This window comes from Xiphophorus maculatus, chromosome 19 (assembly GCF_002775205.1).
Source record: "Xiphophorus maculatus strain JP 163 A chromosome 19, X_maculatus-5.0-male, whole genome shotgun sequence".
NCBI classification, from domain to species: Eukaryota; Metazoa; Chordata; class Actinopteri; order Cyprinodontiformes; family Poeciliidae; genus Xiphophorus; species Xiphophorus maculatus.
In genome coordinates this window covers 16,609,628-16,670,575 of record NC_036461.1, presented here as the reverse complement: position 1 = coordinate 16,670,575, position 60,948 = coordinate 16,609,628, and the positions used below count along the sequence as shown (strand labels likewise).

The following is a 60,948-nucleotide window of genomic DNA, read 5'->3' as shown; positions in this document are numbered from 1 at the left end:
AGGGAGAAAGTAAAGATGATGAAAAGAACCTGAGGACATCAAGTAGAAATAATTTGAAGACAGAAATTAAAAGAATAAAGACTGGAAGGACAAAACTTTTAAACAATGGATCAGGCACAAGGTCTGAAAGCAAATATTTTGTGACAAAATAGAAGGACTGTTTTGAATCTGATTTGAGAGTCAGATTGAACAAGTTATTAATCCCGGTTAGTCGGCCTGAATTTGACGGCGACTCCAAGTTCATCCAAATCCATTTCTGGAAAGGAGGCCTCTGTGATCATTTATCCAGCTGGTGGATGGATTATGAGCTATCAGAAAGGCAGTCACAAAACATCTAAGGATAAAAATACTGAATAAAATCTGACTGAGGATTTTGTGAAAAGTTCCAGATGATGTGCTTTGTCCTGAGAAGGGCACAGAAACAAGAAAAGCCAGGATGAATCAATACATTTCAACATCAGTCAGCTAACTAGCCTGAGCATTCATGTCGGGTTCTGTGGTGAAGAAACAACTGTAGCGAAGGGAACAGAAAAGGGGAGGGTGTGAGAGCGTGAACAAGAGGGTGACTGTCTGTTTCTGACAAAACAATAGTCAGAACTGCTCTTAAAGTAGTAACAGTTTGTCTGCTTTTCTCAGAACTTCCTCCTGGTCTGCATGGACCTAAATTGTGCAATTAAAAGTCTCAAGTGGGATTGCTGCAAAGACCTTTGTCATGAGGTTTTGGACTTCTTCCTCAGACAGATAACTCCACATGGCTGGTTTGATGTTGTTCTGGTGGCTGAGTCTGTGCTCTGCTGCTTGCCACACAGAAGACTGGAATTATAAGCTCCACTTCAGCCAAAGTTTAAAATTTTGTAACCTTTCTCCAGATGAAGTGGTCGAATGTCGACAAGAGCCTTTGAACAAGGAGTTTCTTGATCCCTCAAGCCCTGACTTCAGCAGGAAGAAGTCATGCATCATGTGTTCTTTCTGCTGCAAACAACACAAAGTCAACGAGGAAGCGTCACTGTTCAAAATGAATCCAAGATATTAGAGTTGGTGTCCTTGGCAGGAGGTTCATTCAGGGAACCTGTTTTACAATTGGCCTCAAAGACCAAAAAAAACAACAATCAGTCACTATAATTACAGTTAGCATGGCCACCGATTGTAGCAGACAAACTGTATTCCTGAAATGGTAAATTGTTTCTCCACCATTAGCACATTGAGAAAGGCTAATCAGACCCTCCTCCTGACACAGCAACAGCTTTAATATGGATATTTTTAATTTATTTTTTTTTATAAATGTCACAGCTTTAAACCAAAGCCCAGATGTTTTAATGATCAACTTTAACCCCAGACATTATATAAATAATTTATTCTGTTCGTACATATTTTTCCTCTGGCACTGATCCAAAAGATGTTCTTTAATTGAATCACAAAGGAACAACAGACATTGTTCAACAGGTTTAACTGGACTGAGTTTACCGTACAAGAATCTGCTCTGCTTTCAGTTTCTGTTAAACTTCGTAAATATGACTTTTGTAATTTACTCATCTGTGATGGATACTAAATACAAAACAGCTAAGTGCATTTTTATTTTCACTTTCATTAAGTAAACCCATATACTTGCTAATGTTTCAGCATCTATAAAGTGCTTAATTATCAACATAGTCAAATTATTTACCATAGAAAGCAAGTTATCCACAACTGATTAGCACATGTAAGTCAGTTCACACATAAATATTGACATCCTTTGCAGCTATGTATGATGGAGACACTCAGTGCAACAGCTTCAAGCTTAGAAAAAAACATAAGCATGTACTGCAGTTCTGCTGTGTTTTAGGAAACACGAAAAGAAGATAAATATATTTTGTAGGATTTTGAAGCTGTGCCACTTTTTATCTTACCTTTAATGGAAAGTCAAGGAACATCAAGGCAGCTTCTCAGAGAGTTGTCTGGACTTATGATGATACACCAAAAGTTGGAGGAACAGGAAGGACAATGTCATTTCTGTTTGATTTCCATGAAACATCCTCCTCACTGTCCACGCCCCACCCTACACGAATACAAGGTGGAGCTACCTGATGTAAATTCTCCTTCATATTTGCATTGTGTTTATTAACACCTTGAAACAGACAACAGAAAATTAAACAGTAAATTAAATAAAGCCACCTGTAAAATTGTATGTTTTTGGGGTGATTTTTTTCTATACAGAAGATTATTTATTCACTTTATTTATTTAAAGAAGAAATTTGGCATCATACTGTTCATATAGTATAATAATATTACTACACCTGTTCTACTTTAATGCTCAACAAAAAAGTCGTTTTCTGTTTGTCAAGATACTTCACCTGATGAAAAAGATATTTGCAGCCTTTTCTCAGTTAAAGTTAACTTCAGCTTGTTTCCAATGCATTATAACAGTGGTTCTCAAATGGGGGTACGTGTACCCCTGGGGGTACATGGAGGTACTGCAGGGGGTACGTGAAGCTTTTCAAAATATCTTTAAAAAATCAGTAGGCTCCTCATAATAAGTCTTGGGAAAAATTATTTTGTAAAAAGTTCGATAAAATATAAATGTGTGATCATGCACTGAATTTTATATTCAGTATTTAGTTTCAATATCCTTTAAAATAAAACGGTTTGACTGGTTTTATACCTTCCTGGTGGTCACCGTCTTCTGTTTTTCTTTTTTGTTTAACCATGCAATGTTTGCAATATGGATGTATTTGTCAGGTTCACTGATATAAGTTGTTTGGCTTTAATAAATCAGACAGTGATTTTACAGCACTGTACCTCTTTTTAATTCCAAAAATGTTTTGCCCGTGTCAGGGGGTACTTGACTAAAAATATATTTTTAAGGGGGTACATCACTGAAAAAAGTTTGAGAACCACTGCATTATAAGACACCAGATGTGAATATAGTTATCCATAAATTATTGTGTATCTTTACAAATGCTGGTTTTACTCGTCATTAAACAAAAGTGTTGAATTGCACAAACCTGTAGCCAGTATGAAAGTAAACAGATTTGTCTCCTGAGCCTGTTTCTGTGAATTGAAGAAGAATTCAGATCTGGTTGGGTGACTGCTGTCCTAGCAGCCATGAGATGACATGGTGCAGGGTTAGGATTAATCCATCATGGGTTAGGCTTCATGGCTGACCAGCCATGAAGCTTAATCCTTCATGGGTTAGGCTTCATGCCTCACCAGCCATGACGAAATAAGTTAACGAAATGCTGCGGTTTATGGGATAACTTAAACTTTTAAAGAGAGTTATTAGACCTGTCTCATTTTCTGTTTATTTTTCTGAAGACATACTGACATTTAGCATTTGGATATAATTTGGAGCATTTTTGATGTTATGTTTTCATTTAACCCCAACAACTGGTTTTGATTCTTATAATTTTTCCCCTTATGTAAGCTCTTCGTCGTGAAGTTAACAAGTTTCTCTGTCGTATCATCGAAGGCAGGAGATTCATTTGTCTGTTCTTTATTCCTTTATATTTCACAGAAAAGGTGTGCTTGAAATGAATGAATGTTGATGTAGTTCAAGATTTGGTTTAGATTTCTATAATTTAGGATCAGAAACAGTCACTATAGTCAGTTAGCATTACTGAATGAGAATGTCTAGACAACACTGTATCTAAATAGTCTATTGGCATTTCTAATTGCAAGATAACTACTCTTTCTATTTAGCCAGAGAGGCTCACAGGGAAAATACACAAAAACAGAAAGTAAAGTCTATTCAAATGACCGGTTTTCATGTCAACCAGGGGTGTTTTCAGGTGTGTGGGTTTGTATAGTTGTGTGTATCTGTTTGCCTGTATTGTGCTTCTTCTTTCAGGCATGGCAGACATATAACGAGTTACAGCAGCATTTCATCTGAGCTCAGCAAAGCAAGTTTAAAACGCAGATAGAAGAGACTACAGACTGTCAGTTCTTTCTCCACTGTACTGTGGTAAACTGGCTCATGTTGAAACTTAATTCATTTAGAAATAATTCCGCACTTTTTCCTTTATATGGGTAAATCTGTCTAGCAGTCCTGATGTTCATTCACTCCCTTTCTCTGAAAGAAAAGTTCTGCAGCAGAATGGCAGAACGCATGGTAAACAACTTGGAGAAGTGTTTCGCTATGTTTTCTCCTTTTGCAAAAGACTTGATTGAAAACTAAAACGTTGTCTGTAGTCTTCTTTTTATGTAGGTTGAGAAAATGCCTATCAGTGATATGGCCTGGGGTCAGTGTGGTTTGGTATAATATCTTATGGTCCGACGTATTCAGTAGAACATTTCCACTGCCAGCTGGAGTCTCAGTGGACAAGTGGGATTACACCCAAACACATACCGTTGCGTCACATTAGTGCGACAACAAATCTGCACTGTGTTGTGTGACACCAGTAGCTTCACACTCCTGATATCACACACAAACTATACTGTACCATTATCCTATGGACCCACAACAAATGGGGGCCCAGGAATAGTGGAGTATGGGTTGGTTTAATCGGAAACAGACAAAATAGCGTACCGAATAGCACCAACCTGTACTGCTCAGTGGAAAATAGGAATTATTTACACCAATACTGTCAGCAGGAATGGGACACAATTCTAGCAAACTATTGTGAGAAGCTTGTTGAAAGGCACTCAAACCACTTGAAACAAAATGGCAAGATTCTAAGAAATAAATGGACCAAATATTCTTCTGCTTCATAAAACAAACTAAACCAACATGTTTCTCAATTTTCTGGCATTTAGCAAATAGAAATAGTTTTTCTGACTGGTTTAAAATAGAACAGGTCTAGTTTGTTTCATTTTGTGTGTCTTATTTTACAGTGTGTGTAAATATTTGGTTCCAGTATAACATTAGGTCACACCATTCAGGTTTATTCATTTACCGTACACATATATTTATTCTCTAAGTTATACTAGTAGACATCTATAGTTAGAACACATTTGGCAAAATACAATGATTTGGCAAAAAACTTGTTCTGACTCACTAAATGTCTCAGTAAACTGGCAGAATTTTTTTTTTATAGTTTCAGTAGAAACCACACATAAGAGATTTAATCCCATTCATAGTACAAGATGTTTTTGATCTCCATACCTGCAAATTAACAAAATAATTCCTGATTTGTACAAAAAATAGAAAAGTACAAAAGAGATGGAAGAGTGAAGGAAAAAAGGAAAGAAAAGGAGGACTTAGAATACAAGAAGTAAAAAAAAAACAGATTTAGTGTTTTTTTTTTGTGTTGAAGGATAGAATGAAACAAGAAGTTAAGCAGAAAAAAAAAGGTAAGAAGAGAGGAAGGTAAGATAGTCTCCATACTATTAACATATTTTTTTAATTCATGTCAAGACTTGGACAATGCTGAAAATTATGGTTGTTCAGGCTGCAAGGGAACCTTCTAAATAAAATCCAATTCACATCATTTTTTTCTGGTACCAACTACAGAAACCAAGCTCTTAATGACATGCCCGCTGAAAGTAATTGCTACTACGATCATTGATCATCCTTCACAAAATGTAAAGAGAAGCATCTTTTAGATCTGCAGTGCAAATGTAAACATCAAAGAATGTTTAAAGACATCTACAGATTTCCAAAATTGTTCACAACAGTGTTAAACTACCTTCACATCTGATTTCAGTGCTCTGCATAGGTGACATCTTCACAATCACAAATGAGATGGTACTTCAAAAAGGCCTGAATTAAATATTACATCTAAATTTTTAACTTAATGTTTGTCTCACCAAGTAATTGTTTTTTTTCTGTGTGCTGAGTCCCACCTTATAGAGGTGATGAGTGCTGCATAGTCCATCTAAGCACCATCAGCCCCAGTACCACTTGTTAAGGTTATTGAATGCCCTGTATTCTTTGTGTTGTCTCAGGTAATCACAGGCCTTACATGTGTGCTCTGCCCAGAAATGGGGTCTGTTTACTTTAAAGTGCCTTCTCCATTTAAAGTACCCAAGGTACAGTTCTTCGTTCTTGTCCAGAAGAAGCAGATAGTCAGCCAGCTCTTTGGGTGACTTAAAATCTTCCACATGGATAAAAGCATCTCTTGGAACAAAGTTCTCATAGTTTTCTCTGGTTGTGCCAAGAACCACTGGCACTGTGCCCAGAGAGAGGGGGATGTATAGTTTTTCAGTGATGTAGTCCTTGTGGATTGAGTTCTCAAAGGACAAATAAAACTTACAACTGGACATAGTAGGGATGTAATCTTTGTCAGCGATGTAGTTGTTAAAGGCACGTCCATAAGTTTGTATGTTAACATGGTTTCTCAACTCATTGTAATATTTTGACCTCACGTGATTAGGGCTCCAGTTGCTGACCATCCAGCAGACCAGTTTGTTTTTGCTTGGTGGTACGAAGTCCTCCACAGTATCTGCTGCTAGAATAGACCCAGAAGGCACTTGGATGTCGGAATCTCGACGGTAATTGAGAGTCAGATTGAACAAGTTATTAATCCCGGGAAGCTGGCCTGAATTTGACGGTGACTCAAAGTTCATCCAGATCCATTTCTGGAGCGGAGGCCTCTGTAATTTTGGCAAGTTGGACAGGTCCCCAGCAATGTCTCTGTGATGGATGACGACTCCGTCCGATTTGTTGTAGAACTTTCTGTCTGCTGTAATGAAGCAGCCCTCGATGTTGAAGGCAGAGCTGCAGATGTTCATTTCACAGGTTTGACCAAAGGGCCACAACCAAACAAGAACTATAGTCATGTTTTTGTAATTGGTTTCAGTATCAACATGCTGGATGTTCCTTGTGGAATCTGATGACTCTAATAGATGGTTTAAGAAAGTGGGGGATGGTTTATAGTACATGAAAAAGGCAGTCACAATACATCCAAGAATAAAAACACTGAACATAACCAGTCTGAGGATTTTGTGAAAAGATCCCGATGGTTTGCTCTGTCCTAAGAAGGGCACAGAAACAAGAAAAAACATGAACATTATTAATTGTCAATATTCCTCAATTTGTTCTTGATTACTGCAGGTTCTTATACAAAATAATAAATTTTTAACATAACTAAAAAAAACAGCTGCATTCAATATTTACCCTATTTTCACATAAATTCAAAAAAGAAAAGCTTCTTTAATCACTTTGCATACAGACCTGTTAGCTCCATGTCTAGATCCAAACAAACTATGAATCTGTGCTAATCCAACAAATCTGTTGGCCAGCACTCAGAGACGCTCCGTTGGTTTTAAAGTCAAGAAAATGTGTCCTTGATGATCTGCGTTGATCTTAAATCTGCAGGTCTTCTTAATGATGCCACCTTCAGGTGAGCATGGAAACAGAAAACAGAAAACAACAGATTTAGCACATTTCATTTAAAATAAAATGTATCTCTGTATGTATACAAAGATACAGTTCTGGTTTGATGTTTACACACATTCATCATTAGTGTAAATGTATCAGTTTTCTGCCCTCTTATGATGCATTTGAGTCAACATATCTCAAGGTCAACATTTGACATGCAGTCTCAGATATGATACAATTTTTAGATCACTATCCTCTTGTCTGTTTGTGGAGTTGAATATTAGGGTGTGTAGTTTAGGAACCTCAAGGTCTCATCTTTTTTTTTCCAATGATGTCATTCTGTTTGAGTCTACAGTTTTGCTGAGTGTGAAGCAGTCAGATTTTTCTCCTCTCAATCTGACGATATGGCTCTCACTGCACACAATTGTTCAGGACAGCATTAAAGTACCGTATTATGTGACTTCTATACGCTACAAAGTTGACATCATGAATATCAAAAGTATATATTTTTTTGTTCTGTGCCTGTTTAAATATTATCACTTCAGTTCTTCAGTATCAAGTTTGCACAAGATTGCTTTCTAAAGATTCTCACATTCTGTGGGATGTTTTGATTTACACAAGTGGTTTCTGCACCTGCGACAGACTGGTGACCTGTCCAGGGTGACTCCGCCTCTCGCCCGGAATGTTAGCTGGAGAGGAACCAGCACCTCTCGACCCCACTAGGGACAAGGGTGTTAGAAAATGGATGGATGTATGGATGGTTTCTGCACTATCAGCACTCTTATTCGCTAAGCAGCACCATGAAAACATGTAGGTAAAGATGTTCTGCATACACATCCCTGAGCATGCAGGCCTGCATTTGCACCTTAGCAAAGTTTATTGCTGCTATATTAACCAGACTAGGATTTTATAAAAATCCTGTCTTTTCATCATTTCTTATCTTTATAATCATAGCAAGGCTTTTTCTATGACATTAACACTTAAACTTAGTTTTCAGGTCATATTTTAGATGCTAAAAGCTTCTGTTCATCCTCAACAGCAAACAGTTGAAACCAAAAGTTTACATAGACCTAACACAGACACATACGACTTTTTAGATAAGACCTTTCTGTCTATCTATTTTAAGTTAGACAGAAAGACGTAACTTATTTCTATTTACTAAATACCACAACAATGAGAGAAGCTTTTATTAATGTCTTCAAAATCAGAGGTTTACACATATTTCCTTTGTATTTATTAGCAATGTCTTTGAGTTGTAAGACTTGGGGCAAATGTTTTGGATTTCCTTCCTCTAGCTTCTCACAATAGTTTGTTGATTTGTAGCATATTCCTCCTAACAGAACTGGCATAACTGAGCCAGGTTGGTAGGTCACCTCGCTGTCATACACATTCTCAGATCTTCCCCCAAATTCTCTTCAGGATTGAGATCAAGGGTTTGTGATGGCAATTCTAAAACATTTATTTTGTTTTCTTCAAGCCCTTTGGTTGTATGTTTAGGGTAAATGTTGTTTTATCCCATTTGCGCCAGAACCAATGTCCTTTTCAACCAATGTTGGTACAGGACACGTTGTCTTAGCAGCTTCAGCCTGCATCTTCACAAGATCTTTGACTTTTGTTCTTTTGCCAATCTGCCCACCTTTCCAACCAAAATACATCATCTCATTCATCTGGATCATTTATGGGTCACACTGCTCCTTCCTGATTAGCTCTGTGATGGTTTGACATTCCTATCATGTCCATACTTGCACAAAACTATTTGAGCGTGGCTCTTACTGATATCTTGCTGACATCAGTAAGATATCAGCCAAGCCAATTATGTGTAGCACAGTTTTCTTTCTCTTGACCCTGTCATGGCAAGTGGGTCTGATGGTTGGACCTTGTTGATTACCAAATTCATAGCATGCCAGAGTCATTAATCCTGGGTTAAACTATGAAAATCAGTTTCCCAGCATCACCTGAACAGGGTAATTGTTTTTGGTTTCAGGTATTTATCTGAAACCGCTGCTTAATTATGTAGTCATAAAAAATCCACACGTACTGCCTAACTGGTTTAACTGCACTAGTTTAAAACAGTACTATAGTATCTTATTTTTTATTCCTAGTTACTTGTTAGTTGCATGTTGTTTTAATCTAATTTAGACTTCATGGCTCATTGATTAAAATGCTACAACTTTTCCTATTCCTAGGACAGTTTGCACAATAATGTACCATAACATTTGATACACTAAAAAACACACAAACAAAAAGATAAACATTATTATTATTATTATTATTATTATTATTATTATTATTATTATTATTATTATTATTATTATTATTATTATTATTATTATTATTGTGTTGTTGGTGGAGATTTCCAGCCTAACAACATCTGTAAAAGGTGCAAATGCTCTTCCTTGCTGTTTTAAATGGCCTTGCTCCCTCCTATCTCTCTGAGCTGCTACATATACACTGTCCTCCTCGAGCTCTTAGATCAGCGAGCCAAATGAACCTGGAGGTGCCGAGGACTTCCAGGAGGCAGAGAGGAGACAGGGCGTTTGCTGTTGCAGCTCCCAAACTTTGGAATTCTTTACCTATGTTGGTAAAACAGGCCCCCTCTTTAGCAATTTTTAAATCTGCTCTTAAGACTTACCTTTTTCGGTTGGCCTTTGATTCAGTTTGAGATGCTGCTTTTCTGTATTTATCTGGGTATGTTTATGTATTATATAGAGTGTTTTATGTCACTGCATTGTTGGTTTTTATGTGTTTTAATTTTGATTTTTATTTGTTTAATCTTGTGATTGTACAGCACTTTGGTCAGTGGTACTGTTTTAAAGTGCTATATAAATAAACTTGCCTTGCCTTGCCTTGCCTTGCCTTTTACAAAAAATAGAAAGAATCTTCTAGTGAATTTTCATCTTTCCTTCTTTACCTCCAATTGCAGACAAGGAATAAGGAAGGAACACATCTATTGGTGACTGCTTGGAGAGCGGCTGTGTCTGTCTGAATCTTTTTGGCAACATCCTCATCACAATTCAAACTCAAGACAATACGAATCAAGAGGTGGGCCTACCTGATTGGAAACTCCTATATCATTATATTTATTTCCTTGATTCAAAATTGTTGAAAATAGCCTTTTAGTTTTTCAATAGATCATTATTTTAAGTGCAATAACATAAAAACAAACTGTATTAAGGAACAATAAGATGAAAGTTACGTTTACATGTAAATACTGAACTTGGTCAGTTTCCATTTTGCAGCCAGGACACGACAAAACATCCTCTGGCAATTTACGCCTCACAATTTGTGTTTTGACACAGCTAAATTATTATTATGCTTTATGAATGTTTTTTAAGTTGAAAAAATACTTTTATCATCAAACTCACTGACCTATTCCCTCAACTAGATTAATGAAGACTAATCTTCCAAAAGCAAAACAATAAAAAGAACAAAGGACAAATAAGAATAAAGACCATAAACAATAAAATGATGCAATGATGCCACATGAACCGCAAGTGTAAAAATGATAGCCGTTTTTTTAAGGAATTTAAAATGAGGCCAAAATTTGTTTTCAATTAATTAAAATTAATTTGCACAAAAATATTTTATGGAATACTGACACAAAGTACATAAAACATGTAACACTAACCCCAGAAATAAAGAGGGAGAAAGTAAAGATGATGAAAAGAAACTGAGGACATCAAGTAGAAATAATTTGAAGACAGAAATTAAAAGAATAAAGACTGGAAGGACAAAACTTTTAAACAATGGATCAGGCACAAGGTCTGAAAGCAAATATTTCGTGACAAAATAGAAGGACTGTTTTGAATCTGATTTGAGAGTCAGATTGAACAAGTTATTAATCCCGGTTAGTCGGCCTGAATTTGACGGTGACTCCAAGTTCATCCAGATCCATTTCTGGAAAGGAGGCCTCTGTGATCATTTATCCAGCTGGTGGATGGATTATGATCTATCAGAAAGGCAGTCACAAAACATCCAAGGATAAAAATACTGAATAAAATCTGACTGAGGTTTTTGTGAAAAGTTCCAGATGATTTTCTTTGTCCTGAGAAGGGCACAGAAACAAGAAAAGCCAGGATGAATCAATACATTTCAACATCAGTCAGCTAACTGTAATTATAGTGACTGATTGTTGTTTTTTTTGGTCTTTGAGGCCAATTGTAAAACAGGTTCCCTGAATGAACCTCCTGCCAAGGACACCAACTCTAATATCTTGGATTCATTTTGAACAGTGACGCTTCCTCATTGACTTTGTGTTGTTTGCAGCAGAAAGAACACATGATGCATGACTTCTTCCTGCTGAAATCAGGGCTTGAGGGATCAAGAAACTCCTTGTTCAAAGGCTCTTGTCGACATTCGACCACTTCATCTGGAGAAACGTTACAAAATTTTAAACGTTGGCTGAAGTGGAGCTTATAATTCCAGTCTTCTGTGTGGCAAGCAGCAGAGCAAAGACTCAGCCACCAGAACAACATCAAACCAGTCGTGGAGTTATCTGTCTGAGGAAGAAGTCCAAAACCTCATGACAACGGTCTTTGCAGCAATCCCACTTGAGACTTTTAATTGCACAATTTAGGTCCATGCAGACCAGGAGGAAGTTCTGAGAAAAGCAGACAAACTGTTACTACTTTAAGAGCAGTTCTGACTATTGTTTTGTCAGAAACAGACAGTCACCCTCTTGTTCACGCTCTCACACCCTCCCCTTTTCTGTTCCCTTCGCTACAGTTGTTTCTTCACCACAGAACCTGACATGAATGCTCAGGCTAGTTAGCATGGCCACCGATTGTAGCAGACAAACTGTATTCCTGAAATGGTAAATTGTTTCTCCACCATTAGCACATTGAGAAAGGCTAATCAGACCCTCCTCCTGACACAGCAACAGCTTTAATATGGATATTTTTAATTTATTTTTTTTTATAAATGTCACAGCTTTAAACCAAAGCCCAGATGTTTTAATGATCAACTTTAACCCCAGACATTATATAAATAATTTATTCTGTTCGTACATATTTTTCCTCTGGCACTGATCCAAAAGATGTTCTTTAATTGAATCACAAAGGAACAACAGACATTGTTCAACAGGTTTAACTGGACTGAGTTTACCGTACAAGAATCTGCTCTGCTTTCAGTTTCTGTTAAACGTCGTAAATATGACTTTTGTAATTTACTCATCTGTGATGGATACTAAATACAAAACAGCTAAGTGCATTTTTATTTTCACTTTTATTAAGTAAACCCATATACTTGCTAATGTTTCAGCATCTATAAAGTGCTTAATTATCAACATAGTCAAATTATTTACCATAGAAAGCAAGTTATCCACAACTGATTAACACATGTAAGTCAGTTCACACATAAATATTGACATCCTTTGCAGCTATGTATGATGGAGACACTCAGTGCAACAGCTTCAAGCTTAGAAAAAACATAAGCATCTACTGCAGTTCTGCTGTGTTTTAGGAAACACGAAAAGAAGATAAATATATTTTGTAGGATTTTGAAGCTGTGCCACTTTTTCTCTTACCTTTAATGGAAAGTCAAGGAACATCAAGGCAGCTTCTCAGAGAGTTGTCTGGACTTATGATGACACACCAAAAGTTGGAGGAACAGGAAGGACAATGTCATTTCTGTTTGATTTCCATGAAACATCCTCCTCACTGTCCACGCCCCACCCTACACGAATACAAGGTGGAGCTACCTGATGTAAATTCTCCTTCATATTTGCATTGTGTTTATTAACACCTTGAAACAGACAACAGAAAATTAAACAGTAAATTAAATAAAGCCACCTGTAAAATTGTATGTTTTTGGGGTGATTTTTTTCTATACAAAAGATTATTTATTCACTTTATTTATTTAAAGATGAAATTTGGCATCATACTGTTCATATAGTATAATAATATTACTACACCTGTTCTACTTTAATGCTCAACAAAAAAGTCGTTTTCTGTTTGTCAAGATACTTCACCTGATGAAAAAGATATTTGCAGCCTTTTCTCAGTTAAAGTTAACTTCAGCTTGTTTCCAATGCATTATAACACACCAGATATGAATATAGTTATCCATAAATTATTGTGTATCTTTACAAATGCTGGTTTTACACCTCATTTAACAAAAGTGTTGAATTGCACAAACCTGTAGCCAGTATGAAAGTAAACAGATTTGTCTCCTGAGCCTGTTTCTGTGAATTGAAGAAGAATTCAGATCAGGTTGGGTGACTGCTGTCCTAGCAGCCATGAGATGAGATAAGAACTGGTTGGGTGAGTGCTGTCCTAGCAGCCATGAGATGACATGGTGCAGGGTTAGGATTAATCCATCATAGGTTAGGCTTCATGGCTCACCAGCCATGACGAAATAAGTTAACGAAATGCTACGGTTTATGGGATAACTTAAACATTTTAAGAGAGTTATTAGACCTGTCTCATTTTCTGTTTATTTTTCTGAAGACATACTGACATTTAGCATTTGGATATCATTTGGAGCATTTTTGATGTTATGTTTTCATTTTACCCCAACAACTGGTTTTGATTCTTATAATTTTTCCCCTTATGTAAGCTCTTCGTCGTGAAGTTAACAAGTTTCTCTGTCGTATCATCGAAGGCAGGAGATTCATTTGTCTGTTCTTTATTCCTTTATATTTCACAGAAAAGGTGTGCTTGAAATGAATGAATGTTGATGTAGTTCAAGATTTGGTTTAGATTTCTATAATTTAGGATCAGAAACAGTCACTATAGTCAGTTAGCATTACTGAATGAGAATGTCTAGACAACACTGTATCTAAATAGTCTATTGGCATTTCTAATTGCAAGATAACTACTCTTTCTATTTAGCCAGAGAGGCTCACAGGGAAAATACGCAAAAACAGAAAGTAAAGTCTATTCAAATGACCGGTTTTCATGTCAACCAGGGGTGTTTTCAGGTGTGTGGGTGTGTATAGTTGTGTGTATCTGTTTTGCTATGTTTTCGTCTTTTGCAACAGACTTGATTGAAAACTAAAACGTTGTCTGTGGTTTTCTTTTTATGTAGGTTGAGAAAATGCCTATCATCTTGGTGCCGTGATCCGGATCTCAACATACCCGTTTGCTGACAGACGAAGAACGACGTGCTGAAAATCGTGCACGGCCAGAGGAACAGGACTTGGAAACAAAGTCCCAGGAAGTAACTTCTTCATTGGGCCAGCGCCCTATGTCCGACTTTGTCTGCCAACGGCGGATTGACGAGATCCGACAGGACAAGACAAAGTTGAAAAATCGCTATTAATTGGGTTAAAGTCCCTAAAATTATGGGAAACAAATAGGTGTTTTTACTCTTTTTTCACCTTTAATAGAAAGAAAGTAACTATCTAAAGACAGATAGTAGGTGTTTTTACTCTTTTTTTTCACCTTTATTAGAAAGAAAGTAACTACCTAAAGCAGATAGTAGGTGTTTTTACTCTGTTTTTCTCATCTAAAGAAAGAAATTAAATATCCAAGAGAGGAGCCGGTTTGAGTCCCCACCTCCCCCTTGGAGCCGGCAAGAAATTTATGTGTGTGTGTGTGTGTGTGTGTGTGTGGGTGTGTGTGTGTGCGTGTGTGTGTGTGTGTGTGTGTGTGTGTGTGTGTGTGGGTGTGTGTGTGTGTGTGTGTGTGTGTGTGTGCGTGTGTGTGTGTGTGCATGGTGCCTAATTCTGTGGGAGTAAAACTTTCTGTCATTGGACTTAGAATCCAAAGTAAAAAAAAAAAAAAAAAAAAAACGGTCAAACTTAGTTTGACCTAGAAGTCTGTTCTTAAGCACTCACTTAGCACTTTCTTTGAAGAAAAAATTATTCTCAACCTGTTTCTCTATTTTCTGGCATTTAGCAAAGAGAAATAGTTTTTCTGACTGGTTTAAAATAGGACAGGTCTAGTTTGTTTCATTTTGTGTGTCTTATTTTACAATGTATGTAAATATTTGGTTCTAGTATAACATTAGGTCACACCATTCAGGTTTATTCATTTATCCATATCTTTATTCTCTCCATTATACTAGTAGACATCTATAGTTAGAACACATTTGGCAAAATACAATGATTTGGCAAAAAACTTGTTCTGACTCACTAAATGTCTCAGTAAACTGGCAGATTTTTTTTTTTTGTAATTTCAGTAGAAACCACACATAAGAGATTTAATCCCATTCATAGTACAAGATGTTTTTTGATCTCCGTACCTGCAAATTAACAAGATAATTCCTGATTTGCCTTCCAATCCTGAACAGACAATCTACAGCTCGCTGTATCTGAAAAGAAGAAAGGATGAATGGGACAAACAACATTCACAACAGAAACCCCATTTGTGCAAAATTACCGACCACACTGGACAACAAAGCTCCATGTTCATAAAGGAGAAAGAACTATACATTATAAAACCGTAAACAAAAGCATCTGTTGGACAGGCTTGCTGATAAACTCAAACAGCTCCATTTAAGACAACCCATAAGCACAGTGAGGTACACAACTTTACATAAATAAAAGTGCTATATCTGGGCTGCATTTTTGGCACACCTTTCTTTCGGACGTGATGCCAACAGGATTTCCACCTGATCCAAAACCATTTGAATGAAAAAGAAAAAAAAAACATACACACACACATGCTCCCATTCCCCGGCACTACAAGCATCGTCTCTGATCTGTATTTTTACTTCAAGTGTTTCCGACTGTTTACCTCAGTGTTTAGCCTCTTAATTCATCAAAACATCGCCCACAAGAATACAGTAGAATTTTATTCAGCATCTTACCACTGTTATAAAGACATTTGAATTTTTAAAATATTTACAACATATTATGCTGTTCTTTCGCTAATGGAGTTGGATTGATAATCTCATGCCACAGCCCCGTTTTATCAAGTTGAACCCTTCAGTTTATGTCACGTATTGTTTCAATATTGATTTTAGTTTCCAAAGTGTAGTATAAAACTGAGCTCATGATACTTTACACGCTGGTCCCAGTGACAATGAAGAAGTATTCAACTCACACAAAAAATATATATTTCAGGCTTTGACCCAAAAGAGAGCTGCCAGTTCAACTTGCATAAAATGTTCACATGGTTTTTGCTCAGAATTAAAACTTAAATGAAAAAACACAATGTCCAAACATTGATGATGGGTGGTGATGGAATCCAGTTTACAGCTTTTCAAAGGAGATCTAAAAGTAATATAATTATATTACTGTGATAATGTGATCTTAATTGTTATGTAGTGCTACATGCAACAGAGGAACAAAGAGCCCCGCAAACCCGCTTTCAACTACGCACTCTCCGATGAATCACAGAAAAGAAATATGGATGATCTATTACATATTTTTAATTCAGAACAAAATGGTTTTGGAAAAACTTCCATTTAAAACTCAGTATTTAACTTTACAAATAAATATTTGAGGCTTTATTTTGAAATTGCAGAGAAGCATGGCATATTGACTCAGCCATGTTTTGATTTTGTTTTTTCATCTTCTGCACCTGCTCTATGAGATAACAGAGCAGGTGCATCATAATCCACAATAGACATCATTACAACAGACGACCCATCAGGACCCTCTAAGGTCTCTCAAAGGGCCTAATAAATTATTGAAATAAAAATAAATGGACACTTTGTAAAGAACTTCTGATCATCAGAAATAAAATCCTGCATTCATAAGTGGATTATTTTGCAATGTAAATATCATTAAGAGTAAGAGCAACTTAGGGTAAGGGTCAAAATTTCCAGTTTTATTTGAAAGCAGCGAGTAGTCAGAAATCATCCGGCTCTGTTGCTAGGTAGATAAAAGGACCTCAACAGCTTTGTGATTGGTCGAACCCTCGAGAAAATCCAGAGGACTATTCCAATGCTAGTCACCTGTGAGCGGTTACAAATAGTAAAATCAACCAATCATGTAATTATTTCAAGTTGGTGGGGTTTGTTCTCCTTTTGCAAAAGCTCTACATAAAATTCATATACGTTGTCTGTGGTTCTTTCTTTTATTTAGGTTCGAAAGGAAAATACCTATCAGGGTTTGTAAAAAATAAATAAATTTAAAAAGGTGACACTTTCTGCTCAGTGTATAGGGACTTTTATTCAGCACTGAGACTTTATGCTCTTCAGTATCGAGTAGTTGGAGGCTCCTTTGGAACGGATTGACTATCTGCTGCTGTAAGCTGAGATGTTAGCTAAAGTGAGGTGAATGTTGCAGCCGATCTTTTTAGAGTGTATTTTTAATTCAAAAGTTAGTTTATATTGCAAAAAAGAAGTCCCTTACCTGAACTGAATTTAGTTTAGAGAATTTAGGCTTTTCATAACTTGACATACTGCTGGACTACGAATTAGTCTTGACTTTTAGCGTTAACACATTATTTGCTTTTGAAGAGGTCCAGGCGGGTTAAAGACTGTCTTTTGTTTTTTTTTTACAAAAGTTTAGTCATGCCATCTCATAGGCTTTGCATTTCCTGGAGTTATACTACCTTTGGCCTAGTTGTTACCGAAAGCAGCCTGATTTATATCGGCTGTGACAAAACTGGCTGACAAAGAGGCTAACAAAGATGTTCATAATCACAGGGATAAGCTGATGGGACATCATTTTCTTTAAAAATAGACAAAACAAACACAAATGTTGGTTCATGTTGTCATGACATCATCAGTTCTGTGATTAATTTGGTGATGCCATTAAAAAGGCGTTTAGACAGCTGTCTCAGAATTTGTCACATTTAGTTTGGAAAGTAATCAGTATGCGTTTAGGTCCTGATAAATGTTGACCTTTTGGTGTGAAAACACAACAAAACATTGGTGTGTTTTCAGAGGAGTCAGATTTGTTGTTGTTACCAACAACAAATCTGGTTGTTGTTGGTACCAGTTTGGTTGTTTGGTTGTTGTTGTTACCAGTTTAATAGGGATGAAATGATTCCTGAGTGTAGTGGCTTAATGTTCAAAGGATTTACCGCAAAATTTTGTTCATTTCCTTCTGTAACCCCTTAGAGCTGTATCTTTTCTTTGCTGTTGAGTATTTGGATTTAAACATAAGAGGAAATAGTCAGAAGGCCATGGAAACTGAGCCTCAGTTAGGAAGAAAGGAAAAGGGAAGGAAGGAAGACAGGCAGAGGGAAGATCACAGAAAATGAAGGAAGTACAAAAGAGATGGAAGAGTGAAGGGAAAAAGGAAAGAAAAGGAGGACTTAGAATACAGGGGTAAAAAAAAACAGATTTACATAAACACGGAAGTGTTGAAGGATAGAATGAAACAAGAAGTTAAGCAGAAAAAAAAGGTAAGAAGAGAGGAAGGTAAGATAGTCTCCATATTACTTACTTATTTTTTTAATTCATGTCAAGACTTGGACAATGCTGAAAATTATGGTTGTTCAGGCTGCAAGGGAACCTTCTAAATAAAATCCAATTCACATCATTTTTTTCTGGTACCAACTACAGAAACCAAGTTCTTAATGACATGCCCGCTGAAAGTAATTGCTACTACGATCATTGATCATTCTTCACAAAATGTAAAGAGAAGCATCTTTTAGATCTGCAGTGCAAATGTAAACGTCAAAGAATGTTTAAAGACATCTACAGATTTCCAAAATTATTCACAACAGTGTTAAACTACCTTCACATTTGATTTCAGTGCTCTGCATAGGTGACATCTTCACAATCACAAATGAGATGGTATTTCAAAACGGCCTGAATTAAATATTACATCTAAATTTTTAACTTAATGTTTGTCTCACCAAGTAATTGTTTTTTTTCTGTGTGCTGAGTCCCACCTTATAGAGGTGATGAGTGCTGCATAGTCCATCTAAGCACCATCAGCCCCAGTACCACTTGTTAAGGTTATTGAATGCCCTGTATTCTTTGTGTTGTCTCAGGTAATCACAGGCCTTACATGTGTGCTCTGCCCAGAAATGGGCTCTGTTTACTTTAAAGTGCCTTCTCCATTTAAAGTACCCAAGGTACAGTTCTTCGTTCTTGTCCAGAAGAAGCAGATAGTCAGCCAGCTCTTTGGGTGACTTAAAATCATCCACATGGATAAAAGCATCTCCTTGAACAAAGTTCTCATAGTTTTCTCTGGTTGTGCCAAGAACCACTGGCACTGTGCCCAGAGAGAGGGGGATGTACAGTTTTTCAGTGATGTAGTCCTTGTGGATTGAGTTCTCAAAGGACAAATAAAACTTACAACTGGCCATAGTAGGGATGTAATCTTTGTCAGCGACGTACTCCCCAAATGCATGTCCATACGCATGAACTTCAATGTGTTTGTACAACTCGTTGTAATATTTCACTCGTACATGTTCTGGATTCCAGTTGCTGACGATCCAGCAGACCAGTTTGCTTTTGCTTGGTGGTACAAAGTCCTCCACAGTATCTGCTGCTACAATAGACCCATAAGGCACTTGGATGTCAGAATCCTGACGGTAATTGAGAGTCAGATTGAACAAGTTATTAATCCCAGGAAGCTGGGCTGAATGCGACGGCGACTCCAAGTTCATCCAGATCCATTTCTGGAACGGGGGACGCTGGGATGTCGGCAAGTTGGACAGGTCCCCAGCAATGTCTCTGTGATGGATGACGACCCCGTCCGATTTGTTGTAGAAGTTTTTATCCGCTGTGATGAAGCAGCCCTCGATGTTGAAGTCAGAGCTGCAGATGTTCATTTCATAGGTTTGTCCAAAGGGCCACAGCCAAACAAGAACTATAGTCATGTTTTTGTCGCTCTTTGCAAAGACATGCTTGACATGATTTGAGGAATCAGATGACTCTAATGGACCATTTAACCAGCTGGTGGATGGCTTAAAATACATCAAGAAGGCAGTCACAAAACATCCGAGAATAAAAATACTGAACAGAAGCGGTCGAAGGATTTTGTGAAAAGTTCCAGATGGCTTGCTCTGTCCTGAGAAGAGCACAGAAAAGAGAGAAAAAGAAAACACAATCAAAAGGTTTCAATATCAAGATTTGTCTCTGTTTTTGTATTCATTCATTTCACTCTCTATTGAATGAAAGCTGTCTTGAAAATGTATCCTGCATAGCACAATGCATTAGATATTATGGAATAACTCTGAGCAGTGATGCTTCTTCAATCACTTTGCTTTACAGACCTGTTGGCAGCATGCTGAGATCCACACAAAGCCCTTTATGAATCTGTGCTCTTTCAATAAAACTGATGGTCCGCAGTGAGAGATGCTTCTTTGAACTTTAGAAGAATGAAACACATCCTTGATGACCTAAAGAGGTTTGACTGGTCTTGACTCAGCAGGTCTTCCTAGGGATACTTTCTTCACAAGGACATTGAAAAAGATAAAGAGAAAGTACAGATTAAAAATTTATAGGGAAAAAAAACTCTATAAATTGTGTATAACCAACATGCAGAGACACAGTTATGGTCAAAGGTTCACAGACACTTACAGTTTTCCATGAAAGTAATATAAATTCTCACATTTAATGAATGTGTTTGAGTTATTTTTCTAGGCTTGAGTGATTTTATAACATAAAACATTAGAGACTAAAAAAAGAAGAAAACGGGATTAAGTAGTCAAATTCAAATTTCAGAGCAAAATATTACAGGTAAAAGCCAGTAAATTAGAATATTTTGAAAAACTTGATTTATTTCAGTAATTGCATTCAAAAGGTGTAACTTGTAGATCATATTTATTCATTGCACACAGACTGATGCATTCAAATGTTTATTTCATTTAATTTTGATGATTTGAAGTGGCAACAAATAAAAATCCAAAATTCCGTGTGTCACAAAATTAGAATATTGTGTAAGGGTTAAATTTTGAAGACACCTGGTGCCACAAACTAATCAGCTGATTAACTCAAAACACCTGCAAAGGGCTTTAAATGGTCTCTCAGTCCAGTTCTGAAGCCTACACAAACATGGGGAAGACTTCAGATTTGACAGCTGTCCAAAAGGCGACCATCGACATATTGCACAAGGAGGGGAAGACACAAAAGGTTATTGCTGAAGAGGCTGGCTGTTCTCAGAGCTCTGTGTCCAAACACATTAATAGAGAGGCAAAGGGAAGGAAAAACTGTGGTCAGAAAAAGTGTACAAGCGATAGGGATCACCGCGCCCTAGTCAAGATTGGGAAAAAAACCCATTCAAAAATGTGGGGGAGATTCACAAGGAGTGGACAGCTGCTGGAGTCAGTGCTTCAAGAACCACCACCAAGAGACGCTTGAAAGACATGGGTTTCAACTGCCGCATACCTCGTGTCAAGCCACTATTGACCAAGAAACAGCGCGAAAAGCATCTCACCTGGGTCATGTTTTCTGACGAAAGCAAATTTTGCATTTCCTTTGGAAATCGAGGTCCCAGAGTCTGGAGGAAGACAGGAGAGGCACAGGATCCACGTTGCCTGAAATCTAGTGTAAAGTTTCCACCATCAGTGATGGTTTGGGGTGCCATGTCATCTGCTGGTGTCGGCCCACTCTGTTTCCTGAGATCCAGGGTCAACGCAGCCGTCTACCAGCAAGTTTTAGAGCACTTCATGCTTCCTGCTGCTGACCTGCTCTATGGAGATGGAGATTTCAGGTTCCAACAGGACTTCGCGCCTGCACACAGCGCAAAATCTACCCGTGCCTGGTTTACGGACCATGGTATTTCTGTTCTAAATTGGCCAGCCAACTCCCCTGACCTTAGCCCCATAGAAAATCTGTGGGGTATTGTGAAAAGGAAGATGCAGAATGCCAGACCCAAAAACGCAGAAGAGTTGAAGGCCACTATCAGAGCAACCTGGGCTCTCATAACACCTGAGCAGTGCCAGAAAGTCATCGACTCCATGCCACGCCGCATTAATGCAGTAATTGAGGCAAAAGGAGCTCCAACCAAGTATTGAGTATTGTACATGCTCATATTTTTCATTTTCATACTTTTCAGTTGGCCAACATTTCTAAATAATCCCTTTTTTGTATTAGCCTTAAGTGATATTCTAATTTTGTGACACACGGAATTTTGGATTTTCATTTGTTGCCACTTCAAATCATCAAAATTAAATGAAATAAACATTTGAATGCATCAGTCTGTGTGCAATGAATAAATATGATGTACAAGTTACACCTTTTGAATGCAATTACTGAAATAAATCAAGTTTTTCAAAATATTCTAATTTACTGGCTTTTACCTGTACATATAAGCCCAAATACACTAATATTTATTTGCAGACAAAGCTTGGATTACTAGGCAAAAAAATGACAAGAATGTTTGGAGGAAACAATGAGGTTGTGAACTTTGAAACATAGAGGTGGTAGAATCATGCCGAGGGGCTATTGCCATCTGCAATACATTAGAAGAATAAAACAGGTCCTTGGTGACCTAAAGAGGTCAATATAATTATACAATTATGATTATGATCTGATCAAACATAAAGGACATGTACATTTTAACCTGACCTGTTATATTTGTGATTGCGTCTTTGGACGTGTACTTTGATTTAGTGATGTTATTGGTACTCACCTTGGCCTATCACTGTGTTCAGTGTAAATACTCATACATTTATATACATAGCCTTTTCATTCAACCAGTTTGAAGGTTAATAAAACAATCTTTCCATTAAACCTGCGGTAAGTAAAACCCTCCCACTTGGGTATGATTGACACTGATAAGACACTCTTCCTGGCTCTTTTTTTTGTTATGGCAGTACCACAGGTAGGAGGCAGAGGACCTTGGATTTTTTCGCAGATTATCCATTGCATATTATACTGTCAGGACGTCCTGACAGTACAATAAGCTGAAGCTTATCATGTAGGAGTTTGATAAACATACAGATAAGCATGTAAAAATGACAAACTATATTGTAGAGCCAAGCTAAACCTTTAAAATATACGGATTGCTTGTTGGAACCAAACATTTTACAAGCTGAAGTGATTATTTTAATCCAAGTGTTGTTGTTTAGCTCCTGTGAGATTTGGAACAGAAATCACTTTAAGCTGTCATAGGCTCAGGTCTCACAAACTGGAACATTGTTGTGCCTACTGACTGCTATAAATGGTAAATGGTTTTGGACGTCCTTGTAGGATTCGAAATGTATGTTATTTATGATGATACGAAGATGAAGACACTTTCCATCTGCTGACTACATATTTGTACACCAATGAATTTGACCAGTTTAGCCTCTTATGTTTTGAAATGTGTTGCCATGACTAATGCAGAACATAACCATTTCATTTCATCAGAGTAAATACTCACTGAATAAAAACAGCAGCTTTGTTTCAGATCCATCATTCATAAAATTTGTCTTTCGATTTGCTGAGGTTTTAATCTCATGGGTTGCTACTGCATGGGACAGTAACCTGCCTTCAGATGTGATACAAAAGACTAAAACAACCTTACTTATTGTGTTATATCCCATGACAGTAATGCAGAAAATCAAGTGATTGTTGTTTTGCATGTCATCTTTGTTCTGTAACTTCATCAGTTCCTCCCTTGCAACTGCTCCTCATTGTTCTGTAACTTCATCAGTTCCTGTACTGTAACTACAGAAGGAAACAAACGGGAACTGAACTCAATCGCCTGCAGAAGGAAACAAACGGGAACTGAACTCTTCACTTTGCATTCTGCACTACATCATCCAGCAGGTGCAACACACCTGTGCCTCAAGAGAACAGAAGAAACAGCAACGCTATGTAATTAACTCAAGATAACCGAATAAGCTATGTAACTAGAGACCGCCCTAAGGAAATAAAAAGAGAGGACTCTGCAGGACGTACTTCAGAGTGGGTAGAGATTGTAACTGAGTACGTCTCTGTCCGTTCTCCTCACGAGTATAAGAAATCTAACTCTCTTGTCCTTCCTCTTTATGTTATTATTGATGGTTTAGGTTGTTTTGAACCTGACACTTGGTCTGATGCTTTCTTCTCCTTTCATGCAGTCCCATGCCTTGACCTTGACAAAGGAAGTACAAGAAATTTTTGTCACATAAAGAACCTCAATAAGCACTTGTTGGGAATTTCTGCAGCATTTTCAGTGTTGAAATCAGCTTTGTGGTTGTAAATTTAAAAAATGCTGAACACTAGAAAACTAGCTTGATCCAAATAATCATCTCAAATACAACGTGATCATTGGTTGAGAGCGTAAACTTCCTGTTTAGTTTGGGAATATGCAACTCAGGAAGATGGTTTTGCCATTATGACAATGAATGCTAAAACACATGTCTGGGTATTCCATGTTAGAGTTTAAGATCGTGAAAGCACTGCTTCTCTAATCAATGCTATAAGAAAATAAAAAAAGGATGGTGTGAGAGAACAGCATTTTTCTTGTGGTGTTGTTCTTCTCCTGCTTCATTTAGACCATTATATCTTGCTGTCAGCAGAAAATCTTCATGAGCAATATCTTAACAGAGTAAACAGAAGAGTGACTCTAATGTTTGCACCCGTGAATAGCTTTGGACTTGAAACTAAAATGAATTCTGCTCCTCAAATAAAACTTTTCCTTCTGAGAAGATATCTTTGACATTTATTAAGAACACCTAAAACATGGACAAACTTTTAAAATACCTCTGCAAGGCAAAAAGGATTTCAAACAGATTGTTGAACAAAGTAAACAAGGGTAATATTACCACTAATCTTCAACAGATAACCTCCTGAATCTTTAAATATCAAAAAATTTTACATTGATAATCATAGTATGTGCATTTTTTCTGCTTTCTTCAATCCATTTCATTATGATTGGGAATCTCATTCCAACCCTGTCACGTTTAAGCCTGGGGCAATCTTTACTGTATGTCACTAGCTTTGCAGCATCACTCCATAACCGTAACAAGTTTGGTTCTCCCATCGGGTTGCTGAGTGTTGAAAGCTTTGTGATGCACAACAACCACAACAAACAGATCTAATGTCTGTATGAAAGGACAAAATAAAAAGAACATTTACAGAAATGTAGGATTAAAACATTTGATGCTGTGAGGGATTAAAAAATCCAGGAGTTGATGACGGTGCTAAGGAGACATCATTGTTTTTGGGTCGACCACCTGAGCTTTCTGTTCTGGTTTTTCCAACCAGGGACAAACACTGTGCTTTCCTTTTCCATCGGTGCATTTCTCAGAAATTATAGGATGTTCATAAAATATTCTATTGTCGACACATTTTGTTCCCCTTTTGGTATGCACTCAAAATATTTTCCTCATTGTAAAATGTTATGACACTTACGTACATTCGATGCCAATTTGACTTAACTCCAATGAAATCCTATCTTAATCTCCAATGAAATGTTGTGATCTAGCTGTACACTAGTTTAGATAGGGCTAAGTTTTGAAAAGATTTCTTGTGTAAAATGAAGTAAACCAAATTACTTGCATTTTTATAACCATTAACTGTGCAAATGCTAGAGAAGACAGCTTAGAAATGAGAAATCATCTATTGCATGGTCTGGCTGTGTTTTACAGAAGAGTACAGGTCTGCAGAAGAAGATTGTGTTGATGCCTCACCTTCTCTCTTACGTTCGTTGTCAGAAGAGGAAGATGAACGCTGCCTCTCAGAGCGTCGTCTGAATTGATAATAATTCTCCAGCTTCTGGAAAGTTTCGTCTGTTTGAGACTGCGTCGAGGACGATGCTCGGTCTGTCTGTATCTATTCAGGAACATCCTCATCGTCGTCCACACCCGATACTACAGGGAAAGAGAGGCAGCGCAACCTGATGGGAACCATCCTTCATGAGACGCTTGTCCAACACCTTGAAACAGAGGATACATGTCAGATATAAAGTCGTATCTTTTCTCGAGGGTTGTCTTTTCTTTTCTTTTTTTTTTAGACACAAAACATCGTCATCAATGAAGTGCATGACCTTTGCATATTTGTTCCATTTTTTTATTCACTTTCTTGACCTTACACAAACAAAATTCTAAATATAATAAACACTTTCCTTTCAGTAGAAAACAATGACATGTTTTACCACATAACTACATTTTTATAGGACTTTTATTTATAGGTGTTCAATTCTAGGAATTTTTCAGAACTTGAACATCTGGATTTGTTTCTGGTTTGTCATGTTTAGTTCCAGTTTTCTAACCCACATACAGAACACCACAGGAGAGCAGGAATCAGTTAGAGGATGTTTATTAATACAATAAAGCAAGAGAGGTCGGGTGAGAATAATTCCTGGGGCAGATTCACAGAGTCGTTGGTACACTGAAGGACAGTAAAGGGAGATGGTGAGTTTGTGGCTGTCGGAGATGAGAGCATCAAAGAATGTTCAAGACTGATCTTACTTGTACTTACATGTACACCTCGGGGTTATGATTCCTTTGTGTGGGTCTAGAAGGTGATCAGGGTTCCAGAGGATGGCTCGATTGGGGAGGTTCCGTGTGGAAAGGTGGAGGCTGCTGAGGAGGGCAGACAGGTAGGTACAGGCGTGGAGGAAGACAGAGGAGCAGTCCGAGTGCCAGCTGGGGAATCCAGGAGCAGTTTGTGATCGAACAGAGGAGGTGAAGATGGGACTCGGGCAACCAGTGGGTAATAATCCACGGTGTCACGAGGAGAGGAAATCCCGAAAGCCAGAACGAGGTCTTCTCAAGGAGAATACACGGTGTCACGAGGAAAAAACCTGAGAACAAGGAAGCAACAATTACAAAGAGATCTTCTCAGAGAGTACACTCAGGAGGGCTCAGAGTACCGTTACTGGCTAATATTCAGGCGAAGAAGTGCAGACCGTCCGCTCCTCTTAAGCCTCAGGATGATTGGATAATGAAACATAGGTGTGCTTGAACCACAGGTACGCCCTTCCAGGAAGACAGCCTCTGGTGACATCTGGTGGATGAAGGGAGGAGTCACAGACCAACAGGGAGAACAGAAAAAACCCACAAAAGGGAACAAAAACCCCGGTTCCCAACATGATTATTTATCACTGATACAACATGTTAATGATTATTTATCACTGGTATAACATGTTAATGATTATTTATAACTGGTATAACATGTTAATGATTATTTATCACTGATACAACATGTTCATGCTAACAGTCAGATAAATGTAATTACAGGGCTTATACTCAGCTTGTCACTGCAACAAAACAGCAAGAGAGAAAAGAATAAGCATTAATTTTCAAGGAAGTGATATTATTTTACAATGTATTCACAGGTTATATATTGTGTATTCACTGCACATGTACAATGCTGATGCCAGAGTTCTTAATAACACTATGGTCCAGATGTATTATCTCAGTGTGTAGTTGCAAGATTTGCATTTCAGTTCACATCCCTAGGACCATCCAGTTCTGTTTCTGCACTATCTATACACATGCACAATCAGCTCTTAAGAAAAACAAAGAAAGCAGTTTAACAAGTGCAGCACTGATAACTTTTACAGTTCCTCTGCACTCAGGGACACTGCTGTGACGAAGATAAAAATGTGAAAAAAAGATTTCCTCACATCGAAATGCCAGAAATGCAAATGCTGTGGTCCTTTGCAAACACAAACATATATCAAAGATTAATAGTTCTTACATACTTTGTGCATCCTCACTGCTACAAGCCACTGTCAACGTTGAGACCATTTAAATACAGTTTTTCCAGGGTAAATAGGAAAATTTGAATTTTATTTAAAACCTGGGTTGAAACACATGCAATACTGCAATTATTTTATTTACAGACATACACTCCGATTGATTCCATTTGCTAAATTGCAGAATAATAGATATTTTTCTTTTTATTCTTGCAGTTAAGAGGTTATAATCTCTAATTTAGTAGTATTACATTTCAAATTGCATAACTTGGGTCAAACGTTTTGGGAACTTTCCATAATTTTCTCATATCGTTTGCTGAAACTTTGGCCCATTCCTTCTGACTGAACTTCTGTTAAAGGTTTCTAGGCTACCTTGTTCACACACATTTGTCAGGATTCAGAGGTCAAGGTTTTGTGATGGCGCCTCCAAAACATTGGTCAGTTTGTAACTAATTTGGTTGTATGAATAGGTTCGGTATACATTTAGTAAAGTAAAGTTTATTTGTGTAGCACATTTCAGCAACAAGGCAATTCAAAGTGTTTCACATCATAAGAACATCATACAGTCACCAATTGTGAAACCAGTAACAAACATTACATTTTGACAATCATCAAATAAATCAGCGCGCATCAAATATGTTGGTCAATGTTCCAGTGATTATGGGTCAAAAGCAACTCTTTAAAAGCAACTTTTTAGCCTTGATCTAAAGCACAGGTGTCAAACTCCAGTCCTCGAGGGCCGCTGTCCTACAGCTTTTAGATGTGCCACAGGTACAAAACACTGGAATGAAATGGCTTAATTACCTCCTCCTTGTGTAGATCAGTTCTCCCAGCCTTGCTAATGACCTAATTATTCTATTCAGGTGTGGTGCAGCAGAGGCACATCTAAAAGTTGGAGGACACCGGCCCTTGAGGACTGGAGTTTGACACCCCTGATCTAAAGGAACTGTGTGTTTTTTCAAAGTTTGTTCTAGATTTGAAGCATATAGAAGCTGAATGTTGCTTCTCCGTGTTTGGTTCTGGTTCTGGTTCCAGCGATGCAGAGCAGACCAAAGTGCTACAATGACAAAGAGCTCTAATGTATTTTGGTGCTAAGCTGTTCAGTGATTTATAGACAAACAGCAGCCATCTATAGAGCCATCATAAGGATTTTAGAACTGGGGTGTTGCGCTCTGTCTTCCTGATTTTTAGTGAGAACGCGAGCAGCAGTGTTCTGGATCAGCTGCAGCTGTCTGACTGATTTTTTAGGCAGACTTCTGAAGGCACTGTTGCAGTAATCAATGCGACTAAAGATAAAAACGTCTTCTGAACCTGGGAGGTTCGGCAGGTGATGTAAGGCCTAACATAGCAACTATCTTAGAAGACCCGTCTGTACCAGAATTTGGCTTGAGATGTTGCTTTAATATTTCCACACAACATCAATCGGTTATTTTGATCTGCAGTTTCATTTCTAAATACTTGTGAAAGTATATGAAAAGAAAGAAAATACATTTTCCAATGATTAAAAGATGAAGCTACCAACCAAAGCATATCAAAGTGTGCACCTTTCTCAGCCTTTCTTGAAGCAGCTCATCAACAAAATTAATATTTCTTTGTTTTCATCGTTTCCCTTTCTAAGGACAACTTTCTTGACCAGTTAAAGACACAGTTTCTATGCCATAAAAAGCCCTTGTTTTTTTTTAGGTCATTATCCTGTCCAATGTAGTGCTTGCCCTACTTTTCCAGGTTTACTGTATCAGTCTTAATATGAATAGTGCATCTACATTAGTTCCAATTCAGATGTTTTAAGTCAGGATTCTGCATTGATTCTCATCCTTCTTTACTGTTTCTTTGAATGCATGGTCTCTTTGTTTAACCCACACATAAAATCTATACAGATATCGTTGTAACTCATATTCTGTGCAGTTGCAGCTAAGCAGTGTGTGAAAAATTGTGACCCAGTTTTTGAGTCAGAATGAAAATTAGAGAAGACTAGAAGGAGCACTGTCATTATTCACCGACTCGACCAAATCAGACTTCTTCACTTCTTCTCTGCCACAGGATGAAATAAAACATGTTAAAATGTTTGAATGATGCTGCATATTATTGTTTATGTCGCTAGATTGTGTTAATGACTTTATTTTACAAAAATATGATACTGTTAGCTTTTTAGATGCAAAGCAGTTGCACTACAGAGATAATCACAAACTGCTGGGAGATTTAAGTTTAAAGGCATCTTTAATTTTACCAGCATTTCTCCTGACTGGATGTAATATTACATTTAGTAGTGGCCCAACCAGAATCCTGACTTGAATTTCATGCATAATCTCTGGAGGGAACTAAAGATTAGGGTGATGGCAAGGAGGACTTCCAACCTTTCAACAGCTTTTCACAGCCATGAATCTGCTGCCTGGAAGGTTCTGCCTCCTGTCGTGTGCAGCTTAGAGCTTTGGGGGATTAAACAGTGTCTGCAGAACAGAGGTTTGTCATGGTTGTTGGGAATTAGACGAGATTCTTCAGGTAGCCTGGTGCATTGGCATGCGATCAGCTAGAGCTTGCATTGAATCCTCATTTTTAACAGGAGGCAGTAGAAAGAGTGGAGGATTGAAGTGATGTTGTCATATTTGTGTCTCCTAACCAGGATCCTGGTAGTAGAGTTCTAAATGTACAGGTGTCTATGAATGCTAAAGGAATCCTACAGAGGAGTGTGCTCCATTAGTCCAGCCTGGAGGAAACAGACCAGCTTCTCTGCATCTTTCAGGCAGAAGGGGAGGGGTTGAGTTCGGGAAGAGTTGTTCAGATGAAAGAACTAAGACTTACAAAGTTCTTGAATGTGTTGCTGAAATGATAAGTTGGGGTCAAATTTGACTCTTAGAGTGGAAGAGAGAGAAATAGCAACAATCTGGTTTAAAAAGGAAGTGCTGAGGATTTGAGTCGCAGCGGAGTGCCAAGAGTAGTTTGAGAAAGTTATTGGTCATCCATGTCCTTTCCTCCTGCAGCCGGGATATTTAACCAACATGGGAATGACATACTGCTATTGAAACAAAATAGCAAATACTAATAAAATATAACATAAAATATAAAAGAAATATACTTATATATAATGTATTATATATAAATATATACGTTCTCTCTATCAATTCTACCAAGAAGAATATGAAGTCATAGTCTTACCAGAACCTGGTCACAATAAGCATTTAAGTTCTCTGCAGTTTTTGATAAGGAAAATTTATCCTAATATTATTAGCATTGTATTTGAGCATTTATGTATATAATTGTGATCCTGGGTGGATTCAAAATAAGCCACATATGCAGCTAAATTTTGCTTATAAGAATCAGACATGTGATGTACTTCAAGTACATCACATCAAAGAACAAACAACAGTTTGAATGCTTAATTTCCCTTATGCCATTTTGGATATTAACTTTGGGTGCAGGATGCTTGACATAAACACTGATTAAGAACTCCGTGTAGAGATGTGCACGCCTGCACCATGGACTGCTGAGGAGTCTATTTCACATGCAACTGATCCCTTTAGCTTCCCTCCAACTGCACCCGTATTATGGCTACAGGGTTGCTTCAAATTCGACATATACCCTCAATTAAAAAAAAAAAAAAGGTTCACTAAAACTGAGACGCACTGATGTGCATCAAAACACAGGCCAGGTCTTGGTGTCCGATTTACGAGCATCCGTACAGGACGTCTGAGCCTGACTCTGCACTCCCTCCACGAGAATAATGAATCTCCAGCTACCGAGCAGTGAAGGTCATTTTAAAACGTGATGCTTTCGAGACACTATTTAAAATGGTTGACTGTGTAAAGTTCACGAATAGCGGAAAATCACCGGGATTGTGCTACGCACCGACTGACACAGCGCCGTTAATTGAGTCCCAAACGCCAGAATAAAAGCCCGAGTAATGCTGAATGGGGCTGAAAATGTCTGGAGCTGCAAAACACGGACAAGAAAACAGAAGTCCCATTCATTAGGAGGGTGGAAGCGCACGATCTAAATTGTCTGGTGGATTAAATATATTTTTTAAAAATGGAGGAGTTAAATGAGACGCGGAGATCGGTGAATCTCTGTCATTCTGCCCCTTCTGCAGAAATCACTACTAATTAGCCGAGTAATTGGATACCAGAAGCAAATAAATGAAAATAACAACCAGAGGATTTTTTTTTTTTTTTAGGGGCTACTCACCATCTCGACATACGTGAGTCAAAACAGAGCCTTCCTCTGATTTCTCCCGGAGATCCTTCTCCTTCTCAGGTTCAAAGACACCTTGCACCACGCAGAAAAGCTGCGGATGCGCCTGGAATTAAAAATAAATAAATAAATAAATAAAATCAGGCAATCCGCTGTGGGTATCTGCAGCAGCGGGTTGGGATGAACCCGCATTCGTCGTCTTGATCTCGAGAAAAGAAAAAAAAAGGAGAAAGACGCTACCTATGAAGCGGCGACGCACGCTGCCCGCATCATTCCCTCTGCAGCACACCGACTGGGAGATGGTGGCTGCAAATTAATTAAATAAATAATGATTAAATAAAAAATAAAAAAAAGAAGATACAAAAAAAAAGAGGAGGCGGGGGTGGCTGCCTCGATTCGCTGCACATTAAATTCGCGGCTCGGTGTGAGAGGACGCCATATATGCTCAGGGATGTGATGCGATGTGGAATAATTCCCTGCTGGCTTGCCCATGCGCTACCTTGTTCTGTTTACAGTCAGTGCTGCTGGAGGAAGTGGAGATGCTGCTGCGGCGCATTTAAAAAAAAATATATGCTGTTCAATAGAGACTGTGCATTCCGTAAACATGCATGTTTTTTTTTTCTTCTTCACATTTTGAGAGGTTACAATCATGACATTATGTATGTCTCGTTGGGATGTCAGTTAACAACCCAACACAGCATACGACACATCATTTTCCATTAACATCTGAACTGCATGGCATGTTTTGGTTTTTTTTTAATATATCAGTCCAATATCTTAATATTTTTAAATGAATTGTACTGCAGCTGCCTTCAAAAGCCACTTTGAAGTTTAGAATGTCTCTTTTCTAAACAACAGCACTGCACAATACTTTGCAAAAAGTTTCATGCAATTTCAATGTTTTCACGTTTTGTCATGGGAAAGCCACTAAATATATTATATGTTATTTAACCAGGTTAAAGTGGGGCATAATTTTAAGAAGCAACAAATTGAATATGTTGTTTTTAAAAGAAATCAGGTATGACTTTATATTTTTTGTGTTTTTATGATGTAAAGCACTTTGAACTGCCTTGCTGCTGAAATGTGCCTTATATACAACCTTGATTGATTGATTGATTGATTGATTGATTGATTGATTGATTGATTGATTGATTGATTGATTGATTGATTGATTGTTATGCATTTTTTATGCAATTGTTATGGCCCCAATAATTGGGGGTTTTCATCCCCCATTTACGTAGATGACACAAACCACCAGGAAACTAATTATCTGTATAAGTCACCCAATCACCAAACATAGTCCAGAGTTGTTGAAATGTGAAATTATGACATTTGAACAACAGCCTCGACTCTACAAAAGAATGTTGGCACTAAATGTCGCACATTTCGTCAAGAATGCCATCAAATGCCATCACATGTGTTCCATTCAAACTTTCATCTTATTGGCCGAAACCAATTAAAGTATGTGGATAGTCAAACAGCCCGGGATGTTAATCAGCCGTGAGTTTTCAAAAAAGACCTAATCAGCTCAGAGATTCAATGTGATCTGACTGGACTTGAACTATTTTGTGAAAAAAATAATGAACTATAGAGTGAGTTGATCTACCACATAACATCTCATTAAAATACTGTTGTTTGTTTGTTGTAAATTCAAGCAAATACTTTTGCCTTTGACCTTTGGACGATGCAAAATAAAGATTACAGTAATGGTAATGAACTTGAACGACTATGTTAACAGAGCATGAAATTCTTGTAAATATTAAGTGGATGTATGATTTCACGCATAATGAATACACTTCTAACCAGAGAGGATTAAAATGCAAGTTCACTCCTAAATGTGTATTTTTTTCCCCCATCAAACTTTGGGAAAGCTTGTTAAATAATCATTTAAGTCCTTTCTGATCAGATTATAGCGTAGGTCTTGTGAGACTCTGCATGGTTTCAAAATGAATGATCTAAACTGAAAGTGCAAAGGTTTAAAAAGCACTTATGTGCTTCTGCTAAACAGAATCAAGCTCCAAATGTGTTAGATCATCCCAACCTCTCATTGAGCACTTGGGTCAGACATTTATCTGTCATTGCTGTTGTGCCGTGAGATGAGCTTAATGAATCTAGATCCTCAATAAATGTAGGATTTATAGCCAGAGTTTAGTTTAAACAGAAGGGCATCAGGAAAGGAAATCTGAGTCCAGATGGCCCTTAATAACCCAGAGAGAAATGTCCTGGTCTCAACAAGTTGAAATTAGTTACAATCACAAAAGGTCTGCTGATGCTTAATGGACAAAAGACGAAGAATTGTAACATAAAAATGACAACTTACATGCTGTTGAGACTGGGCTTCAACGTAAGGATGAAATAGTGCATGGGGAGGAGGCGTCTCAATTGAATCCATTTGAGTGAAAATATTACGCAGTCCATTAAGAATGTAAAACTGAAAAGAGCTTCCACGTCTGAACAATGACCCACACAGACCTCTGCTGTGGATCTCATGAAAGACGTTCTTTTTGGACCACACATTCCTATGACTTGGAAGAGTCGTAGGACTCTTTGACTAAATGAGTCATGTAATGTTTAAACAATGTGCTGAATCAGAAAGAAAATGCACTGGAGTGTGAAATGGAACAACATAGACCTATCAGTAAGTGGCAACTTCAAACATTGCTCCAGTTAAATATTTTCAAGCTGTCGTCTGTAATAGAGGATGTCACAGTTTTAATAGAGGTCGTCACTGGTGCATATTTCCACCAGTATTTTTCAAACAACTCAACTTCTCAGAAATTTAATGAAATTTGTTTTAGAGAACCAGAAGAAGAGCTTATTCTTATACTCAGTGGGGGTCTATAAAATTTGAATGCAGTAGAAATACGTTCACAGACCTGGAAGTCATTGATCTTTACTTACTTCATGAGTAAACTACATTTCCCATCCCTAAAAGAGTCCTGAAGCACATCATCGTCCTAAGTTATAAAATGTTGCTCTAGCTTGTCAAGCTTGCTCTGTTTGGTTGATTCTGATCAGAAAATATACTTGGCCCACTTAAAAATGTATTTTTTGCCAGCTTATTATAGACAGGCCCAAAATTGTACAAATCTCTGTTAATATCTCGTGTTTTTGACAGTGAATGAGGCAGGTGTCTTAAAAGATAATAAAACAACGTAAAAGGAGTATTCATTTGAAGGAAAATTAAAGAATTAAATTTATATGAAATAATTTATAAAAACCTGAGTTTATCCTAGATGTATCTAGGACTTCATTCTGATGCATGGCCCTATAATGCCTCAGCATTGAGGAGGTGGATTTATTTAAATAAGACAGTTCTGTCAAACATGTGCGACATTTAACCTGCAGAACATAATATGAAAAAAAAAACTAAGAGTCAATTTCAGCTGAATTTGGATTCAGATAGACTCAAGTAAAAACTGAAAAGAAACAACAACGAAGTGATAACCGATACCTTATTTTCTGATGTAGGATCAAAATGGTCCCAAACTACGACACCTTTCGTGGCTGCTCCGTGGATGACGCTGTCCCGTAAAAGATCAAGAATTCTTTGGAGAAATGCATCCCGTTGACAGATTAGGTTCCTTATAAACACAGTTTGGCGCACCGGTGTCATTTCAAAACAGTTTCTGTATCGGTCACGTGACTTGCTGAAAGCAATACGGGGTTTTGTCTATGGGGGTGATTCTCACGAACCCAGCCTATAGAATGTCTTAGAAGATTTTAGGGTCCTTGGTGTCCAAAAAATGTGAAAAAAAAAAGGTTTTGTGGTTTCAAATTTCTTTATGGAAATTATGTTACGGTAATGAATTTATTTGCTCAAAGTTAGAATAAAATGTTTAAAAATACCTAGAAAATGTGCATATAGATTATAATTTTACAGTAAAAAGTAAAATTAGTATCCATTTTATAAAGAGTGAGTGTTTTTGTGTGTATATAATGTTTTTTAATTTTTGCTACGAGTTGGACCATGTTCGTGAGACTCATGGGCTTGATGCATGCGCCGACGCATCGGTGTTGCCGGACCCATCACTATCGTATATCATGGAGGGACTTTTTAACACTAGGCCACAAACTGCCTTGGCAGTGTTTTCAGATGGTGTAATTTGTTTGATAGGCTATCAGGTTGTTTTGGGGGTTTTTTGGAAACATTTGACCCACACTCCTTACCAGATGATAGCACTAATGCTCCATTGAGTTGCTTGCCAGTGGCTATTAAACAACAAGAAGAACCAATCAGCCCCCAAAGGTCAGCGTCACACCTAGCAACGGGGTCAACCACACCTCCTCACTAAGGGCGTGGGATACTGGACATTTTGGTATTGATCCAACACCGAGTGGTTATTATATGCAATCATATTCATATTTCAGGTGTGATGTATTTACATAAGTCTATATTTTTGAGTTCCAGTAAGATTTTATTCAACTGGCTGAATAGATAACAGTTTTATCAGTCTGGCAAGATTGTATTACTGAAACTGTGAAAACATCAATTTATGATGGCGATTATAGATGTTCCTGATTTTTTTATTATTATTTTTGGCTGAAAGGTCTGTCAGAGACTGCTGTCTCTATGATGGAGGTCAGGTTTGGGGATCTCAGATTGTATTTGAAAGAAACCAAATGTTTTGAGCGCCAACAGTACAAAGATATGAATTTCTCTCTCAAATTAAAAATGTAAGCTATTAATATTTGGCATTTTAATTCCTACATATGTGCTGCTGTTATTTTGCAGACATCGAAGACAAACTGCAAGCAAAAGCATTGATTTATCACACGGCTGGCTCAATCACTATTCAGCAGAAATCCTTAAGGGTAAAATAGGAGCTCATAGCACTGAGAATCTGAGAATAAGGACCCCGAGTTTTAGGAAAAACCAGATGGTTGGCACACTTCTACGGTTTCTACTCTGATTTTGATAAATCTGCCGTGACCTTTTTAACAAGCACTTATTTCAGTATATTGAGAACACCTAGCAAGTGCAAAATAAAACTGAAATCACTTCCAGTTTTTTTTTTTCACCTAAAGAATTTCTCATCTCAGATAACGAGGTCACAAGACAAGCAGGAGTGTGAAATTGTCTGTTATTCATAGAGTTGTACCTGTTCAAAACAGAAAGGCTGGCTGTAACAACCGGGACACTGGTAGAAATCTGAACTGTGTGTGATGTGCTTGATTGTGGGGGTTTGAAAGGCGATGACAACTTTCTACACATCAGCATCTGATCAGTTTATTCAAGTGATTCGTGCAAACGCTTAAGTGCCATTCCAAAACATATCACAGCGAGACACCTCAAATAAGGCGAAAAGAAAATATTGAACACACTCTGCATTCACAATATAGGTACAGAACAAAAAAGCCACTCTGTCACTTTACTGTTTGGATCAATAAGGCCCATATTAGCATTGAAGACTGGAATGTCTTGGAATATCTGAATTATCTTTCAAGCTTGACTCCTGATAAATCACTTGACAATTGAAAGTAAACAGAAACTAACACAGTTCACAGTTTAAGTGCAAAAAATAAAAATTAAAAAAACACGACTGAAGTCAAAATTAACATAGTGAATGAGTCGTTATCTCCGCTGTGGCTTTACCTCATTTAAAATTTCTTAAACAACCAGCCATCATTTTCAAATTGTAGTCCATTTCACAAATTAAATGAGTTTTTCAGTAGTATATATAATTTTCAATAAATAGGCTCTATGATCAGTCCTGCCATCTTTGTCGCTCTCCACCAAATATTGCTGCCCATTTGCGAGTTATCTCCAGGTAGATGGTCGGCTTATTCGGCAGATAGTCCAGGTACACGGTTTGACCCGTTTTGGGAACGGCCGTCTCAATCTGAGTCCCCTCGTGCCACTCGTTGAAAGAGGTAATGGAGATAAAATTGGGTCTGGACTCCAACGCCGCACTCAGCGAGGTTTCGTAGTATTTGCCGTTGATGCGATTTCGAGTGTTTTTGAAGTTCCATGGTCGAACACTTGTGTCAATGTATCCTGGGCCCACACTCGGAATGAATATGAGGTCGTTATCGTCACAGAAGGCTTTGATAGAGACCCAGTTGCGCTGAGTGGAGCCGTATGTGAAACCGTTGGTAGCGAAGTAGGTGTAGAGGCCGTCGAACCCTGCAGTAAGGATCTCTCGCTTATGTTTCTCTTCAACTAGTAGGGCGATGAAGATGGCGTCATACGGTGTGTCCCTGATGCTGCTGCTGTCTGTGTGTTTCAGCAGCTTAGCCCATTGCTCTGAGTTCATTAAGTAGGAGTCATACACATAAAAAAGTGGAAGGAGTTTGCCAGCGTTTGTCCGGTACTTGAAAAATGCAGGATGCTCTCCATATCTAAGAGATATGCAATCAATGGTAAATAGAAATTCATTCACTTAAAGTAGAAGGTGACTATAAAACAGCTAATCTAGTACAAAACCTACTTATCAACGATGTATTTGACATTGGTAAACATGTTGACTTCATCTCTTCCTTTGTAGGGCTCAATATGAAAAGCAACCTGCAAACAGACAGTATTATTTTTTGCATTTGATTCCAACAGCTCGAAGGTGTTGACATTGGATTTCAGCACAGCTGAACAACATCTGATAAAATTTCCACAAAACACAAAGCTTTTGTCATACGCACCTTTATGTGGTATTTATGTGCCACCTCCAGCAAAGAAGGTATGATTTCATCAATTGGCTCACCATTGTCATCATTTGTGGAAGGGGGATACCAGGAAATAGCGATGACACCTGATGATAAACACAAATGTGAAGAACAGCTACACAATATCTGAGGCAAAAGGTGGCTTTCTTTTCATCATCTATACATCCTTGAAGCAGATTTAAATCTTAACAATTCAGAAATTTTAATTATTCCTTCCAAGAACTCTGTTTTTCTAATGATTCATTTTTTAAAATGTATCCATTACTCACTGAATATCTGAGAAAATTTTGCCAAAGTCCACAGCTCATTCTAGACGATACCTGCCAAGTCAGAAGGAAACATCTTGGTATCGTCTAGATACCAAATCGTTCTGGGTCTCCTCCGGGTTCTCCTTTAAGTGGGATGTGCTGATAAGACACCAAAAGCAGGAGTCCCAGAAACATCCTGATCAGCTCAATTACTCTTATCAACGTGGAACAGCAGTAGCCCGACTGGGATTTGGCTTCATTAAATCGTTGCCACATGCCCAAATAATCAGCATTTCTAAATACCTCACTTACCTTTGGGGAAAGTTGGAAAATAAGTCAAAATTTCAACAGAGGAAAGTGTTCTTGGTCTGAAAAACTTTGATGCCAAAACTATCAACATGTCAAGAGAAATGGCTGAAACATCTTTCTTGAGACACCTTGGGTCTCATTATTTCATCTCTCATCAAAGTGAACTAGGTCTCTTGACCTGCGGTTCTGAATGTCCCACTTCTTTGTCCAGTTGACAGAGAATCTCTGCACCAAGTTTGGTCTACCCGAAATCACGGTTTTCTCTTTAGGCAGGGACAACTGTTTTAATTTTGGGGTAAGGGTTAAGAGAGAGGTATATGTTGATGAGTAATTTTGGTGAATACATCAACTGAATTTAAAGCAGGTTGATACAGCTTTGGTTTTTGCTATATCTGCGTCAGAGAGCTATTAGGAAAGTAGATTCTACAATTTTATTGCAAAATCATGTTTATTGACTAAAAGTAAAAAAAAAAAAAAAAAATCCAAAATCAACCACAAGAATATCTTTCAGATGTCAAGGACCCAGAGTGCACTGAAATATTTGCCTCTTGGGGAACAGGACAAGTCTACATTTTACTTAGTCTTAAATAAAATTACTTACTTTTGACATGTATTGAAGGGAAAAGGAACTTCTACTAAATGTACATTAATTCATAGCAACATTTTACAATCAAGAGCCCATTCTGCAGAATTAAAAGACGGTGTAGTTCAACCTAATGTCAACTGGGACATCCCTATTAATGACAATCATATCTAAAATGTCTAATTCAAAAATATAACATTTTTAAACACTGATAACCATTGATCTTAAAACTAAGAATCATATTTGGCTTACCAATGGCTGCTGTACGCAACTGCTGCATATGTGCCTCTAAAACTGAGGGGTCCCTGGAGCTGTACGGCCCTAAGGAGGGGTAATAGTTGGCCCCAATGTCATCAGGGGGGTTGTGCCTTCCTTGTGGATATTCCTGAGCAACCTTTGCATCCCAATGTGGCAGCTGTGGATGATCCCAGTGGATGTATTTGCCATCAAATGTGGGGTTTCCATACCACATATAGTAGAAGGCATGGAGATAGTAGTTGGGAGGAGGAAACTTCCTCAATGTGCTTTCCAGCTCTGCATCCTTGACTGACTCAACAGGGTCGCTCATTTTTGTCTCTCCAGGTCTTTTGTTGAAGTTTCTCTGGTTCTGAGGAGCAGTCTGTCTGTTAATATTTATTTCAACCTCACCAGGGCTGTCAAAAGGAGAGTCCTCTGGGGCAAGGGCCTTTAAAACCAGCGTTATGATGACCAGGAGCAATGCTAAGGAGACTAAGCTGATGCAGGATTTGAGCCTAAACCTAGCCATTTTTCACTCACTGCTGGGAGTTTCCCATAGTTCATTGTTGAAACAGCAGCAAGGGCTTGATGGTGGAAACGGTGCTATTTAAGGAGGGATGAAGAGTTGTTGTTCAGCCTGGTTCTTTGGGGAAACAAAAATCATGACTTTAATTTCATTCAATATTATGGCCATTTAGATTTTGCAACAACCTACGAATTGGAAAGATAATCTTAAATGAGCCCTAAGGATTTCTCATTGGTGCATCTCTAACTTTAGCAGCTTTGTCTCAGATTTTGCCTTTTCTGTGAAATGTTTCAGCTACAAATAACCAACACACAACGAGAAGACCGCCATCAATCTGATGACAAGCCAATGTATTCTTCTCAAAACAAAATAATTACACGGAAATATTGTTTCTTCACTTAAATTAACTGTACAAAACATGTTAAATATAGCAAATGCATATGGCAGCTGGCAAACATGTCAAGACTATGGTGACAGTGTCTTAAGGAAGGAAGACTCTGTTTACTTTTACATATTTTCAGCCAAAGTCAATGTACACTGCCCTGAACTTCAGACCTTTCAACAGCAGCAGCTAACCACGGCTGGGCAGACGTGTTAGCTTTATTCAATAAAACTCTGAACTCGCTCTAGCCCTCGAATAAACAAGGTAAAGTGTTTAAAATGCATACAAACTTACAGTAACAGCGTGCTTTAGTCTTCCTGAGTTATTTCAGCTTTATAAAACACAGGGGACGTGAACAAAACCACCACTTCTGGTTTGGCATTTGTCCTGGAAGGCATCCCAGATCTACAAACGCTCAGCTAGCATTGTAACCATTTGCTGTGACCCATCTATGTTTGTAGGTAGTTGTGATGGCCGGGGCTACGTCACACTTACCAGAGAAGTATGCATACCGCCCCCATCAGGTTGGAAGTTGTAATACATAAAGAAAAATCTGTCAAATAAAAAAATGCCTGCAATTGAGCTGTACTGAAACATTTAACTGCATTTGTAACAACAAACTATACTCGCAACAATTTTACTGTCGTCACTAAATTTGAAACTATTTGCTACAGTAAATAGTTACAGTTCTGTAAATTTTACACTTTAATAATGCACTGTTTCTCTATGTTTAATATTTCGATCATACAATGTGTTTTTTGTTTATTGTGACATAGCATCCATGTATCTATCTATACAAATAGTTTGAAGATAGACATAATCATTGGAACAAAAAGCATCCTTAAAGTTTTGAACCATTCATTTGGGGTCAGTGTAATATAATCCACAGCTCCTATCCCAGGTGGTTGTTAGCAATATCCAGCTACTAAAAGTGCATTTTAATTTCTTCCACAGTGCAGTCCACAACTATTGGTTACTCCTACGATGTAGCAAATATGGCAAAACAAAACAAAAAACTAACCTATAATTTGAGTGTTTTTTGTGCAATACTCTGTTAAAAGCAACTATGACTTTTAACAGGATATCATTGGTACTACAATTAACACCCCTAACATCAAAATAACTGCCCCTAAAAACTTTTTCAAATTAGTAAGTGTTAGACATTTTTAATTGTGAACAACTCTGTTGTGTTTCCCTGGGGTAAAAATATAACAAGAGACAGAAGTCCATTTCTCAGAACTGAAGCAGCTTTGCACATTAAAGGAGAAATACCTTCATTATGACTTCTGTAAACAATGCTAAGACTGCCTCTTTGGGTCAAATTTCCATTACAAATATTTTATGCCCTTTTTTTTTTATTGTAACTGAACAACTAGATTGTGGTAATCCAGATGAGACTTTGTCCCCGTTTCTTCTGAAGCCCTTCATTTACCAGTTTTATTCAAGTTGGATGCAGACTCATCAGATTGGGGTTCAAAGCTAATTCCTCCCTCTTTTCATGGGTGTTCACTTAACTGCCTGAATGAAACTTTTTACTGAAAGCTACCTACACTGAAGTCAGTTATTATTGCCCTTGCTGGCACACAGACAGCGCAAAAACCAATGTACACAGAGATCCTCTAGCAGACTCCAGCAACTGGGTACAAACTTTACACACACACTTTGCATTCAGGGAGATGCTGAAGCGATGAAGGAAGGATGAGTTAACCTTTAAAGGCATCAGCTGGGTCCACATGAACTCTCACAAAGACTCCAACATAGTCTGCTAAATACTTAGAAAAGTAAAAATATATATTTGATTTATACAATTACTCTAGAATAGAAATGGAGTTGGTAGTGATGAATTCCATTAGATATTAAAGAACATATCCAAGAAGATAAACAAAAATGACAACTGACTTTTCCTTTCATCCATTTTATTGAATGTATTCACTTTGAAATAACCTTTTACAAACTGTAAAACAGCTTTTGGTAACACCAAGGAAATAAGTTAGGCAAACTGAAAGTAATCCAAAATTCTTATGAAAACAAAAATAGAACAACAAAAAATACCAAACTAATAGAATGAAAAAAGAAGTAACTTTTCTGTTTGAAATTACAAAAGCATCTTGTGAACAGTAGAAACTAAAGATGGACACCAACCAACCTGCGAGCTGGACAGTGTGACTGTGGTAGTGCCGAATGGTAAGCAACACTAGAAATGTCATGAAAAACCCTCTCCCGTATATTTGGATGCTTGCTGTTTTACATGAAGCGTACACAGTTTGTGCACCGCAGTGCCATATTTATACACCAGGTGGCAACACAATCACACAGCCAAGCTAAAACTACCCACCCACACTGAGCTCTGCTAATTTTCACACCTTGTACCTCGACTGAATGGGTGAGGAGAGGAAAGCTAGTGTTAAGCAAACTTAGAATAAGCAGTTCCAATATTATGGGTGGTTTCTGAAGCTTGCAATGTCATTTTTTTAAATGTTTGATTCATCATTACCTTGAAAACGATGTGTGCCAACCCCCATGACATTCATAACTCAATCAAATCAATCGCTCGCTCACAAAACAAAATTAAAATTATAGAAGGGAGGGGGGGAAAAAATGAGAAAAACTGTCAATAAGAGCAAGAAAGCAGCATGTTTTTTTATGTAGGAGTAAAGTTGAAGCACAGGGAGACGAGACAGAATGGACAAACTGACGCTGAGAATACATTTTGTTTGTGTGGATAATGTAAAAGGATCTGAAGGGCCAAATTTGTTCATTCAAACTGGTCTGTTCTACAAATATGAAGGTGCTCTTTATTAATGGTTAAAAAAAGTAAGAGTGCACAAGAACCACTAAGAGTACTATACATGCTGTGATAAGTTGAAATAAGACTTTTGTTTTGGTCCTGCAGTGGAACAGCAGTCCGTTAAAACACACAAGAGGATTTTTTTTGTTTGTTTTACTGTTTTTAAGGTCAACGTAAAATATTGTTAAACCTTCATTTTGTTTTTATGAAGACAAAAAAAAAAAAAAAAAAAAAAATTTGCAGCTTGGTCACATTGTTCTTTGACATACAAAGAAAGCATTCCCTAACACAACAGAGAACCTCAGAAAACTTCAAGCAGCATTGGAATTAAAACCACCAATAAGGTTAATTTTTTTTTAATATTTTCAAAAACAAAACAAAATTCAAACTTGAAGGCAAAACAACCCAACTGATAAGTCACAGCAAATTTATATACACGTACACATTAAGAAAAGAGCTGTCAGTGGTGTTGACGAGAGGCTGGCTGAGTGGAGGAGGAGTGAAGGATTTGGACAATCAGACAACCCCCGTATCTTCTCTCTTCTAGGGGTGTTGTGGGGTCGCCATAAAGGCAGATCTGGAATGGACAAAATGACAAGGAGTGGGGACAAGCCACAGTTGGGTGTTCACCTCTTTTTGGGAGCTTGGGTGGTGCGGGGTGGGGTCACAGGCCGACCAGAATTTACGCCGCCGTACTGGTACTTGGCCTTCTTCTCTGAGGGCTTCAGGATCTTAAGAAAACAGAGTGGATATTTGAGTGATTATTTCTGTAATAACATATCAGTTTGGAAAAAAAAAAAATCACAACTCCAATTGCTTTTTGACTACCTGGAAGGAGCACATGAGCGACTCATCCACACTCATCATGCCGCCTGCGTTATCAAACTCCCCGCAGTAGTTTGGAGCAGAGAAAAGTGTGACCAGTTGGCGTTTGGCAAAGAACTCGTATCCATCCTCCACAACCTGTTTTAAGACACGTGGTGTTATTCTAACGCCCACAGCGATCAATAACAAACAGATCTTCAGCTACTCTCACAAACTAACTGTGCTGTCAGGGTAGAGCTTACTAAACCACCTCAGAAATATTCCAGACATCAACTCTGCGCATTGCACTATATACATTGTATCTTGCAAAGGTATTTGTGTCCTTCGAATGTTTTCACATTTTGTCATGACACAGCCACAAAATTCAGATCTACTATGCAGGTGCGAGAATCTGTTGACATGATCACCGTTTGTTATGCACTCCATAACTCTGGCCTTTATGGACAAGCTGAAAAAACAAAGTTATTGTTTAAATAAAGGCCAAACACAGAAGCAAGATACTCTGTTCAGATGAGACCAAAAGCAAATTATTTTGTCCATGTGCAAAGCACTATGTGTGGCGGAAAACTAAGACTGCACAGCTCCTTGGACACGCCATGCCAACTGTGAAACCTGCTGTTGTGAATCTGTAGCAAGACATTAAAACCGACGTTTGAAGACACTTCCCACCAGATCAACAAGTACAGAAAATAATTTCAGTCTCTTTGGTTTTGCAAAGCTGGCAGAGAAATACCCCAAAGACCTTGCAGCTCTAATGTCGGTGAAAGATTCTTCTACAAATTACAAATGTACTCCACATTTTCAGATTTTTATTAGTAGGGGAAAACAAATCATTTCCACTCACATTCCAATTATGCACTACTCTGTATTGGTCCAAAAACTGACAGAAAGTGACAATGCATAGAAAAGATATAGGAGAACAAATACTTAAAGAGAGCACTGTAGCAATTTAATCAAGCAAAACAGATTAACTATTACCGGGTGCTTGAATGCATGATGCTTGGGGAAGAAGAGGTGAAATGGAGGTAGAAACCAGGGAACACATATCCGCTACCATTAATATAGCTTGCACAAGATTTTATCAGCACTGGTAATTGAAACAAGTCTCTGTTAATTGTGCAAGTGAAACGATAATGCTTACATGCAGGATGTTCAGATTCCATCTCTAATTACCTGGTGGGCTCTGCAGATGAGGTCCAGGTCATGGCGGTTTAGGAACTTACTGACCACATCAGCCCCAAAGGTGAAGGAGACGCCACGATCATTCTCTCCCCAACCTTGCACATCCTTATCCGGATCCGACCACAGCAAGTCGCACAGAAGGCCTGATACGAGCACGTCAAGGTGGAAAGATAGAAAGAGTTGCAAGGTACGGACACCAAAATGGAATGTAAATAAAATCGATTAAGCATGAAGTGTATGCAGATAGAAACAGCACCTGTATCTGGTACGTCTGTCGGCCTCATGATCCTGCGAATCTGCTCCATTGACTGCAAATCAGGTGAAAGCCCTGATAGAAAATAAACACCAGCTTTTGATTGGCTGTATTGAATACATATATATAAAAGTATATATATATATATTAAAAAAAAAAATTCAACTGCATATCTGCAGTAGACACTCACCTCCGTGGCAGCAGAAAATCTTCTCATCAATTATAGCAGCAATGGGGAGGCAGTTAAAGCAGTCTGTGAAGGTCTTCCACAATTTAATGTTGAACCTGCGCTTGCCTGCAAATGTACAAATACACATCTTAGGAACTAAATATTTTACGCTTTTCCCGAGATATTTGTAGCCCCTTATAAATTCACTTACATTCGTCATAGAAGCCATAGATACGATTGATGGAAGCACACTCATGATTTCCTCGGAGGAGGAAAAAGTTCTCTGGATATTTGATCTTGTAGGCCAGCAACAGGCAGATGGTTTCCAGGGACTGCTTTCCTCTGTCCACATAATCACCCAGGAAGAGATAGTTTGCTTCTGGAGGGAAGCCACCATACTCAAACAGCCTCAGGAGATCAGTGTATTGCCCATGGATGTCACCTAAATAGAGGGTGAGATGCAAAGTGTACAGCTGGGATTTTATAATTGGAATATTGTTCATTGAAGCTTAAACAAAAATACAAAAGCTTATAATTTGGTAAAACACAACAAGAAAATACAACAAGAGGTCATTCAGAGATTTATTCATTCAGAGAGTTATTAAAATTTCATTCATGGACTCACATGCCCTTTTTTCTCTTAAATATATATAAATCTGGATGTACATAGTGCTGAGAAAAATATATTTTTTGTTTTGGCTTTTATAAACACACATTTGTTTCAGAGCAAACACAGATTATATCAGACAAAGTATAACCTGAGTAAAAACAAAAGCAGATTTCAGGAGATGTTTAGGAAAAAAAAACAAAACAAAAACAACAACTCTCTCTCATCCTGGCCCTATGTGGGAAAAGTAATCAGTCATTGACATGCATCAGGGTAAGAAGGGTTAAAAAGCCATTTCTAAGATGTTCGTATTCCGGTAAAACCCAGTGAGAGCAAATATCCACAAACAACTGGGATGATTTGCTGTAATTTATGAAACCATGAACTCTGGTCTCTAGAAAGAAATCTTATGATTTTATGACTTTAAGCAAATTAAATTATGCCACAGGATTAACACCACCAAATCTATTGCTAAATAGTTATGAAAAAAAAATATTTTGATTGGCCTAGTCAAAGCCAAGACATCAATCCAATTCAGATTTGCATCTTAAAACAGGCTGTTTATGCTTAACAACTACCCAGAGTGGCTTAATTTGTATAATTCTGCCAAGAAAAGTCATTTGAAATTCTAAATCAGTGGGTTATTGGAAACATGTTGATGCAAAAGACGGCATGAGCACTTATGCTTCCGGGGCAATCACTTGTTCCGCATCAGACCTGGTTGATCTGGATAGTCTTATTGACTTGATAAATGAATGAATCATTTAAAAACAGCTTTTTGTTTTTAATTAGATTAATTTGTTTCCTGATCTGAAAAGCATAAAAGTGTGGCAGAAAAAGGTACTTTCTCTTTGACAATTATACATTGACACTGTATAATGACAATGACCACTAGATCGACACAGAAGGCTTTGGGAAAGGGGGCAGCAGAGACAAACATCCATCACAATTAAAGCTATTTGTAAAAAGGAAGCACACATAATGCACCTTACAATTAAACACACCCCAACTTTAATTTTAACTGTTCTCTCAGGGTTTAAGACCAATGGCATTAATCCTTGACCTTTGTGAAACCCAGATGAGATGTAGATGCTCCCAGCAAAGCCCAAGTCTCTGCAGGGGAGAATCATCACTCGGCCAAGACCTGCTTCCTTTTTTATCCTCTTGCGCCAACTTAAGGGTTGCTCTAATTTTGGCTAAGTGGTGCAGGCACAGATGACTGAAGAGGTCTAAACCACAGAAGAACAACAATTACTGGCTCCATTGTGACACAGAAGGAAACTGAATTTATGTGCCACAATCTTTTGGTAGTACTGTTTCATTACAAGGTAACACTAAATGCAAATTAAAATCTAAGAGAAGCAACTAAAACCGAAACATGTATTTTTTTTGAGCTCATGAAACTGGTAGGGATACAGTTTTTTTTGCATTTCAAAGGGCACATTGGTGTTTTATACAACCAAACCCAAACCACAGCTGGCACCAGAAGATATATGGTTATATAATGTTACTCTGCCTACTAGAATTTAAATACAACCTAACCCTCTTTTGTTGAGGTCTGCCTACTCTTAAATATCTCATTTCTATCTAAGAAGCACAACCCTCACAAAAATACCTGAAGAACAAATCATTCTGAAAAACAAATTAAAAATAGAGACTAAACACAGAAAAGTGAAATGCATAGCTTGGTTATATAAGAAAATCCTCACATGCTTCAAATAAATTGCTGCTCTAGGCTGTGCAGACCAGGCTTTGTGGACTGCATTCTGCACACAGGGAGTCCGCCTTTCAGTGCACCCATCACTTCAATGTCAAAACGTGTTTTCTAAATTCAGTTAATGGCGTCTAGAGTTCAAGGATTTATGAAAAATATCTACATATATATATTCACATTTTGTCATTTTACAATCACAAACATTAATGTATTTTATTTATTTAAGTTATAGACCAACATACAAGGAATGCATAATGCAAAACCTGCAGTGGCTTTACAACAACAGCAAAGCATAAACAGGATCTCTGGGGTGCACTTAGACCAGGAGACTTCCTACAAACGCCTTAGCCGTTTTGGATTTCAAGAAGAGGCATCTGCAAACTAATTCCACACGGAAAGTGAATGTTTGATTAAAGTGAAATATAAGTTGCATGGAGACCAATCCTGCTGTTTTGTATTCTGTTTACTACTTCGGAGGCTTCGCAGAATAAATCAATTTCAGGACAAGGTTCCAAGAAATACTGCATTGTGAATAAAAGCAAAACAACATTAACAACTTCATGGCTCTTAATGCTAGAAGAATTGATAAGTCTAAACAAATCTAAACACTACTTAAAATAAACCCATACAGCCAAAAAAAACAAAACAAAAAACAAGCAGAAAAAGTTTGAATGCGAGGCAATTTGTTATTTTTTTTAGTTATTCATATTACATTTATTTTGTCCTTTTAGTAAAATGTTGGAGCCTGGAGAGTATAGCTACCCAGAGAAATTTGACTGCCAATGATCATTTTTAACAAGGATGCTCCTCTCTCAGTAGTGTGAGAGGAGCAAACATCTTCAACCCTTTCTATGGTTCTTCAAGTAGAGGTTAAGCACAACCCACATATGGAGGCCTTAGTCCTCGACGCGGCCGTCGCAGGTTTGATTTCCGGCCTGGTGACTTTTGCTGCATGTCTGCCCCTTCTCTCATTACCCACTTTCCTGTCAATTCACTATCAAATAAAGGCCACTCGAGCCAAAAAAGCCTTAAAAAGAAAAAAAAAAAAAAACTTTGTAAAGTTTTGAATTTAAACACTCAATTTTGGAACTGTAAAAAAAACAAACAAAACAAAACAAAAAAAGCAATTAATGCATTGTTTTCCTTTTTCCGCCCTTTTCACTCTGAATTGTCATTAAATATTTATATTAGGAGCACAGACGACATAATACCACACGTGAGAGAGAAAACACAAACAAACAGGACCTCATATTAAACAAGGACCATATAAATAAAGTGTTGCCATTTGAAATTGTCTTCAGTGCTTTATATTAGCGACTAGAGTTACTCAACATTTTCTAGAGAAAGTAGACCCTGATATTTCCGACTGACAAATAGCTGCCAACATTTCTAAATCCAGCATTTTCTAAAGCAGACAGAATGTAAAAACTATGATATAATACATCAGCCTTCTTGTTATCTGCTACAGGTCCTCCCAAAGGGAGTTACCAACGGACGTTTTGTTACAGGCAACTCTTTTTCGTACCCAAACAGGTTGGGTATAAAGCAACCAAAACTGAAAAATTAACAGAACCTCCCGAAGTCTAATCCTGTCATGTACCAGACACTGAACCAGGAAATACTGTTTATTTTGTTTAGAGGCCTTTCAGATTTTCAGATCTGGCCAATGCCACTCAAGAGTTGTAATCTTAAAACATACAGAGAACAGAAAACACTCACCACAAATCTTCAAAGGTGCCTCAAGCTCCAGCAGGATTGGCTGACTGAGGAAGATCTCCCTGGACTTGATGCAAAGGCCACGGACCTCTGCCTCAGTCATCTGGACTATCTTTCCCGGACGACATCCCCGCACTGCGGAAGCAAAACAAAACTGTCAGTGAGACCGACAACTTCCATCATGTGTCTGCTCTCAGGAAGCAGCAGAGGCAGCATCAGAAACATGAAAAGGAGGCTGCAGAGGAAGCACAATTTACTTAAGGAGAAAATACACTTCAAGCAGAATCACAAAAAGCTGTCTTGTCAGCAGATGAACTGTGGGTGTAATGATTCTGCAGCTCATAAATGATTACAGCCATACTTTAGGAACCTGGTGCTGAGGCTGTGAGAGGAGCAAACATCTTCAGCCACAGTGTGGGCGATGTTGGCGCTGTAGCTCCACTGAGAGCTCAAGCCTGCTTTATGGCACTGTGACCCATCTTAGAACACTGAGAAGAAAAGCGAGAGTCGCAAAACGCTGGCTGGAGTCAGCAGCTGAATCGGGTGGCGATATGAAAAGTAGGATTATTTAAATAATAAAAAAGAAATGTGGCGACTATGCTGGAGGAACATTTTGCTGATCTTACTTGTATTCTCTTCCAGGATATTTTTCTCATCAGAAAGCCATACCAAACCATTACTTATATTGCTCAATCCTAAATTACATCTTTATAATCTAACCTTTGCTAACCTTCTTTAAAATAAAAAAACAGACATAAACAAATCCATAACCAGGTAACTAAGCATTTGAGTGTTCCCTTACAGTAAGACACCCAAAGTCCAAGAAAGTAAATCAAGCCTTAGTAACATCCTTTATTATTTGTGTTTTTCTAACAGTCTATGAAATAGAAAAAAAGTTCAAGAAAAAAAAGAGAGTAAACTATGTATGTGCAGACGGGCTTAGAAAAAGCATTTCTGTTCAATTTAATCTACACCCACATAATCATCCCATTTAAACTAAAGCATTGGAATTTCCTCTTTGCCGCATTATGATTAGTCATGTAATTGAATGTGTCACAAGGGTTAGACATTAAATTAAACATTAAAAAACATACACAGAAAACGAATGTGATAACCCAAAACATTTCAAAGCTTTAGTATTACTGGTGCTAAACATGATCTCTCTTTTTTATATTTGTGTGTGTGTAATTAGCCATCTACTTTGCACCCAAATCCAGTGCGTAACATGAAGCAGAATTAGGGCTCATTACCAGACCTCATCAGCACAGAGTAAGCTAAGCTCGGGTGCTTAGCCTGCTCGGCTTTAACACTGAAGCTTTCACTGTCTGCAGTGGCACTCTGCAGACTGGCACTTTTTAAGAGATTAGGTTTATAAGATCACCCAGTGGCAAAAGCTGAACAGAAGTGTTGACAAGGATTTGTGACTCTCACAAACCACAGCAGTTTGTGTGCAGTGCTTAGTAAATCAGTGTTTATAGTTAAAGTGACAGTGCATTCGATTAATTTTAATAGCGATGAAACAATCAATAGGACAGTTTTTACTTTATCTACTCTGTGCTGAAAAATTTAAGTGAATATTTAAAAAATGTTCACTTAATGCATCAATGCTAAAAACTCCCACGCTGCTTGGTTTGTGAAGGCATCAATGTTATTTAAAGCACTTCACTGGGATTTTAGTGAAAATCTTGAAGGTTAAGAACATTTGATTCATTTGTCTTGAAATGCCTTATTTTCTTTTGGATTTTACGTAATTACTTCCATCAAAACATGTACATCATTTTTCATTCATTTAATGATTACTTTTGTTACAGTTACTTCTTGAATTAGAAGAAAGTTTAGACAAATTAGTTTATATAATTGAACTAGACAAAAAAGAAAATCAGATATCGCAATACCTTACTCATAACAAATAAAATATTTTATTTAAAATATTTTATTAGACTAAAGAAAAGAAAAGCAATCTCAAAGTTGATTTCAGCTAGTCAATGACTTGAAAACGGATAGTGTCTGGTAATATTAGCTGAAAGTCCAATAGAAAAAAAGAGACGGACATTTTTAAAGCCAAATGGATGAAAACAAGGGTTAAATACACTTAAAAATAATTAATAAACAATGTGAAAGGAGAGAATAATATCTTGGGGACAACTTAAAACCAAGCTAGCCTGAACACAAGGTCAAAGTATTTTTAATATATTGCATCCTAAAATAGGAATCTATAATTGTGGGAGCCCTAAATATGCCATGTCCATCCAACAGTGTCACAGATGCTGAAGTAAAGTATGCCAAGGACGGATGAGTTTGCCTTAGTGGTCAAATAGAGTTCCAAGAAGCTGGTACATTCAAAAGTGGATGTGAACTCAGACTGACAGCAATTTTAAGGATAGGTCAAAAAAACGTCCAACTCTGAAATGTCTCACATTTGTGTTCTGGTGTTCTTGTGAATTTTTATAAGTATATGGACAACTAAAGGCAGAGTGAAAGTATGAAAGCATGAATCACTGGAGCCTGATCACAATTGTAAAACACACCTACAAACCAAGTGCGAAACAAAAACAGACCAGCTGTTAAGTACGCACACAAACTCTGGAAAAACAAAAGAGACATATATTGTGTTTTGGATTTTATTTTATCGTTTTAGTTCTGCGTTCTCGCTCGCATCAGTTTTGTTTTGTTCTTTACCTTCAGCTTCAAGAATTATCCTCTATACTGAAAGAGTAAAATTTGTTACTCGTCTTAAAAATTACCTTGGTGAAAATGAATACAGGAGCAGTCCTCTCCTCCAGCAGCTGCCTAATGGCTAATGCCACAAATGTAAACATTGAGCTGAATGTTTGGGCCTTCAGAATGGCCTGATATGTCTGGTTAACTTCTTACCAGCTAGTCGGATTTCTCTGGACTAACACCATGGTACCAGAGAGCTTACCTGTACTTGGCAAGACCGCTTGGATGATAATACATTAGCAGTAACAGTTTTGTTCCCCTCTGTAGAGTCAGAATGACAAACTTTTAAATGGGATATTTAGTTTGTGTCGTTATTTATAAAGATGACATATAAGATGAATACGTTTGTGAGAGTGATGCACTCACTACTATTACTACTAATAAAAATAATGTAAACATTCATATTGAAGTTAAACCAACTGTATGTTCACTGTTATATATTTGGTACCAAAATTACATTTTTGAACTTTCCAGGCTGTAAAATATCAAAGTATTTCTCAAATCTCAGTTGTTAGACCTGATCTAGTCAAAGGAAAATAAAAAGAACTTTTGTGTAAACACAGGCCAGTTACTGTTTTCATATTCCTATAATATAAACTCAATTAAACTAAAGAAAGTGCTTCACCAATGAGTTTCTCTCCATCTTTATGGAGAGTAGAGTAATGCATCCCTTCTCCTCCCTCACCTGTTTCTTTGCTTTGATTTAACACTGCATGACATTAGAAAACCATGACATTATGACAATACTGTTAAGCATTTCAATGATGATATTGATGTCATTCAACTACTAATAAATATTTATTCTATCCATTGTCTATACCTGCTTATTCTTGAAGGATCACTCGTGGTCACTGAGTGAGAGTTGGGTTACACCCTGGACAGGTTGACATACCATCACAGGGTGCATTAAAATCTAGGTCACTAAAATCTACATTAGGCATTAAGGACAGTGAAAGTTCATCCAACTGGCCGAATACATCATTGGCAAGTAGAGCGTGAATGCATGCCAGTCACTGAGTGGGAACGGAGCATGTTATTAAGTTAATGTAGTTTTAAAACCACACATGGAAAGCTACCAGCAGCTAGTGAAAAACAAGTATAATATTCAGCTTTTTCTATATTGTGGTAGTTAAATGTATTCTTTTGCTGCATGATGTGTTTTTCTACCTTTTATCGTTTGTTTTAAAATAAACATAATTATAGATATCTATTATGATACCAGCATATTTTTGATCAAGATACTAATATATTGAGAATCTTGTTCTGGCCCATGCCCAACACACAAGTAAAAATACATCAATACACAATTTATTGTTGAAAAGCAAGTGCATTTCTCCTAAAAAATACTTCTTACATAGAATTAGGGTGTGTATATAATCCCAGCATAAATTAGGTCAAAAACCGTTGTATCAGAGTTAGCACAAATATATGAATGCGAAATGCAAGTGCAGCTGGAAAAAACAGGAAAGCTAACAATCAATGCTGTTTTTTTTTTCCTTTCTCTGTTATAATGTGCTGCCTTCCACCTGTTAGTAACAGGGCCGTGTCAAACAATTTGCCCGAGGCAAAGCAGAAACGTAACCTGCCCCTCCTTCTGAACATTAACGGTTTAGAAAATACATTGACTTAAAAACCCAATAAAACCTCAAGGTACAAAATACATTTACATGCTTGGGGAGGGGGGGGGGGGGGGGAAGTGAGGCTTTTAGACATCGAAAGCCTCACATAAAACTGCGCCAATGGAGACATGTAGGCGTTCACCGCTGACTGTTTATAAACACGACCAGGCAGCTAACGGTAACGCTAGTCGCAGCTAGCCGGGGATACAACGGTACCAATGGCTGACATTAGCAGTCAGCGGCTGCTAACAGTTGCCTGCGCTACGTGAAGGGGGAAAAAAAACGGGACAGTTACTAACGTGCTGAAGATTTTTGAGCCGAACCAGAGAGTCCGAACCTTTACTTCTGTATAACAATACACATTTAAGAGAATAATTTACCCTCCAGAAGCCGAGAGATGAGACTATCCACGTTCAATTCACCCTCCGCCATCTTCACGCTGATGTTGAACAGTGGCAGTTGCTTGATATCCGTAGCGGACACTGGAGGGCGCTAATGAGCGGAAACAGGTGCTTGACGCAAATAAATCAAATAATGACCAATCAGGGACACCAGATTGACAACAGTTTAATTGTTTGGAAGTAATATATATATATATATATATATATATATATATATATATATATATATATATATATATATATATATATATATATATATATATATATATATATATACATAAAAAGCTCCGAATATAAACTCAGAGTTCAAATTATTACGGGATCATTTTAATCTAAAAGACTCTAATAATAACTATATAAAAAAAGTCCCATTATCACTATTAAAACATAAATTACAACTGTTATTTGTACACATAAGTCATTTCGAAGAAAAATAACGTAATACATCTTTAAATAATTATTTACAGCTGTCACCTGACCAACATATAATCAATTCCAAACAGAATTCAATTTATCCTGTTGCTGAAATAATAGAAATAAATTACATTTGTTTATGTTTTCCACCCACAAGTAATAGTTTTTTTAAAAGTTGTGTTTAAAAATTACTACAAATCATGAGAGGCCACAGCAAACACATGGAAAAAGGTGCTCTGTGCAGATAAGGCTAAAATTTAGCTTTTTGGTCTAGATCATTGGTCTCAAACTCCAGTCCTTGAGGGCCGCAGTACTGCAACTTTTACATGTGCCTCTGCTGCACCACACCTGAACAGAATAATTAGGTCATTAAGGCTCTGGAAAACTGATCTACACCAGGAGGAGGTCATTAAGTCATTTCATTCCAGTGTTTTGTACCTGTGGCACATCTAAAAACTGCAGGACTGCAGCCCTCGAGGCCTGGATTTTGAGACCCCTGGTCTAGATACAAATGAAAACACAAACAACCCAAAAGTTGATAATCCACCTCATGCTGAACACACTGCCCCCACAGTGAAACATGGGAATCCTTTTCTTCAGCAGGAACAGAGAAGTTTCTGAAATTTTTCTGTACCTCTAAATATATTTTAATATTTATTCCTAAATATTAGACCTGCAATTCTAATCAAAGCAAAGTGTTTTCTATTCCTCTTAATATGTGATGAAGATAATAGAAGTTGTCAGCCTACTTTAATCATTTTAAGAGTGTCATAAAAGAACATGTGGTTATATAGCCTCCAATCTATTGCACTGTTGGTATGATAAACACACACAGGCTTGAGTGGTCCATCTTGTTTATGATGTGATGGTACTCCCAGTGCTTTTCAAGAGGACAGAGCGTACACATTTTCCAAATTCACAATCTCAAATGATTTATTTCATCTTTGATAAGAGCAAAAAATATAATTTTTTTTTTTAAACGGAAAAGTATGGCACAAAACTGCACAATGTTACAATTATTTTTGTTCAAGTTTTAAGGAGAATATTACGTCTATGACTTCATGTTGCATTGTCCAAAAACTTGGTGCAGATAGGAGGAAGTTAGAAGGAAATGTGTAATCACTAAAGGTAGTCTGCATGCTTGCATATGTCTGCATGTGCAAGCAGCCATGTGCAAATATTCAGTGGTTTGTGGCAGTACCTGTTCGATGTTAGTTGTTAGACCAGCTGCAATATTTAAATTTGCCTTACCAGCCTGTGCAAAAGTAAAAAGTGCAAATGTTCCTCAGAGACAATTGTTCTGACATGTTCAGCCAAACAAGTTTAAATACATTTTTCTCATTTAGTCATTTAAAGTACTCATGATATTGATTTCTGTAAATAAAATAAAACATTTATTTATTTTTCTTGTCAAAATAGACAGAGCTACATTACTCTGTTGAACATAAAACACTGTTTAGTTGTTTCTGCAAGCCCTGAGCTTTCAGAAAGCACTGTTTTGTCCCTGACTTTCTTCGTTTTTCTGCTTGGATGGTTCAGTGTTAGAGTTAGAGTAAGCATGGTGAGCAGAGGCATTCATCTCAACTGTAGCTGATGTCTTCTTCTTGCTTCTCTTGTGTCTGTAGGAGAGGAGGAGCCAAGTGACGGCGCAGCCAATCAGAAGCCCAACAATGGCCAGTACAGCAGCAAGCCATGCTGGGACAGTGCTTGAACATTCTGGGGTGAAAGGCAGTGCTGTGCTGCCCATTGTGGGTGCTGTGGTTGTGGTCAAACTGGGAAAGCTGTTCACGCTTGTGAAGATATACGGCTGCTCCTGAAAAATGCAAGGGCATTAAATTTAGTGCTATATAAGTCTGACGTCATTTCAGGAGCTTTTAGGTCTTTAGAGTGATTCTTAATTTAAGTCCAGGTAATAATTTTTTGCTTCCTTCTTCTACAGATTGATGTCCTGCTTAAAATTTCCTTACTGAATTAATCTGACTTTTTGTGTTTGGTTTCTGCTCTGAAATGAGCTTGCTGTTGAATTGACCACTGGTGGACACCGATAAAGTGCTCAAGGTCAACCAATGGAATTCAGATGTACTCGAATTGATACCTGAACATCATGGCAATGTGTGTGAATACATACCCATGTAATGTGTGTCAATGTCCCAACAGATAAGGGACATTGACACACTTTAGTGTTCTAAAGTGTTTAGATCCGGTTGATGCGTTTCATTATTTAGTGTTCTAAATAAACACTTTTTATTTAGAAAAGTGTTTAAACAGTTATTTTGACTTTGTCATTGTGAGCTATTTAGTATAGATTTTTAAAAGTAAACTATACACATATTGATTCTGGAGCCCAACAAGGGGCTCTGTAGCTAACAACAAAATATGGAAAAAACATTAGAAGTGTGAATATGTTGTAGTTGTGCTGTACTTACAACAAAATAGATTGCAAAAATGGGTCAACAGTGGCAATCTGCAGCAGATGTCTTACCTCAGTGGGGCACTTGAGGATATTTCTGGCATTGGTGAAATTGTTGTAGGTCTGTTTTTTACCCACTGGCTCCAGCTGGAGACAAAACAGAAACAGGACTTTGCTCAGCTTAAGTGGTAATTTAGCAACACTATATCTAAAACCCTGCAGTTAGATTTGTACTTTTGGCCTTGCCAAACTCACCATGTTGTTCCACAGAGCAGCAGCCATGTCAGCATGTCCTCGCTCACTGAAGTGGAAACAGTCCTGGGAGAAGTAGGTGGTGTCGGGCACGCCATCCTACAAGAAAGCAAGCACAAGATCGCTGAGTGTGTTTTGTGCTCTAACAGGATGGGAGTGTTTCCATCTTAAACCTAAATCTCGAAACAGCAATTGTGCAGATGGCTTACAGCATTTAAAGGAACGATGGAATTTCTGAAAAAAGGCTGGACAACCACAGCAAAGTCCTCTCTGCCGTTATAACGGTCTCCATACACCAGATTTTCAGTCGCAGTCTAACAAAAGTGGATACAAATGTTATTGCTGACCTCTTTTACTCATAACATGTTCCAGAGATGACATTATTCTCTGTCTAGAAACCTGAAGTTCCCGGTTGATCCGTTTCATTTCAGCCAGCTCTGGGGAATCCTCTCCAGGTAGCAAGAAGCAGGGGCACACTTGCCTGTGGGTCAAATGGAGGAAATTAACAGCTCATTTAGGAAAATGAAATGCTTAATTTTAAATGGATTCAATGTCGGTCATAATTGTCGAGACCCATGCTAGAAATATTTTTAAAATAAACTAATTGTCTCTTACAGTTACGTAACCTAAAAGAAAACATTCTGAGTGCATTATGAGGAAAAATACCTCGGTACAAAATAATTGTTTCTTACAAAATCATAATCACCATATAGAGAGGAACCTTTGACCATTCCACTTTACAAAATCTATATGGATGTTTCAGAGTCCTGCATTTTCTCTCAAGCTCAGTCTTTTTCAGCTCTCTGATCAGGTTAAGTTCAGGGAACCAAAATGGCTGGTGAACCACTTCTGTGTTGACTTGGCCATCATTCTGCTAAAAGAAACAATGACGACCCATTTCATGTTTGCTATTGCCTACATCAGATTTGTGTTTAAAATATCTCCTGGTATTTCTGAGTTCCCAGTGTCATTCAATATAAAAAAGATTTCCAGCAGTTTTGAATTAAAACTTAAATTAGATTTGCTTCAAATTTTCTTAATTTTTCAGTGTATTGTTATGGTACTGTAAAAGAATATACATTTAAGACTTTTTTCACATCTGTACCTTGGGTGCCTCTATATGTGCCTGGCACTATAGGGGTTCTAAAATTAAAAATACTTCAGGAATCTCTACAACAACAATGACATCAATAATTTTCAATAACTCAGTGCCAAATCTGCATTTGCAAAAGCTATGCAAACTGGAAAATTTTAAAGAGACACCTTTTGGTCTCTTTTATATACATTTCAAACTGAATCTGACTTAACAGAATTTCTCCTTAAAGTTATTCAGAGAACTAGCTCATCATTAAGAAGGTTTTGACAAAAAGTGCTTTAATTTAGAACTCAGTGGCCTTGATTTATGAAAACATGATCAGACTATTGTGTTGCCTACTTTTGGACCAAGGTGCATCCAAGGCCATCCTTTTTGATTCTGCGAAGGCCTTCAATTTCCAGGATCTCTAAAATGTTGACAATAGTTCTTGGAAACTGAAACCAAACACCAAGAAAAAACAATTTAATCAGATTTGATCCTTTTATGGATCAGTGCTGATCTAAACAAAATGTATAGAAAACAATTTCTGTTAGACTTGAGATTTTATGGCGTATCATAGTCATCTTACCTCATTGTACAGGATATCCAAGCTTGTCCTCAAGTAATTGGTGAAGTTTGCTGGTGAAAGAGCTGCCTGTGGGTTTTTAGGCAGAATGAATAAATAATTAATGGTGAACAGAGTTTTGTTAAGCCTTCTTAACAGCAGATGGCACCTTGGTTGAGGACCTCCTTGTCCATTGAACACAAAAATGGTCTAACAAGATGTAAGGTAACAAAAAGTCACTAAGGGAAAATAAGACATTTCAGAATAATTTGCACATCCTCTCCATGCGGGAGCTGTGTGACTAGCAGCAACCTGTGGATGCCTTCTCTACACAACTCTCCACTGACTGCACATGCATGAAAGCAATAGAAAACCTGTTCTGGGTAAAACTCAGCTAAATAATCTCTATCTTTACTTATGTCTCCTTTTAATGCCACCCAGGGCAACTGCCCCTATGGCCCATCTCGCAAACTGCCATTGCTGCTTAGCGTCTCTACCTTAACAAGAGAAAAAAGTGCATCATGAAATGGCTTAGTCTAAATCTATTCAGCTAGAGGAGGCATGCAACTTGTAAGCACCCAATCCTAGAGCTCATTTTAAATTAATGCAACGTTTCTCCTGCCCTGCTTCAAAAGAGAGTCATTTAAAGAAAGGCCGCTGAGTCTATAAAGCCTGAGGTGAGTCATAGAAACTAAATGAAGAAAGTCTTCTGAGTTGTTTATGCCTCGTAGGGAACAAGGCCTGTCTCTGTCCTCTTCTGTGCTTCTTTAATGCAGACAGAGGCTGGGATAGACGTGGGAGGCGGGAGGTCCGTGTTGGAGGGGTAAGGTAACAGAATGTGCTCATTGAAAAGAAACCATGCCTGCTCTCATCTCACTCTGACACAATAAGGCTATTAGAGGAGAGCCCCTCACAAAGCGTCATTATGCTCTGGAGCGTAGATCCATTTGGGGAGTGATATCATGAGGCAGTGCCACATAAACACTCAGTGAGGCTTAACCAGAGACTCAGTGCATTTCAGAGGGAACTCTTTAGGCGACTCACCCGGTCATTGCAGTACTGACAAAGGTCGTTGCCTCCAATGAAGAGAGTCACAAGTTTCCAGTCATTCTGAAAATCAACCGTCTAGCTCCATCCAATAAAAGATCCAGAGAGACAGACAGACGGAGCAAATATTGGAATCAAATGTGTTGCATTGCAACAAAGCTGAATAGCAGTTTAAAATCAGTTAAAAACTCACAGCATCATTTTTCATGGCATCAACCAGACGCCTGACCTGAGCTGGAATCCCTCTGCACATAATTGGATATACTGTATTGTCAGGCTGCTGTTTTTATGAGTTCATAAAATGCCTACAGCATTGGACAGTGTTTGAGCTTACCCTACTTTAGCACCAGATACAGCCATGTTGAAACCAGTCTGCTCTTTTCCAGTTCCCTTTGAAGCCCCTTTGATACCAGGATTGA

At 37.8% G+C, this 60,948-nt stretch overlaps 5 protein-coding genes across 11 annotated transcripts in view; all 5 read right to left on the bottom strand.

Annotated features, from left to right (window-relative positions):
• Positions 1–4,836: 4,836 nt before the first annotated feature.
• LOC111612181 (alpha-(1,3)-fucosyltransferase 9-like) lies at positions 4,837–12,993 on the bottom strand. 2 transcript variants are annotated; one of them, XM_023352446.1, is made up of 3 exons: positions 12,759–12,993; positions 7,088–7,250; positions 4,837–6,887 (listed from the first exon to the last, which is right to left on the bottom strand). In XM_023352446.1, exons 2-3 carry the CDS (start codon positions 7,098–7,100, stop codon positions 5,800–5,802), a joined length of 1,101 nt encoding a protein of 366 aa, XP_023208214.1. In that variant the 5' UTR covers positions 7,101–7,250; positions 12,759–12,993; the 3' UTR covers positions 4,837–5,799. The 2 variants fall into 2 exon arrangements, with proteins under 2 accessions (XP_023208214.1, XP_023208215.1); XM_023352447.1 differs by lacking the exon at positions 12,759–12,993 and having other exon boundaries at positions 7,088–10,022.
• A 2,206-nt stretch (positions 12,994–15,199) lies between these two features.
• On the bottom strand, positions 15,200–32,350 carry LOC102225778 (alpha-(1,3)-fucosyltransferase 9). Of its 6 annotated transcripts, none has more exons than XM_023352990.1 (6): positions 31,821–32,350; positions 26,814–26,947; positions 26,420–26,744; positions 25,630–25,874; positions 20,302–20,478; positions 15,200–20,096 (listed from the first exon to the last, which is right to left on the bottom strand). In XM_023352990.1, exons 5-6 carry the CDS (start codon positions 20,312–20,314, stop codon positions 19,012–19,014), a joined length of 1,098 nt encoding a protein of 365 aa, XP_023208758.1. In that variant the 5' UTR covers positions 20,315–20,478; positions 25,630–25,874; positions 26,420–26,744; positions 26,814–26,947; positions 31,821–32,350; the 3' UTR covers positions 15,200–19,011. The 6 variants fall into 6 exon arrangements, with proteins under 6 accessions (XP_023208758.1, XP_023208756.1, XP_023208755.1 ...); XM_023352988.1 differs by having other exon boundaries at positions 26,420–26,947; positions 31,821–31,932; positions 32,067–32,350; XM_023352987.1 differs by having other exon boundaries at positions 26,420–26,947.
• A 4,690-nt stretch (positions 32,351–37,040) lies between these two features.
• Positions 37,041–41,192, bottom strand: manea (mannosidase endo-alpha). The gene is made up of 5 exons (XM_005798379.2): positions 41,066–41,192; positions 39,879–40,506; positions 38,463–38,572; positions 38,258–38,334; positions 37,041–38,168 (listed from the first exon to the last, which is right to left on the bottom strand). The coding sequence occupies exons 2-5, from the start codon at positions 40,390–40,392 to the stop codon at positions 37,535–37,537; spliced, it is 1,335 nt and encodes a 444-aa protein (XP_005798436.1). The 5' UTR covers positions 40,393–40,506; positions 41,066–41,192; the 3' UTR covers positions 37,041–37,534.
• A 1,478-nt stretch (positions 41,193–42,670) lies between these two features.
• Positions 42,671–54,925, bottom strand: LOC102232527 (serine/threonine-protein phosphatase PP1-beta catalytic subunit). Its single transcript, XM_005798328.2, has 8 exons — positions 54,746–54,925; positions 50,029–50,160; positions 46,200–46,430; positions 46,010–46,114; positions 45,823–45,894; positions 45,558–45,709; positions 44,388–44,522; positions 42,671–44,290 (listed from the first exon to the last, which is right to left on the bottom strand). Exons 1-8 carry the CDS (start codon positions 54,795–54,797, stop codon positions 44,186–44,188), a joined length of 984 nt encoding a protein of 327 aa, XP_005798385.1. The 5' UTR covers positions 54,798–54,925; the 3' UTR covers positions 42,671–44,185.
• A 1,170-nt stretch (positions 54,926–56,095) lies between these two features.
• The window catches only part of plb1 (phospholipase B1), a 15,824-nt gene continuing 10,971 nt past the window's right edge, over positions 56,096–60,948 (bottom strand). The window contains exons 34-43 of the mRNA XM_023352188.1: positions 60,864–60,948; positions 60,723–60,774; positions 60,527–60,607; positions 59,507–59,572; positions 59,278–59,372; positions 58,242–58,323; positions 58,052–58,156; positions 57,846–57,941; positions 57,663–57,737; positions 56,096–56,993 (exon numbers count right to left, since the gene is read on the bottom strand). The exon at positions 60,864–60,948 is cut by the window's right edge and continues 15 nt beyond it. Of these exons, the coding sequence (XP_023207956.1) occupies positions 56,664–56,993; positions 57,663–57,737; positions 57,846–57,941; positions 58,052–58,156; positions 58,242–58,323; positions 59,278–59,372; positions 59,507–59,572; positions 60,527–60,607; positions 60,723–60,774; positions 60,864–60,948 (1,067 nt within the window). The 3' untranslated portion in view covers positions 56,096–56,663. The remainder of the gene's footprint in view (positions 56,994–57,662; positions 57,738–57,845; positions 57,942–58,051; positions 58,157–58,241; positions 58,324–59,277; positions 59,373–59,506; positions 59,573–60,526; positions 60,608–60,722; positions 60,775–60,863) is intronic.

What these genes read in the sequence shown, in the direction of transcription:
- manea (XM_005798379.2), bottom strand. Translation starts at nt 40,392, where the DNA reads ATGGCTAGGTTTAGGCTCAAATCCTGCATCAGCTTAGTCTCCTTAGCA. An exon ending in GTTGCGTACAGCAGCCATTG is followed by an intron (nt 38,573 to 39,878) that starts GTAAGCCAAATA and finishes GTTTATCATCAG; the next exon opens with GTGTCATCGCTATTTCCTGG. An exon ending in CACATAAATACCACATAAAG is followed by an intron (nt 38,335 to 38,462) that starts GTGCGTATGACA and finishes GTCTGTTTGCAG; the next exon opens with GTTGCTTTTCATATTGAGCC.
- LOC102232527 (XM_005798328.2), bottom strand. Translation starts at nt 54,797, where the DNA reads ATGGCGGAGGGTGAATTGAACGTGGATAGTCTCATCTCTCGGCTTCTG. An exon ending in GGCACCTTTGAAGATTTGTG is followed by an intron (nt 46,431 to 50,028) that starts GTGAGTGTTTTC and finishes CCCTCTATTTAG; the next exon opens with GTGACATCCATGGGCAATAC. An exon ending in GACAGACGTACCAGATACAG is followed by an intron (nt 45,710 to 45,822) that starts GTGCTGTTTCTA and finishes TGCTCGTATCAG; the next exon opens with GCCTTCTGTGCGACTTGCTG.